We start from the raw sequence: 72089 nt of genomic DNA on the forward strand, positions 1-72089 counted from the left end.
ATGATGGATTATGGGGGGAGCAATCCACAAGACTTCGTCAAGCAAGCGCAATCAAGAAAGGCGTTCCATCTTGTTGCGGTCAAGATCGTCATCATTGAGCTTAAGTGGAATGCGCAAGTATAAGGTTTGCTCTTGATAGGGTTTCTTTCTCACCGGTCTCATAGTGTAGTTGGAGACCGGTTTATAGTTTAGTTGCCGTACTATCAAGAGGGCTCTCGAGTGAGTAACTCGATCGTATCGTTCGGAGAGAGCTCAAACCTTTGCATCCTTGCATCATATTTCTTGGTTGTTATTTGTGAAAGATCGAGATGTCGCCTAGAGGGGGTGAATAGGCAATTACAAACTCTTGCGGATTTGTCTTGTAAGAATGCGGAATTAAACTAATGTTTAGTTTACAAGCACAAACCCTAGATATGCTAAGCTCAACTAAGTGTAACAATAACAACTATAATTAAGCAAGATAGACACAAGATATATGTAGCACAAGTGATAGCAAGATATATGTACTTCAAGCACGATGGCTATCACAAGGAAAGAGAGCTCGGGTATAGAAATAACCGAGGCACGCGGAGACGAGGATGTATTCCCGTGTTCCCTTCCTTTGCAAGAAGGTACGTCACGTTTGGAGGAGTGGAGGTCCCACGAAGGATTCCCCGCGCCACGAAGGCTCACCCTATTCTCCGAACCACACCCACGAAGGATAATGGCCCTTTCCTTATGGTTAGCTTTTCCTCCGCTCCGGAGATGGCAAGCTCCACAACCACTTCACAAGCTCCACGAAGGAGAAGCCCGGGCCTCTTCACAATATCACCGGAGCACCAACCGCCAAGCCAACTAGAAGGTTTCCCTCCAAGAGTAACAAGCTCATGGTCTCTCACTCGAACTAATCGTGATGGAGAGCTCAACACTATGAAATGATGCAAAGCAAGAACACTAGAGGTGTTCAAGTCCTTCACTCTCAAATCCCACCCAAACAACAAATGCTAGGATGAGATTGGAGAGGAAGAACAATGGGGAAAGTCAACAAAAGACTCCAAGATCTAGATCCCAAGAGTTCCCCTCACTTAGAGGAGAAATGGATTGGTGGAAGTGTAGATCTAGATCTCCTCTCTTAGATCCCTCAAGAATGAGCAAGAATCATGGGGGGAATCAAGAGAGAGAGCAAGTTCTTCAAAGGCAACAATGGAGGAGAGAGAATGGAAGAACTGACCCAACCCAAGGTGGAAGAAGGGCTATTTATAGCCCAAGAGCAAATATAACCGTTGGGGAAACGTTGGGCTGAGTCAACCGTCGAGGAGCCCGGTCAACCGGACCACAGACCGGTCCGCCCGGTGCAGGAGCCGGTCGGACCGGACCAGGGACCGGAGTCACTTTGCGTCGTCCAGGAGCTCCTCCGGTTGGCGCCCGGTTGGCGACCGGTCGACCGGACAGCACACCGGGCCCGCCGGTCAGTAGGCCGGCTAACCGGGCGGCAGACCGGATCAGTTAGGCGCACGTTTGGCGCCCGGTTGGCGACCGGTTGACCGGACTGCGCGCCGGACTAGCCGGTTGGGAGGCCGGTCAAACCGGGCGAGAAACCGGGCCAGCAGGAAAAACATGTTTTACTAAAACTGTGATAACTTTTGTGTCCGGACCCCGATTGACATGAAACCAATTTTGTTGGAAAGATAACGACGAATATAACTGGAAATATGGAGACTCCTCACAGGATATTTTTAAATGTTTTTAGGGAGGGAGTCTCCCACTGTCAAGAAACGGTGAAGACGTCCAAACTCGAAAACGCAATAGAAGATGCATGCGGATTCCGTTTTCGATGAACTTGGGCTTGTTGTAAAGCTAGCAACAAGCTCAAGAACCTCACACAGAGAAACACCAAGAAGCAATAAGGATATGCAAATTATGCAAAGGATTGAGCTTCCTAAGACGATGTGATCAAGTTACTCAACCGAAAGCCCCTCTTAATAGTGTGGCTATTTATCCTATAATCCGGTCTCCCAACAACCACCTTGAGACCGGTAAAAGGAAAACCTATCAAGGTCATACCTTTTCCTTGCGCATCCCGCTTGATCTTGATGATAACACTTCAAGCTCTACGGAAAAATTGATGATAACCCCCCCAGTTGGCGCGACTTCTATCATAACCCCCCCCTTTGTGTCGCTGACATGTGGGGTCCGGACCCACATGTCAGTGACACAAGGGGGGGTTATGATAAAAGTGCGCACCAACTTGGGGGGGTTTTCCTGGATTGCCCCCAAGCTCTACACAAGCCGGAATGCCTCACTTGATCAATGTTGCTTCGTGAAGACTCACAAATGCTCCCCCATACACTATGATGGGAAAGCTCCATTGATGCACATCTTCACATGTCCACTATCACCAAATGGATGGCAAGCTTCAAGCATGTGATCCACTCAAGATGCTCATCTTGAACTTGCCCAACTCAACCTTGTATCTTCTCATACTCACTTAAGATAGAGCATGGCTAGTATTGAGTTCCACATAAGAACTCCATCTTCATTTCTTCTTCTTGATCATATCACATATATATCTTCATACCGATGATCTTTATGCCAATACACAAGGTATACCTTTATCTTCATGGCATCCATACTTGAATCCAACACATGGAGTACAAGTAGTACCTATGGAATATTCCTTCATATAAACTCAATGAAAACATTTGTCCATAGGGGTTGTTATTAATTACCAAAACCACACATAGGGGCAATATACCCTTACAATCTCCCCCATTTTGGTAATTGATGACAACCACAATAAGAGGGTTTATATAATGAATATTAGAAATAAGTACGCAACTTATCCGAGAATAAGTTGTATAAAAGAGGTTGTATTTGATGTGGTCAAGTAACACAAAGCTACTATCCCATATCAAAACCAACTCTACTCACACAACTACAACATATGCAAGGGATGTGAGTAGAACCAATATATATAGAGGAAACTCCCCCACAATGTATGCACGTGTGATGAACATGAATTCATTGCATACATTGTCAAGATTAACCTTTGGGACAATTTCCACTATATATATATACAACCATGCAAGACATATAAATATGGAATGCATGAGAGGCAAAACACTTAAGCACAAACCAAACTTAAGTATAAAACCATTACCTTAAACCCTCTAAACTTCTCCCCCATTGGCATCGATTGTCAAAATGGGTGAAAAATTTAGAAAGCCAATATAATGTGAGTTCCTCCCCAAGGTGTGCACTTCTCATAATTTGAGTGGAATCAAATGCACATATCCAATGATGAATATTTGAAGGAAGTCAAACTATATTGAGGATCAAAGATTGCACAAGGATAACATGGTGAAGGAAGTTTTAACAAATAAAGCAAGCAATCAAAGATCCAATTGGACAAACAAAGATATCATGATAAGAGAGATATAGTGCTCTAAATAAAAATAAGGAAGCTCCCCAAGGTTATTGCATAATTTATAATGTTTGCATTTGAATACAATATGCATAAACATGGAATCCTCACTCCCTCTATATCATTTATAACTCAACCAAGATAAAGATAATATGCTTATCAAGAATAACTTGAGTCCAACAATTACGAGATATGAGTGCATGAAGAAAAACAAGTAGACCAAGCACTCATAAATCTTCTTTACCAACACCACTAAAAACAAAAGGGTAAAAGATGGTTGGCAAAGAACAAGGATATCAAGATGATGGATTAACGCTCTCATGTATATAAGTTTCTAAAGTGGACATAGTGATCCATAAAGAAACATGCACACACAATAGGTTAACAAAATAAATAAAACAAGATATCCAAGATGAAGTCATAAAATATACCAAGAATGTTTGCTTAAAACAAAAGCATATATAGCCTATGGCTTCCAATTTTTCACTTATGGTATATAAATGAGCTTCAACCAAGAGAATCGCAAAAACATCACAACTAACAATAAGGGAAGTAAAGCTAGTTGGAATATTTTGAGAGAGGCAACAAGTATCACAAATATGGATTTACTTCGCAATTTCATCAAAATTGCACATAAGAGTTCTTTGAGGAATTGATATGCAATAAATTGCTAGAGGGCATATTTGGGTGGGTGAATCATGAACATGATTTATATATATATCCCCATCATATGCATCTTCTCAAATTACTCAAAATGTACAATAAGAAGTTTTCTTTAAAAGGAATTTTTCAAGAATCGCAATATTTTCGAAATAAATAATTTCATGCCAAGATGCAACCTACATGAGGTTGGATGCTATAGGATAATGCATGAATAAGATACTTGTTACCGAGATAGCAATGGCATGATGTAGTAGATAAGAGTTCATTCATGATCCTAGCTTGACTCCAATTATCATATGGTGACAACACCTTCCTTATTGATGAAACAAACCTCCATTGCATCTCCAATGTACCTAAAACAACATTCAAGTACATCTTGGTCCCCAAACTTATTGGGTCCAAAATGGTTAGACTAACCACAATACATAGGACACACTCCATATAAATATGTGCATATTTATAGATGAAATTTGAATTTCATGCACATCTTAGCCGTTTAGGATTTGATGGAGTATACCCTATATAATGGATCGAAGAAAGAAAGCATGCTATAAATATAAATAAATTACATATAAGCACGCACAAAGACTTTTAAAGATCCAAGAAAGATATACTTTGGACAAAACACCAAATGAATTGAATAAGGCATAAAGGTGTGACCAAACAAATTTGTTGTCCAAATTACATCAAAGACGCAAATCACAAAAGATTTGTTCAACAAAGTTCAACAAATGAACTAAGAAGAAACCATTGAGCATAAAGGATGAAATAAAGCAAACATGCTCAAAGATTTATCTCATTCAACAAATAAAGCATAGAAGAAGGAATGAGATAGCAAAACTCCCAAAAGAGCAAGGTTCGAATAAATAAACCAAACTCTCTACACTTTTCACAATGGCACAATGTACCGTAAGGAAAAGGTTTGTCTTCCAAAAAAACAAATACTTGAGATGAATCAAGAGAATATATCAAAAGGTTTTTCAAAGGGACAAGGAAGACACATGGGAGCAACAAAGATTTGTTGGAAATAAAATAAGGCAATAAGAAGCAATCCAAGATGAAGATGATCCATGAATTTAACCACATACAAGGTTATCAATTGTCAAAGACAATGAGTATATTGGAAATAATTTCCGGTGGTGAATTGACAATGATAGTAAGGATCAACTTCACAATTAAAGGCATAGGATAAATATATAGAATTAAGCACTATGCATGGATGAAGATTCTTGGTAGCTTCAACTAGTCAAACAATCATGCACGGCAATGATTAGAATAACTTGAAGCAAACGGTGTCCCAAATAAGATATAGAGATATGTATTTGAGGAAAAACCGTACCAAGAATTTCTTACTCAAACAAGAGCCATAAGATGAGCGATAAAAGCTTTCTAATACGAGTGGAGCTTGTTTGAGCAAACATGCCACCTAGGATCAAGATAATTACGTGTATCAACTCCAAGTGGCATAACCTCATATGTTCACATTTTCTTAGGCTTGTGATATGTACAAAACATATTATTCCCCCATAATGTGATAAAATATTTCTTCTAAACAAGAGGCAACTAAAATTCAACTAGAGATGATTAATGAACATTTAGAATTTGAATTTATCATGAGTATGGCATACCACATAGTGACTAGATAATCTTGCAATATCAATACTAAGTGGTGATACCCATGTACACACATTTTAGAGAAAGAGAGATGCACAATGCATATCTCTCCCCCAAAATGGGATGTTCCATTAATCACTCAAAGAGAGCCAAATAATATATTATCAAGTTGCATTAGGCTCAAAACAATACACAAGTATATGATGAGTCAAACAAACATACTTGAATACACAAGATAGGCAAGTAAGACTCAACACATACAAACACATATTTGATACAAAACCAAACATGCAAAGGGGCAAGTAACTTACAATGAATATGAAGAGTTGAAGTATAAGTTACCGCAAGGAGGAACATTGGTATAAGATATAGATGATGATCCATACGACTTGGCTTGGTCAAAATATAATATATGAAGATCCCTTAATTCTTCATGAAATAGCCAAGTCTCCAATGACCTCCACATGCACCTATTGATCACGTTTGAGCTTGTTGGTCCCCAACCAAGTTGGGTCCTAAGAGGTTAGTCACAATAGGCTTGGCAACCCAAATGGTTCTTTTCTTGAAGCCATTTTGAGTTCCAACAAATTTGGCAAACACATTGCCATCCTTATCCTTACCAAGAGAATAATCACTATCAACAATGATAGGGTTGGATAAGGTACCACTTAAACATGAAGAAGCAAAGTGCCCCTTCACACGGCATAAGTAGCAAGTGTTCCCCTTTCTCTTCTTTATTGATTTCTTTTCTTGGGAAACAATATCTTGATTCTTCTTGGGAAGTGGCCTATCTTCAACTTGAGGTCGAGCATGAGCTTGACCTTGACCTTGTGGCCGTTTCCCTTGTTGTTTCTCACTCAAGTGCTTCTTCTTCTTCAATGGGCATGATCTAACGTGATGCCCTTCAACCTTGCACTTGAAGCAAACCAACTTGGCCGGATTCTTGACTTTGTCTTGGCCCTTCTTTTTGTTGCTCTTGCTCTTGGACTTGTTCTTGTTATTGGAGTTGAATCCAAGTCCACTCTTGTCATTGGGGGATTGTTGCACACTTAGCATCTTGTCAAGTGCGAATTTCCCTTCATGACGCTTTTCCAAGTCTTTCTTTAAAGAAAGGACTTGGGCCTCGAGCTCTTTGATTTCCTCTACATGGTTAGTAGAAATACAAATACTAGAGGAAGTAGAAGCTTCATTGTTAGAGCAACAAGGCAAAGCAAGTAATCCAACACAAGGTGTATTACTAGTTTGACTAGATGGATTACAAGGACTAACACATGGCAATATAGCATTTGTAGTAGAGATTGTGCTAATGTCCACATGAGGATCACAAGATGTTACCTTAGTGATACTAGCCTCATGAGCTAACTTTAGACCATCATAGGAAATTAGAAGGTCATCATGAGAGCCCGAGAGCTTTTTATGACTTTCTTCCAATTCCCTATAATTTCTAGTTAGCAACTCAAGTTGAGCCCTTAACTAAACATTCTCCTTTAAGATAGATGCTTCACAAGAAGTAGAGTTAGTAGCACAAGCATCAACAACATTTTTCTCATTTTCATGCATATAGGATTCAATTTTTTGTGTAAGCATAAAATTAGTATGCTTCTCATCTTTTAGCTCATGCTTGAGGAGAGTGAATCTCATTTCCCCATTTTCAACATGGGACTCCAACTCCACTATGGTTTCCCTATATTTACTCAAGGTATCCATAGAGTGTTCGAGATTAGCACGAGCTTCTTTATTACCATGAAGATAAGCATATACCATTGCCATATTATGCACCAAGATATTATATTCTTCATCATTCTCATCATCATCACTCTCATCATTAGAGGAAGTGTTAGGAGTCAAAGTAGGAGATACCTTTGATCCATTTGCCATAAGGCACATGTGCATACCGGAGGATGAAGATGAAGAAATTCTTGAATCCTCATTTGAAAACATGTATTGATCCATAGAGTGTTCAGTTTCCTCTATATTGTTAGTCAACAAACAACTAGAGGAAATAGAAGCATTTTGATTATGGGAGCAAGACAAGTCAAGCATATCATCATGGGATTTATGTAAGCAATTTACACATGATATGCAAGGACTATCAACACAAGCATGTAGATTATTTTCAATGCTAGATGTGTTTAAGTCCAAAGAGGAAACATTGCAATGAGATAGAGATGAAGAGTCATCAATATTGAACACAATACCAACATTGCAATTTTCCTCACCACTCACCATATCATTACCTTGTGTCTTGCAACACGTTGGTGAAGTGGAAGAAGATGATATATCATCACGGCCGGAGGTGGAAGCAACTTGGAGCTCTTCATGATGTGAAGGGAAAGAGAGCTCCTCGGAGACACCACCGACCAAATGAGAAATGGATCCACCAAACATTTCTTTAAGCTTGATCCACATCTCATGAGACGACTTTCGCTTTATATATATCAAGAACCTACGAAAATCGGGTCTCAAGGAGAATAAAAGCTCATTAGATACTAGAGCTTCAAGATGTAAGTTTTTCTCATCCTCTAAAGATAGATTTTGAGGATCCATCGGAGGAGAAAAACCTACATCTAGAAATTGCTCAATGTTTGGACACAAGGTCCGAAGTTTGCAAAGCAAGCAATTTCGCCACAAAAGATAATTTGTGCCAACAAAGATAATTGTGTCATTGTGCACTAAGATACTAGCCGACATCTTTACTCTCAAGGCGGTGAAGCCTTAAACAAGGAGAGACCTTGCTCTGATACCAATTGAAAACTCGAGATGTCGCCTAGAGGGGGGGTGAATAGGCAATTACAAACTCTTGCGGATTTGTCTTGTAAGAATGCGGAATTAAACTAATGTTTAGTTTACAAGCACAAACCCTAGATATGCTAAGCTCAACTAAGTGTAACAATAACAACTAGAATTAAGCAAGATAGGCACAAGATATATGTAGCACAAGTGATAGCAAGATATATGTACTTCAAGCACGATGGCTATCACAAGGAAAGAGAGCTCGGGTATAGAAATAACCGAGGCACGCGGAGACGAGGATGTATTCCCGTGTTCCCTTCCTTTGCAAGAAGGTACGTCACGTTTGGAGGAGTGGAGGTCCCACGAAGGATTCCCCGCGCCACGAAGGCTCACCCTATTCTCCGAACCACACCCACGAAGGATAATGGCCCTTTCCTTATGGTTAGCTTTTCCTCCGCTCCGGAGATGGCAAGCTCCACAACCACTTCACAAGCTCCACGAAGGAGAAGCCCGGGCCTCTTCACAATCTTCTTGAAGAGATCCCCGGAGCACCAACCGCCAAGCCAACTAGAAGGTTTCCCTCCAAGAGTAACAAGCTCACGGTCTCTCACTCGAACTAATCGTGGTGGAGAGCTCAACACTATGCAATGATGCAAAGAAAGAACACTAGAGGTGTTCAAGTCCTTCACTCTCAAATCCCACCCAAACAACAAATGCTAGGATGAGATTGGAGAGGAAGAACAATGGGGAAAGTCAACACAAGACTCCAAGATCTAGATCCCAAGAGTTCCCCTCACTTAGAGGAGAAATGGATTGGTGGAAGTGTAGATCTAGATTTCCTCTCTTAGATCCCTCAAGAATGAGCAAGAATCATGGGGGAAATCAAGAGAGAGAGCAAGTTCTTCAAAGGCAACAATGGAGGAGAGAGAATGGAAGAACTGACCCAGCCCAAGGTGGAAGAAGGGATATTTATAGCCCAAAAGAAAATATAACCGTTGGGGAAACGTTGGGCTGAGTCAACCGTCGAGGAGCCCGGTCAACCGGACCACAGACCGGTCCGCCCGGTGCAGGATCCGGTCGGACCGGACCAAGGACCGGAGTCACTTTGCGTCGTCCAGGAGCTCCTCCGGTTGGCGCCCGGTTGGCGCCCGGTCGACCAGACAGCACGCCAGGCCCGCCGGTCTGTAGGCCGGCTGACCGGGCGGCAGACCGGATCAGTTAGGCGCACGTTTGGCGCCCGGTTGGCGACCGGTTGACCGGACTGCGCGCCGGACTGGCCGGTTGGGAGGCCGGTCAAACCGGGCGAGAAACCGGGCCAGCAGGAAAAACATGTTTTACTAAAACTGTGATAACTTTTGTGTCCGGACCCCGATTGACATGAAACCAATTTTGTTGGAAAGATAACGACGAATATAACTGGAAATATGGAGACTCCGCACAGGATATTTTTAAATGTTTTTAGGGAGGGAGTCTCCCACCGTCAAGAAATGGTGAAGACGTCCAAACTCGAAAACGCAATAGAAGATGCATGCGGATTCCGTTTTCGATGAACTTGGGCTTGTTGTAAAGCTAGCAACAAGCTCAAGAACCTCACACAGAGAAACACCAAGAAGCAATAAGGATATGAAAAGTATGCAAAGGATTGAGCTCCCTAAGATGATGTGATCAAGTTACTCAACCGAAAGCCCCTCTTAATAGTGCGGCTATTTATCCTATAATCCGGTCTCCCAACAACCACCTTGAGACCGGTAAAAGGAAAACCTATCAAGGTCATACCTTTGCCTTGCGCATCCCGCTTGATCTTGATGATAACACTTCAAGCTCTACACAAGCCAGAATGCCTCACTTGATCAATGTTGCTTCGTGAAGACTCACAAATGCTCCCCCATACACTATGATGGGAAAGCTCCATTGATGCACATCTTCACATGTCCATTATCACCAAATGGACGGAAAGCTTCAAGCATGTGATCCACTCAAGATGCTCATCTTGAACTTGCCCAACTCAACCTTGTATCTTCTCATACTCACTTAAGATAGAGCATGGCTAGTATTGAGTTCCACATAAGAACTCCATCTTCATTTCTTCTTCTTGATCATATCACATATATATCTTCATACCGATGATCTTGATGCCAATACACAAGGTATACCTTTATCTTCATGGCATCCATACTTGAATCCAACACATGGAGTACAAGTAGTACATATGGAATATTCCTTCATATAAACTCAATGAAAACATTAGTCCATAGGGGTTGTTATTAATTACCAAAACCACACATAGGGGCAATATACCCTTACAATTTGGATCTTATCCATGTGATGTTTTAGAGCTTGTGCTTATTCTCATGACAAGCTCTAGTTCATCAAAAACGGATTTTGCATAGTTCACTTGTTGCGTTTTCGAGTTTGGTGATTTTCTCGGTTTCTCATTTTGAGGTGTTGCACCTCTAAATATAATATAAAATCACCCCCACTAGTTTCCATATTTTGGGTATGCTCTTGTCGTCCTCTTTCCAACAAAATTGGTTTCACTCTATTCGGGGCTACCAATCTTAAGTTTTGGATTTTACAAGGCAGCAGGTCTATATCATCAGGCCGGATTTTCCGGGCCAGATATTTGCAAAATATCCGGCCCCTGAAAATCGGCTAAGGACTTTCGGTGAAGTGGCTTAGTGATACCCTGGATAGGGGCCGGATTTTTGGCCGGACTTTTGCCCGGATTTTCCCAGGGCCGGATATTTCAGGGGACCCGGATTATCCGGCCCTCACTTTCACCGGATAATCCGGCCCTCGATTTGGCCCAACGGCTCGATTTTCTTGGACCCCCTTCTTCCTCCTTGGGCTGGTGCTTCTTCCACTCTCTCTCTCCTCCATTGTTCATCTTGAGAAGCTTGCCCTATCTCTCTATCCCTCCATGATTCTTGCCCCCTTTTGAGGGAAAAGAGAGAGGAGATCTAGATCCACACTTTGACCAAACCATATCATCTCTTTGTGAGTGAATCTTTGGGATCTAGATCTTGGAGGATTTTGTGTTCTCCTCTTTGTTCTTCCTCTCTTATTCTCCCTATAGCTTTTGTAGCTTTGTTGGAATTTGAGAGAGAAGGACTTGAGCATCTTTGTGGTGTTCTTGCCATTGCATTTGGTGCATCGGTTTGAGTTCTCCACGGTGATTCGTGGTGGTGAAAGTAAGAAGGTTGTTACTCTTGGGTTCTTGGAACCCTAGACGGATTCTAGACCTTTGTGGTGATTTGTTGGGAGCTTCCAATTAAGTTGTGGATGTTGCCCCAACCTTTGTGTAAGGCCCGGTTTCCGCCTCGAAGAAAATCCCTTAGTGGAACCGTGACCTAGGCCTTTGTGGCGAGGGTCACCGAAGATTTAGGTGAGGCGCCTTCGTGGCGCTCGGTGTGTGGTGTGTCTACGCATCTTGGGGAGAAGCCTTTGTGGCGTTGGTGTGCATCGAGCAACCCATCTCAAGGTGAAGCCAGTTGTGGCGTTCGGGAGCACTAAGCCACCGCACCTCTCCACCGGAGATATCACTCGCAAGAGTGTGAACTTCGGGATAAATCATCGTCTCCCGCGTGCCTCGGTTATCTCTATACCCGAGCTCTTTACTTATGCACTTTACTTTGTGATAGCCACCGTGCTTGAAGTTATATATCTTGCTATCACATAGTTGCTTGTATTGCTTAGCATAAGTTGTTGGTGCACATAGGTGAAACATAGTATATAGGCTTTGGACTTGACAAAGTAAACTCTAGTTTTATTCCGTATTTGTTAAGCCCATCTCGTAAAAGTTTTAAACCGCTGATACGTCTCCAACGTATCGATAATTTCTTATGTTCCATGCTACTTTATTGATGATACCTACATGTTTTATGCACATTATATGTCATATTTATGCATTTTCTGGAACTAACCTATTAACAAGATGCCGAAGAGCCGCTTGTCGTTTTCTCGTTGTTTTTGGTTTCGAAATCCTAGTAAGGAAATATTCTCGGAATTGGACGAAATCTTCGCCCGTGGTCCTATTTTTGCACGAAGCTTCCAGAAGACCGAAGAGCTAAGGAAGTGGGGCCACGAGGCGCCAGCACCATAGGCCGGCGCGGCCCAAGCCCTGGCCGCGCCGACCTAGGGTGTGGGGCCCTCGTGTGGCCCCCCACGTTGCCCTTCCGCCTACTTAAAGCCTCCGTCGCGAAACCCCCAGTACCGAGAGCCACGATACGGAAAACCTTCCAGAGACGCCGCCGCCGCGAATCCCATCTCGGGGGATTCAGGAGATCGCCTCCGCACCCCGCCGGAGAGGGGATTCATCTCCCGGAGGACTCTTCATCGCCATGATCGCCTCCGGAGTGATGAGTGAGTAGTTCACCCCTGGACCATGGGTCCATAGCAGTAGCTAGATGGTCGTCTTCTCCTTGTTGTGCTTCATTGTTGGATCTTGTGAGCTGCCTAACATGATCAAGATCATCTATCTCGTAATTCTATATGTTGTGTTTGTCGGGATCCGATGGATAGAGAATACTATGTTATGGTGATTATCAATCTATTGTTTATGTGTTGTTTATGATCTTGCATGCTCTCCGTTATTAGTAGAGGCTCGGCCAAGTTTTTGCTCTTAACTCCAAGAGGGGGTATTTATGCTCGATAGTGGGTTCATGCCTCGCATTGACACCGGGACAGATGACGTAAAGTTCTAAGGTTGTGTTGTGTCGTTGCCACTAGGGATAAAACATTGATGCTATGTCTAAGGATGTAGTTGTCGATTACATTACGCACCATACTTAATGCAATTGTCTCGTTGCTTAGCAACTTAATACCGAATGGGGTTCGGATGATAACCTCGAAGGTGGACTTTTTAGGCATAGATGCAGCTTGGATGGCGGTCTATGTACTTTGTCGTAATGCCCAATTAAATCTCACTATATTTATCATATCATGTACATGCATTGTTATGCCCTTCTCTATTTGTCAATTGCCCGACCGTAATTTGTTCACCCAACATGCTTTTATCTTATGGGAGAGACACCTCTAGTGAACTCGTGGACCCCGGTCCTATTCTTTACATAGCATACAATCTATCGCAATTGTGTTTTACTATTTTCTTGCAAACAATCATTTTCCACTCGATACGTTTAATCCTTTGTTACAGCAAGCCGGTGAGATTGACAACCTCACTCGTTTCGTTGGGGCAAAGTACTTTGGTTTTGTTGTGCAGATTCCACGTTGGCGCCGGAATCCCTGGTGTTGCGCCGCATCACATTTCGCCACCATCAACCTTCAACGTGCTTCTTGGCTCCTCCTGGTTCGATAAACCTTGGTTTCTTTCTGAGGGAAAACTTGCCAATGTGCGCATCATACCTTCCTCTTGGGGTTCCCAACGAACGTGTGAGTTACACGCCATCAAGCTCTTTTTCTGGCGCCGTTGCCGGGGGATCAAGACACGCCGCAAGGGGAGTCTCCACTTCTCAATCTCTTTACTTTGTTTTTGTCTTGCTTTATTTTATTTACTACTTTGTTTGCTGCACTAAATCAAAACACAAAAAAAATTAGTTGCTAGTTTTACTTTATTTACTGTCTTGCTCTCTATATCAAAAACACAAAAAAATTAGTTACTTGTCTTTACTTTATTTGCCTAGTTTACTTTTTGCTTATTGCATCATGTTTCCTTTTAATTTTACCACAAAAGACATACCGGTAGGACGTGGGTCTATAATTGGGAGAAATAATATAGAAGAATTTTTCAATCATTTTAGTACTACTGAAGATTTTGAAGATAGACACTTGGTAGAACTTGCACCTACCTATGAAATTGCTGCTGCTGCTTTAGTTCGCATGTTGGAAACTAAATTTGTTAATCTCAATCCTATAATCCAACACATGTTTCTTACACTCGGTGATATGGAAGAAGGGGAAAAGAAAGATTTTGTTTTAGAAACTCTTCTTAGAGAATTTGGTGGTCTAGCAAGAGAGGCTAGAAAGGTTTTTGCTAAATTTAATATGCTAGGTTCTCATACTAATTTTGTTGGTCTCCTTGAAAAAATGGACATAGATAGAATAAGATACACTAATAATATTAATGATGGTGGGGAGATCAAAGCACCAATACCATGTAAATTCCTAGCTATGAATGATGCACTAGAAAATAACTATGCTTGGCTTGTTCCGGAAAATTTGTTCGATGAGAGTAGCAAGCCCAAGACTAATGAAAAGGGAGATGCTAAAACTTATGTATCCAATATATTATGCTTGGTTGAGAAAACTCCCAATACCCCTGGTTATAATGTTGATGCCTCATCTCTTGATAATACTTGATTTGCACTTTCTGCGCCTAGCTGAAAGGCGTTAAAGAAAAGCGCTTATGGGAGACAACCCATGTTTTTACTACAGCAATTTTTTTTGTTTTGTTGAGTCTTGGAAGTTGTTTACTACTGTAGCAACCTCTCCTTATCATGTTTTTGTGCCAAGTAAAGTTTCTATGTCAAAGTTGATGTTATATTTGGGATCGCTGCGCAGAAACAGCATTGCTGTCTGTCACGAATCTGGGCACAGTTCTCTGTAAAAAATTCGAAAAAATCTTCCAATTTACGAGCGTGATCCTCAGATATGTACGCAACTTTCTTTAGTTTTGAGTTTTTCCATTTGAGCAAGTCTGGTGCCAGCTTTAAATTCGTCTTTACGGACTATTCTGTTTTTGACAGATTCTGCCTTTTATTTCGCATTGCCTCTTTTGCTATGTTGGATTTATTTCTTTGATCCATTAATGTCCAGTAGCATTATGCAATGTCCAGAAGTGAAAATAATGATTGTGTCACCTCTGAATGTGTGAATTATTAATTGTGCACTAACCCTCTAATGAGTTTGCTTGAAGTTTGGTGTGAAGGAAGTTTTCAAGGGTCAAGAGAGGAGAATGATATACTATGATCAAGAGGAGTGAAAGCTCTAAGCTTGGGGATGCCCCCGTGGTTCACCCCTGCATATTTTAAGAAGACTCAAGCGTCTAAGCTTGGGGATGCCCAAGGCATCCCCTTCTTCATCGACAACATCATCAGGTTCCTCCCTGAAACTATATTTTTATTCGATCACATCTTGTGTTCTTTACTTGGAGCGTCTGTTTGTTTTTGTTTTTGTTTTTGTTTGAATAAAATGGATCCTAGCATTCACTTTGTGGGAGAGAGACACGCTCCGCTGTTGCATATGGACACATGTGTCCTTAGGCTTTACTCATAATGTTCAAGGCGAAGTTTCTTCTTCGTTAAATTGTTATATGGTTGGAATTGGAAAATGCTACATGTAGTAATTCTAAAATGTCTTGGATAATGTGATACTTGGCAATTGTTGTGCTCATGTTTAAGCTCTTGCATCATATGCTTTGCACCCATTAATGAAGAAATACATAGAGCTTGCTAAAATTTGATTTGCATATTTGGTCTCTCTAAGGTCTAGATAATATCTAGTATTGAGTTTTGAACAACAAGGAAGACGGTGTAGAGTCTTATAATGTTTACAATATGTCTTTTATGTGAGTTTTGCTGCACCTGTTCATCCTTGAGTTTGCTTCAAATAACCTTGCTAGCCTAAACCTTGTATCGAGAGGGAATACTTCTCATGCATCCAAAATCCTTGAGCCAACTACTATGCCATTTGTGTCCACCATACCTACCTACTACATGGTATTTCTCCGCCATTCCAAAGTAAATTGCTTGAGTGCTACCTTTAAAATTCCATCGTTCACCTTTGCAATATATAGCTCATGGGACAAAATAGCTTTAAAAACTATCGTAGTATTGAATATGTACTTATGCACTTTATATTTTATTAAGTTGCTTGTTGTGCGATAACCATGCTTCTGGGGAACGCCATCAACTATTGTTGAATATCATGTGAGTTGCTATGCATGTCCGTCTTGTCCGAAGGATCTATCATTTTAGTGGTTGGAGCATGCAAAATTGTTAGAGAAGAACATTGGGCCGCTAACTAAAGCCATGAATCATGGTGGAAGTTTCAGTTTTGGACATATATCCTCAATCTCATATGAGAATAATAATCATTGCTACATGCTTATGCATTTAAGAGGAGTCCATTATCTCGTTGTCCATGTTGTCCCGGTATGGATGTCTAAGTTGAGAATAATCAAAAGCGAGAAATCCAAAATGCGAGCTTTCTCCTTAGACCTTTGTACAGGCGGCATGGAGGTACCCCTTTGTGACACTTGGTTGAAACATGGCATGCAAAGATCCGGTAGTCCAAGCTAAGTAGGACGAGGTGCGGGCACTATTAGTATACAATGCATGAGGCTTGCAACTTGTAAGATATAATTTACATAACTCATATGCTTTATTACTACCATTGACAAAATTGTTTCATGTTTTCAAAATAAAAGCTCTAGCACAAATACAACAATCGATGCTTTCCTCTTTGAAGGACCATTCTTTTACTTTTATTGTTGAGTCAGTTTACCTATCTCCCTCCACCTTAAGAAGCAAACACTTGTGTGAACTGTGCATTGATTCCTACATACTTGCATATTGCACTTGTTATATTACTTTATGTTGACAATATCCATGAGATATACATGTTATAAGTTGAAAGCAACCGCTGAAACTTAATCTTCCTTTGTGTTGCTTCAACACCTTTACTTTGATTTATTGCTTTATGAGTTAACTCTTATGCAAGACTTATTGATGCTTGTCTTGAAGTACTATTCATGAAAAGTCTTTGTCATATGATTCACTTGTTTACTCATGTCATTACCTTTGTTTTGATCGCTGCATTCATTACATATGTTTACAAATAGTATGATCAAGATTATGATGGCATGTCACTTCGTAAATTATCTTTGTTATCGTTTTACCCGCTCGGGACGAGCAGAACTAAGCTTGGGGATGCCGATACGTCTCCAACGTATCGATAATTTCTTATGTTCCATGCTACTTTATTGATGATACCTACATGTTTTATGCACATTATATGTCATATTTATGCATTTTCCGGAACTAACCTATTAACAAGATGCCGAAGAGCCGCTTGTCGTTTTCTCGCTGTTTTTGGTTTCGTAAATCCTAGTAAGGAAATATTCTCGGAATTGGACGAAATCTTCGCCCGTGGTCCTATTTTTGCACGAAGCTTCCAGAAGACCGAAGAGCTAAGGAAGTGGGGCCACGAGGCGCCAGCACCATAGGCCGGCGCGGCCCAAGCCCTGGCCGCGCCGACCTAGGGTGTGGGGCCCTCGTGTGGCCCCCCACGTTGCCCTTCCGCCTACTTAAAGCCTCCGTCGCGAAACCCCCAGTACCGAGAGCCACGATACGGAAAACCTTCCAGAGACGCCGCCGCCACAAATCCCATCTCGGGGGATTCAGGAGATCGCCTCCGGCACCCTGCCGGAGAGGGGATTCATCTCCCGGAGGACTCTTCATCGCCATGATCGCCTCCGGAGTGATGAGTGAGTAGTTCACCCCTGGACCATGGGTCCATAGCAGTAGCTAGATGGTCGTCTTCTCCTTGTTGTGCTTCATTGTTGGATCTTGTGAGCTGCCTAACATGATCGAGATCATCTATCTGTAATTCTATATGTTGTGTTTGTCGGGATCCGATGGATAGAGAATACTATGTTATGGTGATTATCAATCTATTGTTTATGTGTTGTTTATGATCTTGCATGCTCTCCGTTATTAGTAGAGGCTCTGGCCAAGTTTTTGCTCTTAACTCCAAGAGGGGGTATTTATGCTCGATAGTGGGTTCATGCCTCGCATTGACACCTGGGACAAGTGACGTAAAGTTCTAAGGTTGTGTTGTGCTGTTGCCACTAGGGATAAAACATTGATGCTATGTCTAAGGATGTAGTTGTCGATTACATTACGCACCATACTTAATGCAATTGTCTCGTTGCTTAGCAACTTAATACCGAATGGGGTTCGGATGATAACCCGAAGGTGGACTTTTTAGGCATAGATGCAGCTTGGATGGCGGTCTATGTACTTTGTCGTAATGCCCAATTAAATCTCACTATATTTATCATATCATGTACATGCATTGTTATGCCCTTCTCTATTTGTCAATTGCCCGACCGTAATTTGTTCACCCAACATGCTTTTATCTTATGGGAGAGACACCTCTAGTGAACTGTGGACCCCGGTCCTATTCTTTACATAGCATACAATCTACTGCAATTGTGTTTTACTATTTTCTTGCAAACAATCATTTTCCACTCGATACGTTTAATCCTTTGTTACAGCAAGCCGGTGAGATTGACAACCTCACTGTTTAGTTGGGGCAAAGTACTTTGGTTTTGTTGTGCAGATTCCACGTTGGCGCCGGAATCCCTGGTGTTGCGCCGCATCACATTTCGCCACCATCAACTTTCAACGTGCTTCTTGGCTCCTCCTGGTTCGATAAACCTTGGTTTCTTTCTGAGGGAAAACTTGCCACTGTGCGCATCATACCTTCCTCTTGGGGTTCCCAACGAACGTGTGAGTTACACGCCATCAACCGCCTATCCACCTCCCCTCTAGGCGACATCCGTGTCCTTTCACGGCTACCGTGTTGCGTCGACACGGTAGTTCCTGGACGCCGAGGAGGATGGCGCCGTCCTCCTCCTCGTCAGGATCGAGGTCCGGCGGATCGGCGCCTCCGCCGGCGATGCCACGCTACCCCGTCAAGCAGGAGGAGGCGTCTCCACTGCCGACACGAGGGCGCAGCAGCTGCGCCCTCGTCATCCGCGACCAGCCGTCTTCTCCATCGCGCGGGCGGAAGAGGAAGTCCCCGAAGAAGGAGGTTGCCGCCACCGCCGCCACCGCCGCCACCAACCAGCTCACCGAGGAGGAGGCCAAGCGCGCGAAGGACGCCGCGGTGGTGGAGGCGATCGCCAGGTCGCTGAAGGACTGGTGCCCGCCGACAACACCCTCCCCATCGACGCCGCGCTGGAGTAGTCCATGCGGGACTGGGAGCGCCAGGAGGCGGAGCAGCTGCGTCAGCTGCTGGACCTGGCCGCCGCGCGTCAACTCGCCGTCCAAGCCGCCGCACCGGCCTCGGCAAGGAACACCGCGCCCAGGACCGTGCCGCTGATTAAACTGGAGGAGAGCAGCGACGACGACCTGTACCGGTCGACGCCGCCACGCGCCGACGACCCTGGCCAGGGTTCAAGCCGATGGTACGAGGTGCCGCCGCCCGAGGACGCCGGGAACTCCAGCGACGACGACGGCGGCGGTGACTACACGGCCTTCTACCGCCATTTCGAAATGTAGAAGGCCGCTTTTATTAAGTTTAAGTTTTCCTGTCGCCGAATTCAAATATATGTATGAATTCGGCCTATATATGTACGAACTCGCCTATATATGTTAAATGTCATTAAAATTCGCTTATGTTTGAACGAGTTTCGCCTAGTTTTGTCTGAATTCGCCCTATTTTGTCAAAAAATTTCATCCATCCCGAGCTCACTGCTGGAAAAATAGGCTTTCCCAGACAAAAAAAAATACATCCATCCGACACTAAATAACAATAGATTTCGGCCTGGGGAGTCCCAACCCGCTGGAGATGCTCTCACAGTGTGGTTACTTGAAGCTAGCTGCTCCCCGCATGATGCATGTGCGTGCCATACGGAGCATCGGGGAGTCCACGTTGTTGTCGATATACTGTATATAGCCAATGGAGAACATGCACTGTTGTAGTCGGAAAGTGTTTTTTTGGCTCCCGAGATCCCGTGCTCTCATCATTTACAAAAATAAAAGATATTTTTACAAGTTACTAAAATATCTGAAAATAATTTTAGGGATTGTCAATGATAGATCTCACAATCATGCAAAATCTCACCCTGAAATTCGTTTTATTTTGTGCTAGATCAAAATGACAAAATCTGATATGTTTGAGAGATTTAAAAATGACTGCTCAGATCTACACTTTTTCATTTTTATGTACATCAAAATGTAAAGTATTTGAAGCTGATATTTTGCACATTTCTGGAATACAACATTGACTATATACAGATTTATTTTCAGAATTTTTTAAAACTCAAAAATATTTTTTTTTAGTTTTTAAAAAAAACAAGATCACTCATGCCCATGTGCACCAAATCTCTGTCTTCTTAGTATGCTTCATTGCCTTATGATTAGACATAGATTTATTAACTATGATGAAATTTGATAGCATGAATCATAAAGCGACAGATTATGGATGGCCACCTCCTTCGACGACCACATCTTCTTTCCAACGTCATTGGTGGCGTCGGAAGATCACAATTTTCTATGTTTGTGCCTACAGATCATACTTTGGTGATTCGATTTTGGATCTTCTTTCATGGTTGCCACGAGAAGGATTGTCCTTGAAATATTTGTCTCGGCTGCTACGTCTTTGACAGTTGTAACTAGTACTATCAAATCTCTTCGTCGACGACCAGGTTGTTTGGTTGGTTTTTACCGATATACCGGAGGTTTGTTATCCATCTTTAGTTGCCTTCGAAAAAATACAAGATTGTGTCACGGAAGAGGAAAGAGTTTGAAGACTTAATTTTTTTCCCTTTTTAAACTTTATTTTATAATTTTTGAAAGCAGCTCATCTATCTTTACTTGTTAAAATAAATATAGTACTATATGGTATTGATTGTTTAAAAGAAAGCTTACTTATTGTTTGAGGACGAGATGCCAAGGTGACAACACGTGCGTATTTGCAAAGGTGGTATAGCAACGAGCATCGATCAGCTACGAGCTTAACGTGTCGCATCGCGTGTAGCTGTACTGTACATTTAAACAGTTGTGCATACGATGAACCAGAAGAGGAAACGAGCTGACACGAGCCTCGTGCTCAACTGCACATTATTGAAACAGATAATAGTGCACTGATGCAGCGTGATGTCCTGTCTCGCGGCGCCGATAATTGCACAGGACGAGAGAGATGACCGTGTGTGTGCTAGTCATCGGTTCGTCGCTCACACTCGTGATCGATCGACTCGGGCGCCCTCGGCTATATATAACGCGCACCCATGACACGGACGAAAAATGTACTACGAGTATCAAACATCTCAAACACTCGGATTCATCTTCCCATATATCGCCACAACATGGGCTGCCAAGTGGAAGCCGCCATGCCGCCGCCGGCGCAGCCCCACGTCCTCCTCGTCTCCTGCCCGCTGCAGGGCCACGTCAACCCGCTCCTCCGCCTCGGCCGGCGCCTCGCCGCCAACGGCCTCCTCGTCACCTTCACCACTTTCCGCCACGCAGGTCTCCGCGGCATCCACCCCGACGGTGCGTGCGCCCGCGGCGTCCGGTTCCACAGCCTGCTGCGCGAGCGCGACGACGCCGACCAGATGACCCCTGAAGACATGCTACGGTACGTCCTCGAGGCCGGCCCGGCGGCGCTGGCTGACCTCGTCCGTCGCCAGGCCGACGCCGGACGGCCGGTCACCTGCGTCGTGAACACCACCTTCGTGCCCTGGGCACTCGACGTGGCCCGGGATATGGGCGTCCCGTGCATCGCGACGCTCTGGACCCAGTCATGCGCCGTGCTCTCCCTTTACCACCACTTCTACAACAGCAGCACCAGCAATGACAACACCATAACCTTCCCCGAGGCGCCGGAGGACGCGCCGGTGGCGCTGCCCGGCCTGCCGGCGATGTCCATGGACGAGCTGCCTCTCATGGTGCGTCCCGAGTTCGCGCACAATCTCTGGGGGCAGATGCTCAGGGCGCAGCTCGTGGGCGTCCAGGAGGCGAACGCGCCATCGCCGTGGGTGCTCGTCAACACGTTCTACCAGCTCGAGCGTGCCGCCATCGACGCGCTCCCAGTCGCCGTCGTGCCACTCGGCCCGCTCTTAGACGATGACGATGGCGAGACGGGCAACGACGACGACGGCGGCGTGATGGCGTGGCTCGACGCGCAGCCGCCGCGCTCCGTGGTGTACGTGGCGTTCGGCAGCCTGGTGGACATCGGCCCGGACGAGACGGCGGCGGTGGCCGAGGGGCTCGCGGGCGCCGGCAGGCCGTTCCTGTGGGTTGTTCGCGACGACTACCTCCTCCACCCCCCGGAGTCCGTCCTCGCCGCAAGTGACGACGGTCACAATGGAAAGATCGTGGCATGGTGCCCGCAGAGGCGCGTGCTGAGCCACGGCGCCGTGGGGTGTTTCGTGACGCACTGCGGGTGGAACTCTGTGGCCGAGGCGCTGGCGGCCGGGTTGCCGGTGGTCGGGTATCCATGGTGGTCCGACCAGTTCACCAACGCCAAGTTCCTGGTGGAGGAATATGGGGTCGGCGTCCGGCTGCCGGCGCCGGTAAAGCCGAACGCGCTCCGTGCGTGCGTCGACATGGTGATGGACGGGCCTGAGGCGGCAGCAATACGAGCGAGGGCAGCCACGTGGAAGGAGGAGGCTGCAACGGCTATAGCCCACGAAGGGTCCTCTCACCGGAGTCTAGATGATTTTGTTGACATCTTGCGGATACACGTATGAGCTCGAGTAGAGGGTGGTAGCTGTACTTAGAGCATCTCCACTAGTCTCCCCGAGAAGCCCCACGACCACTTTTTTTCATCCGGACGGCGAAAAACGGCCTAGTCAGTCCCCCGGTTCCTCGTTTTGGTCCGGATTTGAGCCTATTTTCGTCCGGACTCCCCATGCCATCCTCGGTTTCCCGGGGGTCTCCCGGGGACTCCGGATGAAGCTAAACCAACCGCCCACGCCCACGTGTCTCCTCTTTTGTCCGGATTCCCCGAGTCATCATCTTTTTCCCCGAGAAACGCCGCTTGGGGAGCACACGACTGGGAAACTACTCCTCCCCACGCCAAATCTTCCTCCAATCTGGACGAAAATTTCGCCGGATTTAGGCGTGAGGAGTGCCAACGAGTGGGGATGCTCTTACGGACTGGGTGTGTTACGGATGATCTACGCGCTGATGTGTATTGATTAGGTTGGTTAAATTCTGAATGCTCCCTGGAAATCCGGGCCAGTAACTGATTTCTCCAACTGCCTGCTGTGCTAAATCTGAGTCCGTAGGAAAATTTTGTAAAAAATGTCCGTAGGTGTAGCATTCAGGGTGGTAGAGGAGAGTGGAGATTGTCCTGTGCACCGTGTACGGCACCTCCCGTGCATTGGTCATATCATTATGTTTCAATCTGCGTGGAACAATTTTGCGAAACTTGATAAAAGAGTGTGGCACGAATCTTAAAGCAGAAAACCAATGGAAGAAAGGTGCACGGAACAACTCGGATGGTAGAGCTAAATTTTGCACCACAAGAAATATGTTGGCTCGCGACTCATCATTTGTGTCACTAGATCGTCACGATTTTTCATCTATGACGATTCTATGACAAAAAAATATATCGTCGAAAATGGAGCGGCATGAATCAACTACAACGACGTTTAGATTGAAATCGTCATAATCGTCTATGATAATATTGGATCGTCGTAACCTCTATGAGGATCCATTATCGTTGTTAGCGATATAGCCAGGCCACATCAGATCCTACGTGGCACGAAAATCAAATCGTAGTAGATCAAAATCAGCACAGTTCAATTTGCTGCTCTCAATGGGCCAAGCCCAATAATTTTGTCCGGTTATGATTTTTTCTGTCAACTGTGGTCATCTGCATGGGCCAATTACAACATTTCAGCATTCTATTTTATGGGCCTTGGCCATTTACACTCTTCGTTTTTTTTTATTTTAGGCCTTCTATTTTAGAAGCTGGTCCAATCAGTCAGATAGTTTCTACTTATTGGTCCCACATGTCAGTATCGTTAAAAATGCCTGATCCTTTTAAGAAGTAGGTCCCAGGAGTTAGAATTCACGGTTTCAAATAACAGATAATCAATATTTCAAACAGAATTTGAACGCATGAAATTCTTCAAATAACATTGAAATTTGAAAATTACAATATGTATGCCTATTATTACAACATATATAAGACGCTACTTTTTGTTGGCTTCTTCAAATGTCATATGCCTGGAGCTTCTGTAAAAGAGGCCTGAGCAAACTAAGTCCCTAACGAGGAACCTGCAAATCAGCTCAAAGTGTAAAACATCACATATATCATACAAATTTTGAAGCAACACTTAATAGAATTGATGCTGCAGCAAACGTTCAGATCTCTAAAGATGGTTACAGAAATCGGTTTCTAGAAAAGAGGTATTGGCGAAGATAGAGGTAACCATGTCATCCACCCTGGCAATTTTTAAATAAAGATAGCAGTTTCGGAATCTACCGTGCCCTGAGAGCCAACTTTTAGGCCGCTTTGAGAACCTTGCAATGCACGTACGTGGGACAACGTGGCGAACCAACCAGCCTCAAAACTTGGCCAGCGCATGCTGGAAATGATATTGGGAGGAACCAAACTTGCCCTAAATCAAAAGGCGTAGAGGACCTTATTTAGTATTCTTCAAATTTATGAACTATGATGAAATTTGACGACACGATACGGGAACAAATGGATGGCCCGGACATGTGCCACCTAGCCTAGACGCTAGAATCACCATGTTCATCGAGAATAGCACCATTTTAGGATCCGCTTTGAACTTTGAAGAGGGAATTAACTTTGTTGTTGTTTGAATTGTACCCATCTATCGTTTTTAGCGATATGTACGTAGCTGCCTTCACCTCCACCTCCTTCGTAGATTGGTTTCCCCTACTCCATCCAGCCTGCTAGAGTTGGGATGGTGGGAACTCGATCTATGTGTAACGTTTGAAATAAAATTTGTGCTTTTAATAGATTAAATTAAGATTTTGGTAGTCGTCTTGTTTTTGGCCCCCACCTCAATGGAGATGTCTATAGTAAGTGATCTTGAACACATTATTCGATGACCACATCTTATATCCGACATCAATGGTGACATTGGAAGGTTACAATTTTCTAGGTTTGTGCATACAGATCTTGCTTTGGTGGGTCGATTTTGGTTTTTTTCTCATGGTTGCCATGAGAAGGATTATCCTTAAAATATTTTTATCCGCATAACCACTGTTCAAAAAATTGGCCGAGATACCAATTTATCGGCTGATTTATCGTAAATTGGGCGGTAACCGATAAGATTTTGACATATCGGCTAATTTATCGCGCCAATGATATTTCGGCCGATTTTCTGCCTAAGAGTCGATATTTCACCCGATTTTCACACTCATGGCCGATCTTTCGGCTGATTGTCAAATAAATTTCGATGAAATTTCGTATGGGAGTTGTTATTTTTGTCCTATGGATTTTTAGAACTGTGCATTAGCTTAAATTTTTCATTTTTATTGATTCAAGTGCAAGGAATCAAGGTAATAATTCTATTCAATGCTTCAATATTGTTTTCTAATAGCATATTTTAGAAAATATAGTGTCAAAAATTAGGATTTACAAAAAAATAAACCGACGAATGGCTGACCGATAAAATCGATTAATCGACCGATAAGCGATTAATCTCTATTTTGAGAACGATCGATAAGTTAAGATTAACGATTTTCTTGAACATTTGGCATAATGATGTTGGTACAAATGTTGATTGGGTGTGCTCATGAACATAGCCTTGATATTACGGCATAAATTAAAATTATAGGAGAACCTTCATTAGTATTTATAGGTCTATGATTTGATATCTATCTTCAGCTATCTTCAAAAAAAAATACAAGGTCGTATCATGGAACAAGAAAAGAGTTCGAAGATTTTGAAGATTTGATTTTTTAAAAAACTTTATTTAACTTTTTTTGAAGAATAAACGGGGGACGATCGCTCACCTAAACTCAGTTTTCATTAATTAACGGGGGGTTAAAGGGTGCAACACCAGGGGGGGCGTAAGCCAGCAATCCTGGGTCTGGGAGGCGCATACCGCGCACATCAAGAAGGGGAGCCAGCTAGAGGAGGGCTTTGTTTAATTTATAAGGTTTGAAAGAAGCTCATCTATACCTATTTATAAATAAAAGCTTAGTTATTGTTTGAGGCCAAGATGTCAAGATGACAACACGTGCATATTTACAAAGGTTGGAGCAACGAGCACCAGCTACGAGATGTACATGCCGTATCACGTATAACTACAGTTAAACAGTTGTGCACAAGATGAACCGGGGAAAAAACGAGCTGCCACGAGCCTCGTGCTCATTATTAAAATGTAGTGAGGCAGCGTGATGTCCTGTCTCGCGGCGCCGATAACTGCACAGGACGAGATGACCGTGTGCTAGTCATCGGTTCCTCACTCACACAGTCACACTCGTGATCGATCGACTCCGGCGCCCTCGGCTATATATAACGCGCACCCTTGACACAGATGGAAATATCAAGCATCTCAAACACTCAGATTCCTCTTCCCATCGCCACAACATGGGCTGCCAAGTGGAAGCCGCCATGCCGCCGCCGGCGCAGCCCCACGTCCTCCTCGTCTCCTGCCCGCTGCAAGGCCACGTCAACCCGCACCTCCGCCTCGGTCGCCGCCTCGCCGCCAAGGGCCTCCTCGTCACCTTCACCACCTTCCTTCACGCAGGCCTCCGCGGCATCCACCCGGACGGGGCGTGCGCCGGCGGCGTTCGGTTCCAGTACCTGCTGCGCGAGCGCGACGACGCCGGCCAGATGACCCCTGAACACATGCTACGACTCGTCCTCGAGGCAGGCCCGGCGGCGCTGGCTGACCTCGTCCGTCGTCAGGCCGACGCCGGACGGCCGGTCACCTGCGTCGTGAACACGACCTTCGTGCCCTGGGCGCTCGACGTGGCCCGGGATATGGGCGTCCCGTGCATCGCGACGCTCTGGACCCAGTCATGCGCCGTGCTCTCCCTTTACCACCACTTCTACAACAACATCAGCAGCAATGACAACACCATAACCTTCCCCGAGGCGCCGGAGAACGCGCCGGTGGCGCTGCCCGGACTGCCGGCGATGTCCATGGACGAGCTGCCTCTCATGGTCCGTCTCCGTCCCGAGTTCGCTGGCAACCTCTGGAGCCAAATGCTCAGGGCGCAGCTCGTGGATGTCAAGGAGGAGAACGCGCCATCGCCGTGGATGCTCGTCAACACGTTCTACCAGCTCGAGCGCGCCGCCATCGACGCGCTCCCAGTCGCTGTCGTGCCACTCGGCCCGCTCTTAGACGACGACGATGGCGAGACGGGCGACGACGACAAAGACGGCGTGATGGCGTGGCTTGACGCGCAGCCGCCGCGCTCCGTGGTGTACGTGGCGTTCGGCAGCCTGGTGGACATCGGCCGGGACGAGACGGCGGCGGTGGCCGAGGGGTTCGCGGGCGCCGGCAGGCCGTTCCTGTGGGTTGTTCGCGACGACTACCTACTCCACCCCCCGGAGCCTGTCCTCGCCGCGATTGAGAGTCACAATGGCAAGATCGTGGCGTGGTGCCCGCAGAGGCGCGTGCTGAGCCACGGCGCCGTGGGGTGTTTCGTGACGCACTGCGGCTGGAACTCTGTGGCCGAGGCGCTGGCGGCCGGGGTGCCGGTGGTCGGGTATCCATGGTGGTCCGACCAGTTCACCAACGCCAAGTTCCTGGTGGAGGAATATGGGGTCGGCGTCCGGCTGCCGGCGCCGGTAAAGCCAGACGCTCTACGTGCGTGCGTTGACAAGGTGATGGACGGGCCTGAGGCGGCAGCAATCCGAGCGAGGGCAGCCACGTGGAAGGAGGAGGCTGCAACGGCTATAGCCCACGGAGGGTCCTCTCACCGGAGTCTACATGATTTTGTTGGCATCTTGCAAAAACATGTATGATGTCCAAGAGTTGGCACGGTTAGCTCGAGTAGAGGATGGTAGAGCGGTTTTGGCTGATTTGACTAAGGAGGCTGCGGAAAGTCATTTCTAACGGAGACCTTTCCTACTAGGTATCCATCCACCGATCATTTCCTCGTGATTTGTGCTAGACCTCTTCTCTATATTTAGTGGGCATCATTTTCATGTGACATATCTTTGGAATCTAAATAAATTTTTAAGTAACATCTCGTATCTTTTTTATATGAGCCGGAATTCACCTCAATTGAAATGAAAAACAACTAAATAATTCAAATATGTCAGGAATATATGTATAATGAGGTTAAAATAACAAGATTTAACTAGAATTTCAATTTATCTAATAAATATCATAGATATACCATATCAAATAGGCAATAAATTGGAGAGAAATCCGCATGAATCGTGAGACCACCACCGTCATATTGAGACCGGTAGGAACTAGTTGTGTTAGAAAATCCGTTCTTGAGTATGCTGGGCATTCGCGGTTACATAGTTACCGGAAACCTACATAACCTATGATTATCCCGCAATTTAGGCAAAGTCGTAAAATATTTTGCCTGCTGCCCTCAAATCATTTTTTTACCGCACCATATCCCCAGTTTTCGTGACTCCATATTCACTTCCACTTATCGATTGGAAAATGTGGCAGGTCACGCGCCCCTAGCACTGCCCCCGCCGTCAGTTTGAGCTGCCCCTGGCGACTCCTCTCCAACGAGAAGGTCCCTCGTCATCCGCCACGAGATGACCGGAGCGTCTGCCATGATCTGGCTTGGAGCAACATGGAAGACCCTGCAACGCTCGAATGACCGCAACTGCCTGTTCTTGAGCTGCTCCGTCGAGTAGAAGCCACTGCAGGAACTCACAACTGATCGAGGTGGTCATCTCTGGTGGCAGGCCCAACCCATAAATTAAGTGAGGGACTTAAGTGAGTGTGGGCACTGTTGTTGGGCTGTTAGGGGGGCTTTGCAACGAATTATTGGGCTTCAAATCTTAAAAATCAAAAATTGAGTGTCTCTATGTAGGTTCACCCCTTGTCGTCGGTGATTCCTATTCATCGCTCAATGCGGGCTCTATCCGGTGCGCCGCACAGGGGTGGATTTGTTGGGCCGGCCCATTACTAGCGATGGGTTGCTATTTTGGGTTTTCGTGTATGTTTCCTACTTTCCTCGTTCTCATCCGGTTTTCTTTTCTGTTCCGTTTTTTTTTCGATCTTTCGTATTTTTTTCTGTACTATCGTTTTTCTGATACTAGTAAGCGTGCACGTGCAACGCACGTTCCATACTTATAAAGCCATTTAAATGCGTCTCGAAATACATGATCCATACACATAGTTACATAAAATGCATAATTAAATAAATGTACTATAATAGTTACATAAATACTTAGAAAACATGAACCAAGCAAAAAACGTCTATTATGCTTCTTTCATAAAAGTCCATCTAAGTATGCGATCTATAATGCTTCGTTCCATGGCTGGGATATTGTTTAGAGCCTCATTCCCCTCGTACTTCAAAATATGAACCACAAATTGCCTCCTCATTTCAATATCATCCTACATATGGATTATACAAACTTATTATAAAAAAAATCAAAAGTATCACTTATAAAAATTCGCATGTTGTAAATACTTACCATGCGTATTGGAAAATGGAACACTCCATCATACCAAGAGTGCATAAAATTGAAAACCAAATAACTTCGACGAGCACTGCATGTTTGAAATGTTAAATTGTGCGTTGAATCATTAAAGATTGTAATGCATTGACAAGATCCATACCCGTTTGAGTTTGTCGGAACAACGGGAACTTTGCATCCCCATTTGAATAGGTCCTCGTTGAATGCAGGGTTTGCATGTCGAAGTGAATGGTTTAGATTTTTTACCATAGTTTTAAATATATTTTTGCCCATACCAGGTATTGGAAGAGGGTCCAAAATAGTGACAACTTTTTTGTTTTGATCCAAGACGAATAATTGAAATAGCCCAAAAGTATCGCAAGGTAATAAAATCTGCAAGGATGCATATAATTTGAAATGTATTAATAATTAGGACCAAACAAACCACTGTTAGTAACGTTTAATTAAAAACTTACCATATTGCATTCTGAGATATGGTACTCATTGCTATCAGGCCAACAGTTAAACAAATGTGACAACTTAGTAATATCCAACTTTTCATTGCGCCTTGGATCTCGTGCATATTGGGACATCCACTAAAAATAATAAGACATTAGTAGAATGAAAAAAATGTAATATGTGATAATAATAACTTACACAAAAGTTCAGATCCATGTAATGAACGGGAATATCTCTAACAAGCTGGATGTCATGGCATGCTAGTATCCGCACAGCCATGTTAAAGCAATTTGCGTCCATATATTCATCCACCTTCAATACGTTCCTTATCTGTCTTAGAGTTAATCTAATTGGATAAGGATTAGAGCTTATCACCCATTCGGTACTGCGAAAGAGAAATTTTGTGAAGTACAATTACAAACATGTATCACAAAATAAACTTAGAGAAAAAGGATGCTTACTCCAATAACTGGACATCATCAACCATGCTAATGCGTAAGCAAAGTTCATCTATTAAGTCAGAGTTTGTTGGTTTGAAAGACGGTGAAAGGCCCAATGATAGTGATAGAGGCTCCACTTCTGATGATTCCATTAAGTTGGCCTTTGTTGGATCGAGGGGCGGTAAAAGCACCAATGACGGTGACACGAGCTTAACTTTTGATGATGAGTTTGATAATTTTGTTTTCTTAGGTGGATCATCCAGAATCATACAATCGGTGGGATCCGTGTTATCGTCCTCATCAAGGGACAAATCTCGATTTCTTATGTCATCATTGTTCAATTCCGAATCGACCAATATTACCGCCAATTTTGTCCTAAAATTTATCATGTGTTCCTAGCAAGTAGTAATCAGAATTAGCTTCTAAAATAAGAATAATAATAATACAATATTTAATGCATGATACCAAGTGAAATATACCTGGTAAAAAATGTCGGACAAAATATTTCCTGTCCGAGTATTCCATGAAATTTAACATCCACAATCCACACGATGACCTGCAAGATTAGATGATACATATATTTTTAGCATACTCAATATAAACATTACCATGGGCTTAATACAAAAATTAGTTGGTAGAAAAGGACACTTATCAGAAAAAAAAAGTTAATACTAAAGGAGCAGCAAAAATCAACAAATCATGGATATAATAAAATGTCCGTGAAATAAATAAAATAAAAAAACATCCGGCCAGGCGGCCACACTCCCAATTCCCCATCCCTTTCCCTCAAAAAAACAAAACAAAAAAAAATCCCCCATCCCTAACCTCTTCCCATCACTCACATCCCCCGCGCGCCTCCTTCCTCCCCTGTCTCCATTTTCTCCACCTCCCCGGCTCGACCCCCGCGCGCCTCCTTCCTCCCCGGCAAGGCCCCCCACCGCTCGCCCCGCCCGCCCAATTCGCGCGCAGCCGGAGCCCGGGCCGACGGAGACGGCCGACCCGCACGCGTCCTTCCTCCCCGGCAAGTTCCCCCACCGCTCGCCCCGCCCGCCCAATTCGCGCGCCGCCGGAGCCCGGGCCGACGGAGACGGCCGACCCGCGCGCCTCCTTCCTCCCCGGCAAGGCCCCCCACCGCTCGCCCCGCCCGCCCAATTCGCGCGCCGCCGGAGCCCGGGCCGACGGAGACGGCCGACCCGCGCGCCTCCTTCTTCCCCGGCAAGGCCCCCCACCGCTCTCCACCAGACCACGCTGAATCATATGCCGGGATGATGCACCGCCACCCTCTCCTCACGCGGACGCGTTGGCCTGGATGCCGCTGCTGCCCCAGTTCGCCCGCCCCTGCAACCTTTGTCTCCTGAAGCTAAGCGTGCCTGCAGGAGCAAGGTTAGGCCGCCTCAGTTTAGTTTTTTTTTTGTATTTATTATTCGTTTCTAGCTGTGGATTGATGGTACTGGAACACGAATTTAGAAGTATGCCTATTCAGATGTATTGTGTGCTACATCGATCTACTTTCCTCAATATATGCCGCTGGACAAATAGTATCCCGTGCAGTCTTCACTATTGGCTTAAGTATCATGGAAGGAGTGTTCTATTTTTTCCACACAGTTTATTGCACATTCAGATTTAACCTTTCAACATGTCTCAAGCTGAACTCGAGATAGCGCATGAACGTTTTATGGCCAATTCAGGATTGTTGACAAATAGGAGCTAACAATTTTTCGTGTAAATGGAAAACGAACCAATTTGCTCACTTTTGATTTTGTTGATTCACAAGGAAACCTCTGTATTCACTTTGCTTCATACAAATAAAAATGGTTAGTTATATTTGGTTGTTGAAAATAGTTGAAGCAAATTTGTGATGTGTTCTGTTGTGTTATCAGATTACTATTATATGACATATTGGTACAGCAATAAAAGTCTATGGACCTGAATTTGAATTTTCAAGTTTAGGGGCTGAAGCGACATATCTAGGAATTAAAAAATATACGGTCTACTTCTGTCCTAATAGGTAGTACTACATATTATTATGAAAGGTTTTCATAAAAAATTGGTATGTGAAAACACTCTTCTATTTCCCATCTGATGCAAAAAGTGAGCTAGGAGGTGTACCCATCTGTCTGTAGGCTGCTCTTAATACACTCTTCTATTTTCCATTTTTTGATGTTTACGTCCTTCCATTTATCAGATCTTAGTTCCATGCACGTCGATGCATATGTGAAAACATTTTCCAGTCCTTGTAGCTGTTGCAAGGATACATGACAAAGTATTAGCATCAGAAGTGAAGACTAACATAAATAGTGTTATGAAAAGATGGCGCAGTGGGACTAATTGCTAACCATAGCAGCGAGATCTTTGCGGTGCATTCCACTGCCTAGCGAGTCGAGCACCTGGATACATCTTAATCTGGCATTTATAACTGCTACGTACCAATGAATGTCATCAATGTTTATTGGAATGAATATCTGAATAAAATTGTTCCGTTAGTTTAGGTCCCATATAGAGAAATATTCATCCTCGATTGAATTCATAGTAATATGTAGGAAACTGCTACTAACCATATCATGCTTCAAATAAGTTTTGACTCTTTTTAATACCCATGGTGGTGGGTCATCCCCTAGACAGCTACCAGTCTTTATCAACTTAGAGATGCATGCATTCTCTAAGAACACACTTCCACCTGACCTTACCTGTAGATGCTCTTTTCCACTTATGCAATGTATGTACGCGTTTATGATCTACAATATGAAGTGCATACATTGGTTATAGGAGATAATAGATACTCATATACAAAATGCATCTGCTTGTCATAAAGCTATATATATATGTACTTCATCGCCAACGAATTCTCCGGGAGTTAAAAGAGATAGTAATTGGGGCTTTTTTAGATATGCGTCTTCAGTTAGATGAAAACGGAAGAACGATTTAGTTTACGATTTTAGCCGGAACTGAGAAATTTAAAATCAGTTATTCTTACTTTGAGCGCAGTTTGATGGTGTAGATTGATTGTCGAGAACACGCGGAATTTTTAGACCATCTGCGCGGATGAATTGAATATATATAAGATCTAGTAGTAAGCATATGAATAGGAAAGTTTTTTTCGTTTATACCTTGTATTGAATCAGAACGTCTGTTGAGTACATTTGTTATGTCGCTTAAAGTAGGCCGAGGCATTTGTCCTGTCATAATAAGCTCATGAACAATGTTACATGATATACAGTAAGCATATGGATAGTAAAGCTGTTTAAAAATGTTGTTGTTGTCTATACCTGTTGTTGTTTCCGAACGGTGACTGTGTACGGTTGTTGTATCGCCTAAAGCAGGCCGAACCAGTACTCCTGTCAAAATAAGTTCATGATCAATGTTACATTATTTCCAGTACAAGTATATACCCAAAATTTATTGATTTCATTATTTAGGATATGTAAATAGTATTGTTTAGTTGTGCATTTTCAGGGTTGGGAGATTTGACGAAAAATGATATAGTACATGGCTAGACTGTCTAGGACTCCAACTATACATACATGTAACTTCTACCTGGTACAAACTCGGCCCTACGCCAAGTATATAATTGGCTACCGTATATTTAACCCTTGACATAGGACATATAAATGATGTTGACCAGAGGTGGTGTATTTCTTATCTGCTAATGGGGAAAGCTTCTATCCCCACATCATGATTAATAGCTTTTTTGTAAGGTGCATATTCATATGCAAAAAAATAAGGACAATTTTGCATTTCTATCCTGTTTCGTTTGCAGCAGTATTGATATTTACAGAGATGATTGTCTTGCGCTGACACAACTGATGTTGCTTGTTGTGCTCTTCAGATGTTGATGCCGGAGATGGACCTTGGTTATGAGGTCACTCATATAACACTCAATACTGATGGTCCATCACTACTCCTAGCTGGATCACATAACATAAATGTTTTGTATGTACATGAGAGGGTATCTGAAGATGGTGATACAATCATATGCAGGTATTATATCTTCATTACAACTTCATCTTATATTGGAAGCCACAGATCAACAAAAAGAGTCGATTATGAAATACCTTCAGTTAAAGTGTTGAAATGTGATTGTCTATTTGCAGCACGCCGAGGATTGGTATCTCCAGGATCTATTAACCAGTTTGGATATGTAATACAAATGAGGAAAATGAGGTTGTATTAGGCGTATGAACTGTATTCTTTGGTACGAAACCTGAATTTTCGTTTTGCATCTTGTGCGTGCGGTCGTGGTCTGGACCTGGCGATGCAGTGTTGTCGCGGCAGAGAGGCGTGGAGGATTGGAGGCTCGCGTGGTGGCCGACGGCTGTGTCTGCGGACGATGTCCAGGATGCCGAGGATTGGAGGGTGTCGGGGTGGACGATCTCCTGCAGGATGGCTGCTTGCGTCGACGATGTCCAGCAGGATGCAGAGGATTGGAGGGTGTCGGGGCTGGCGTGGTAGACGATTTCCGGCAGGACGGCAGGGTGTGGCGTATGAGAATCTGGGGCAGGGCGTGGGAGGATGGCCTGCTGTAGGCTGTTTGAGGCTGTTTGAGGTAGGAGATATGCGGAAGTTATTTTTCCCCTTAATTTGTGGCTGAATTTTAGAGATACGGGTGGGAGATTTGATCTCACGGGGTGGGGAGATGGAACAAATCTGGATTGTTAGATTAATATGCACGGATGGCTGAGATGTATTTTTCCAACGGCACTTCGTGCCTTTATAAGTAGTAGAGATTGGTATCTCCAGGATCTATTAACCAGTTTGGATATGTAATACAAATGAGGAAAATGAGGTTGTATTAGGCGTATGAACTGTATTCTTTGGTACGAAACCTGAATTTTCGTTTTGCATCTTGTGCGTGCGGTCGTGGTCCGGACCCGGCGATGCGGTGTTGTCGCGGCGAGAGGCGTGGAGGATTGGAGGCTCGCGTGGTGGCCGACGGCTGTGTCCGCGGACGATGTCCGGGATGCCGAGGATTGGAGGGTGTCGGGGTGGACGATCTCCTGCAGGATGGCTGCTTGCGTCGACGATGTCCGAGCAGGATGCAGAGGATTGGAGGGTGTCGGGGCTGGCGTGGTAGACGATTTCCGGCAGGACGGCAGGGTGTGGCGTATGAGAATCTGGGGCAGGGCGTGGGAGGATGGCCTGCTGTAGGCTGTTTGAGGCTGTTTGAGGTAGGAGATATGCGGAAGTTATTTTTCCCCTTAATTTGTGGCTGAATTTTAGAGATACGGGTGGGAGATTTGATCTCACGGGGTGGGGAGATGGAACAAATCTGGATTGTTAGATTAATATGCACGGATGGCTGAGATGTATTTTTCCAACGGCACTTCGTGCCTTTATAAGTAGTAGAGATAAGCAACTTGAAAATCTGAAGAATTTTTAAAATTCGAATAAATTTCAAATTTGAACATTTTTAAAATTTGAATGTTTTTAGTAACTGAACAACTTTCAAATTTTGAACACTTTCTAAAAAAAAAATTAATTTAAATCTTTTCTAAATGAGAACATCTTTCTAGTTTGAACATTTTTTAATTTAAACATTTTAAAATTGAAAATTTTCTCGTTATTTTTCTGTTCTATTTTATTTTCTGTTTTCCTATTTTCATGTATTATTTTCTTCTCTTCTCTCTGCTCTCTTCCCCTTTTTTCCTTTTCATTTCTATATTTTGTTATTAATTAAAAAATCATTATTTGGATATATTTATATTATGAAAAAAAAGTCAAAGTCTAAATAAGTTTGTTCGCTGAATAAAAAAAAAGTTCATGAGTTCAAACTATACCGACCAGTTTAAAGAAAATGTTCACTGGGTTCGAATAGTATTCGCCGTTTTGAAAAATGTTCATGGGTTAAAAAGTATAGAACTTTTTTCCGTTTTCTTATTTATTTTCATAAAAATCTGTCATTTTTATTTTTGAACATTTTTTGAATTTAAACATTTTGAAAATATGAACATTTTTTTGAACATTTTTAAATATGAACGTTTTTATTTTTTAACATTTTATAAATATGAGAAATTTTCTAATTTGAACATTTTTTATTCAAACAATTTTAAAATTTGAACATTTTTTCAATCAAAAAGTTTGAACAATTTTAAGGTTTGAACATTTTTCGAATTTTAAAATATTTGTGCAAACATCATTTGAAATGAGGTAGAATGTTTCGCTGATTCGAAAAATATCCATGTGTTTGTTCAAAAAAGTATTTGAGTGTTTGGTTTTTCAAAGTAATGAATTAAGAGTTCTTTAAATAAATGTAAACTTAGTAACTTGTTCAGATCTATTAAAAATAAAAATATAGAAAAAAGAAAAAAGAAAGTAAAAATATGTACGGGTTCTAATATTGTGGTACAAAAATGAAATTAATGTTGTAGTGTATATCAACGTGCACATACCCTACGAGCGGAATGGAACGTAAGGAAGGCTAGGCATGGTTGTTGGACTTTCCTTCAACTAACGTCGTTTCCTAAAACTAACATGCTTGTACCGTACATACTAGGTATTATACCAGCTAATCGATCCATCTGTTTTGGAGCGTTGTTGGTTCCGACTAAGAATAAAGGAAACCCGAGTGTTTTTTGGGCCGGCCCAGTAAAACGGACCCTTTAGGCGGGGATACCAGCTCGCGCCGCTTAAGGGCATGTACATTGGTTTAGACGGATGTTGTCTGTAATACTACTCCATGTCATCTATAGACAATGATACAGACAGTGTATACAATAGTAAGTTATCTATTTTTAGTCATAGCTATATGTGAGTATAAATTACAGACACCCTTCATACAACAGCAAAAATGATGTCTGCAAGCTGTCTGTAAGAAGGCTACAGACTGTCTGTAACTTTACAGACAGCCTCCTTCTCTCTCCTCATTCTCTTTTCTCCACATCACCAAAATCACCTATAACTACCTCTTACAGACAGCTGAGTCATCACCATTGTACATGCCCTAATGCGTGGAATAGGAGCTCCCCTTGTCGTCTCTCTCTCCGATTCAGCCACTCCGTCGAGGTAGCAACCGTTGCTGCCACTAATTTGGGTTGGCATGCATGATTCTCTCGTCGTCGATGATTCAGGCATATACAAATTGATTCACGAAGATGTTGTAGAGAATCTAATTTTGATTCTCCCCATAAACATACTTGAGGATAGAAAATTAGAAATTAAAGAAAGCGGAGAGGACTTAGTCCTCTTTCAATTCCTCATAAAAAAAACTCTTGGTATGAAGTATTATTTCACCGATATTAGCACCTAAGCAGCTCATATCTTTTGCAGACGTTATCGAATGCGGAGAGATCTATTTTTGCATATCGTAGGAGCTTGCTAGGACAATTCAGTTTTTTTCTCTCACCAGAGGAATGATGACGGACTCATTGGATTTAGTCTATATCAAAGTACATCGACAGCTATGCAGGAGACCATATATAGTATTTCCGCAAATTACACCGAGGAGTACCTTAACATTTGACAAGATAATACGCTTGAGTGTGTGAGGAGGTTTGTGAAGATAGTGAACAATTTTTCGAGCTGGAATACTTCACAGTTTCCAATGAGGAGGAAACAAAGTGGTAATGGCAATGAATGAAGCAAGACGGTGACCGGGCATGCTTTGAAGCATCAATTGCATACATCGGAAGCGGAAGAACTTTCGTGTGGCATGGCACGATAGTACAATGGCCATCATCATGATCCTAGTATGTGCTGGAAGTAGTGGCATCTGAAGACTTGTAGATTTGGCATTGATTCGTTGGTTTGTTAGGTTCTCCCAATGACATCAATGTGTTGCAGTGATCTCATATTTTTTTTCTAGGCCTACAAGTGGAGATGGTTAGGTTTGCAACTACACATTCAATGGCCTTGAATATACGATGGGGTACTATGTAGCCGAGGACATATATTCTTCATGGTGAATATTTGTGAATCATAAAAAATCCTCGAGGTAAACAAAACACTCAGTTTTTCCAAATGTCAAGAAGCATGTTGAAAAAACATTGAGAGAGATTTTGGTATGTTGCAACCTTGGTTTGGTATTGTTTGAGGTCCTGGTTATTTCTGAGATAAGAATTCCCTCACAAATATCATGATGGCATGTGTGATTCTACACAACACTGTCATCAGGATGAGAGAGTTTGGATTTAGAATTTTTCTTTAAGAATCTTGGTAGCTGTGTCAAGCCTAGCAGGAACCCAGACCATACCCAAGCTTTTCTTGAGAGATACCAGCGGGTTGAAGACAAGGCTACGCATACCGAGCTGCATGAGGATGGCACTGAGCATCAGTTACAATTATATGGAAGATAGTCTCCCAATTTATACACTTGTATTCATGTGTAATTTGAACCATACTTTACATTCCGGACCATTCATTATTTATTTGAGTATTGATATTTGAACTATCGACGTGGGCTTAGCCCAGTGGTTGGGGTCGCACTGGCGCACCCTAACGACCGGAGTTCGATTCCTATCAGGGATGAATTTTGGAATTGTCACGCCGTGTCCCGCTTCTACTATATCAAAAAGTGTCTAGTTCCTCCAAGACACAGTTTCATTTTTTTTTTTTTTTGATATTTGAACTATCATTGTAAATTGGATTATTATTGCATTATGTGATGCTTAAATATTAATATTTCTGATTCAATTATATTGTTGTGAAATCTACGTTGCTCTATCCACAATCATAAATATTGGCTAAAACCCTTAAGTTGTCCGAGGGTATTGTGCGGGTAGTTTTGCAGAAACAATTTTTATGGCGACAAGAATTACGAGATCGCTAGAGATACTATAAGATGCCCAAATCAAATTACTCAGATGAAGTGTAGGCATTTTAGAGCCAAAAGCATCTCCAAGCAGTCTAGACTCTAGAGGTGGAGGATTATGAACAATATATATTCGTGGTACAAAAATGCTGTGGTCATATGAATATTTTTTTTTCAAATTTTCACCGGGGGGAGAGGATCCCCACCTGAATTTATATTGAAAAAAAGGGCAGGCCCCAGATGTTTACAGCAAGGAGACAGAGAGCAGGGCGGGGGGATAAATTACAAACGATCACGTAGCAGTTGCATGGAGACATGCAAGCCATGCATCAACATTCCCCTGGAGCCTGGGAGGGAGTCTCGCACGCCAGAGAACGGCGTCGTCTCGGCAGGCTTTCAGAAGCCGAGGGAGGGAAGCGTCCTCGCCGCGAAACACTTTCGCAGTACGCTGCTTCCAAAGATGCCAGCAGCCAAGAAGAAGGAAGGTGGAGGTGGCGTCGCTCGCAACCCTGCTTGGGGCCTGGAGGAGAGGTAGGTAGGCGATGTAGGCAGCAGCAGGAATGGCCTAGCCAATGGACCGCCAGAAACCAGCCGCCGGAGGGCAGTGGAGCAGTAGGTGGCTCGCCGTCTCCAGAGTGGCATCGCACAGGGGGCAGGCGGCGCCAGCGACATCGACGATGGTTTTGCGCAGGAGGTTGTCCCTTGTCTGAATCCTCGATTGAAGAAGTAATCAGGCAAAGAGTTGGACCCGAGAGGGAGCCCAGCCCCCCCCCCCCTCCCCAGACGAAGCTTGCATGGGCGGAGAGCACACCGCCAAAGCAGTGCAGCCGGTAGAGCTCGACGGTGCGAACAGAGTTGCGTGGCCCAGCGCAGCGTAGCAGGGTGCGCTCGTCCGGCACGTCCCGTAGCAGAACAGCGGCGCAGCGCCAGCTCGCGCGCCCCAGCAGTGGACAGGCGAGGGGCAAGGTGGGAATCGATGCCGGCCATCAGAACTTGCGCCACCGTCGCGTCTGGCTTGGTGCAATGAGTGAAGAGGGCATGGTGGGACACAGCGAGAGCGCCGCCGGGGGGCCAGAAGTCGTGCCAGAAGGAGACGCGGCGCCCCTGACTTGGGAAGTTTTGCCCCTGACCAGCACAAAGTTTAGGGCATGGCCAACGCCTAGCTCCAACATGCTGCCTCGTCAGAATAGCTAGGCTCGAATGTCAGGCCCGGAGGTTCGGTAGCTGCTTCGCAGTTGTCAGTGTCGCTTGCAGAGGAGGCTGCCTCTCCGGTAGAAAAGGAGAGGAGAGAGATGGAAAAGGAAGGAGAGGTAGGGAAAAAGTGTAGAGAGAGTGCATCACATGCAAAAGACTGGGCAAAGTAGATAAGAAAGTGAAGAGAGAGGGAAAACTGGTCAGATTGAGGCTATGCATGCACCGATGTGAAATTAGGTTCGGACTGACATTTCAGAGTAGATGAAGTCATGGAGCAACCACAAGTATATGCCCCCATTGCTCATGCCCTTAGGGGCACAATTTTTCGGAGAAAACGAAGGCGCTGACTCGGTTGACCTGCAAAAAGCGTAATGCATTACCAGCGGGCGCACCCACGTCCAACCCAGAACCCACTACCAGCGGGTGCACTCATCGGTGGAGGCTACAAGTCTGTCTGTGTAGTCCAATCCGGCGGCCAGAGCTTCGCCTTCAGCCTTCTCCGCAGGTGGTGTCCGCAAAGGATCACCGAATCCCGCCCCAGTACTGCAAAGATTGGAAGTTCTTCTGTACCACATTGGCACTAGAACCTCCCTCAAAACTACGAGCGCATGTGTCCTTTGCTCTCGCCTTCTCTTCCACATGAAGCGATCCAATGAGATCCGAAACGGAAAACTCTTGTCTCTTATGTTTCAGAGAAGTAGCAAAGTTCCTCCACGAGGGAGGAAGCTTGGCAATAATGCCGCCGGCCACAAATCTGTCCGGTAAAGTACACTTAAACTGCTCGAGTTCTTTGGCAAGGGACTGAATCTCATGAGCCTGCTCAACCACGGAGCGCTCATCAGTCATCCTGTAGTCATAGTATTGCTCCATGACATACAATTCAGTGCCAGCGTCCGAGACCCCAAATTTGGCCTCGAGCGCATCCCACGCATCTTTACCATGGTCGAAAGCCATGTATGGGTCAACAATGTTGTCCCCAAGAATGCTGAACAAGGCCGCCTTAAACATGGCGTCGACCTTCTCAAACTTTTCATGCTCCTCTGCAGAGAGAGGCCCCTCAGGTCTAGCATCTGTAGTGCTAAAACAGCCTAGGTTTGTAAACCATAGAACTGCCTTTGTGCGCCACCTCTTGTAATGCATACCATCAAAGAGGGGAGGTCGAGTAGCGGCAGCAACGCTGCTTGAATTGATTTGCCTAAAATCATGTTTTTGGATTGTTGAATATATAAGCAAATATCCATATGAAATAATCCTTACAGGTAATTGATAAATCATGACTACGAAAATAACAAGTAAACTAATCATGCAGACTAGTAAAGTAGATGAACAGATCACATCTAAACAAGACAAACCAACCGCATCTACAATAGAAACTAGAAGAAGAAACTCTAACAGAAACTGAAAGAGAAACGACAAGATCACATACTTCACAGCAGCGTCGTTGTCGCCCATGTTGAGGTTGTTGAAGAAGTCGCTGAGGTCCGGGAAGAAGTTATCGGTGTGGAGGAACTCGTCGTCCGAGGACGACGTCGTGATGCCAGTAGTCGCGCCGGAGCGCTCCCCAAAAACCTGATTGCCCCTCACTGATGTGTGTAGTTGACACGTTCGTTGGGAACCCCAGGAGGAAGGTGTGATGCGCACAGTGGCAAGTTTCCCTCAGTAAGAAACCAAGGTTTAATCGAACCAGTAGGAGTCAAGAAGCACGTTGAAGGTTGATGGCGGCGGGATGTAGTGCGGCGCAACACCAGAGATTCCGGCGCCAACGTGGAACCTGCACAACACAACCAAAGTACTTTGCCCCAACGAAACAGTGAGGTTGTCAATCTCACCGGCTTGCTCGTAACAAAGGATTAACCGAATTGTGTGGAAGATGATTGTTTGCAGAGAAAACGAGTAAAACAAGTATTGCGAGCAGATTTGTATTTCGAGTATTAAAAGAATGGACCGGGGTCCACAGTTCACTAGAGGTGTCTCTCCCATAAGATAAAAGCATGTTGGGTGAACAAATTACAGTCGGGCAATTGACAAATATAGAGGGCATAACAATGCACATACATGGCATGATAAGTATAGTGAGATTTAATTGGGCATTACGACAAAGTACATAGACCGCCATCCAACTGCATCTATGCCTAAAAAGTCCACCTTCAGGTTATCGTCCGAACCCCTTCCGGTATTAAGTTGCAAAGCAACAGACAATTGCATTAAGTATGGTGAGTAATGTAATCAACAACTACATCCTCGGACATAGCGCCAATGTTTTATCCCTAGTGGCAACAGCACAGCACAACCTTAGAACTTTCTGTCAATGTCCAAGGTGTCAATGCAGGCATGAACCCACTATCGAGCATAAATACTCCCTCTTGGAGTTAAAAGCAAAAACTTGGCCAGAGCCTCTACTAGTAACGGAGAGCATGCAAGATCATAAACAACACATATGTAATAACTTGATAATTAACATAACATGGTATTCTCTATCCATCGGATCCCGACAAACACAACATAGAGTATTACGGATAGATGATCTTGATCATGTTAGGCAGCTCACAAGATCCAACAATGAAGCACAATGAGGAGAAGACAACCATCTAGCTACTGCTATGGACCCATAGTCCAGGGGTGAACTACTCACTCATCACTCCGGAGGCGACCATGGCGGTGTAGAGTCCTCCGGGAGATGAATCCCCTCTCCGGCAGGGTGCCGGAGGAGATCTCCGAATCCCCCGAGATAGGATCGGCGGCGGCGGCGTCTCGGTAAGGTTTTCCGTATCGTGGTTTTTTGCATCGGGGGTTTCGCGACGGAGGCTTTAAGTAGGCGGAAGGGCGAGTCGGGGGCCGACGAGGGGCCCACACCACAGGGCGGCGCGGGCCCCCCCCTTGGCCGCGCCGCCTTGTGGTTTGCCACCTCGTGGCCCCACTTCGTATGCTCTTCGGTCTTCTGGAAGGTTCGTGGCGAAATAGGCCCATGGGTCTTCGTTTCGTCCAATTCCGAGAATATTTCGTTACTAGGATTTCTGAAACCAAAAACAGCAGAAAACGAGAACTGGCACTTCGGCATCTTGTTAATAGGTTAGTTCCGAGAAAATGCACGAATATGACATAAAGTGTGCATAAAACATGTAGGTATCATCAATAATATGGCATAGAACATAAGAAATTATCGATACGTCGGAGACGTATCAAGCATCCCCAAGCTTAGTTCTGCTCGTCCCGAGCGAGGTAAAACGATAACAAAGATAATTTCGAAGTGATATGCCATCATAACCTTGATCATACTATTTGTAAACATATGTAGTGGATGCAGCGATCAAAACAATGGTAATGACATGAGTAAACAAGTGAATCATAAAGCAAAGACTTTTCATGAATAGTACTTCAAGACAAGTATTAATAAGTCTTGCATAAGAGTTAACTCATAAAGCAATAAATCAAAGTAAAGGTATTGAAGCAACACAAAGGAAGATTAAGTTTCAGCGGTTGCTTTCAACTTGTAACATGTATATCTCATGGATAATTGTCAACATAGAGTAATATAACAAGTACAATATGCAAGTATGTAGGAATCAATGCATAGTTCACACAAGTGTTTGCTTCTTGAGGTGGAGAGAGATAGGTGAACTGACTCAACATAAAAGTAAAAAGAATGGTCCTTCAAAGAGGAAAGCATCGATTGCTATATTTGTGCTAGAGCTTTTATTTTGAAAACATGAAACAATTTTGTCAACGGTAGTAATAAAGCATATGAGTTATGAAAATTATATCTTACAAGTTGCAAGCCTCATGCATAGTATACTAATAGTGCCCGCACCTTGTCCTAATTAGCTTGGACTACCGGATCTTTGCAATGCACATGTTTTAACCAAGTGTCACAATGGGGTACCTCCATGCCGCCTGTACAAAGGTCTAAGGAGAAAGCTCGCATTTTGGATTTCTCGCTTTTGATTATTCTCAACTTAGACATCCATACCGGGACAACATGGACAACAGATAATGGACTCCTCTTTAATGCATAAGCATGTGGCAACAATTATTATTCTCATATGAGATTGAGGATATATGTCCAAAACTGAAACTTCCACCATGAATCATGGCTTTAGTTAGCGGCCCAATGTTCTTCTCTAACAATATGCATGCTCCAACCATTAAGGTGGTAGATCTCTCTTACTTCGGACAAGACGGACATGCATAGCAACTCACATGATATTCAACAAAGAATAGTTGATGGCGTCCCCAGAAACATGGTTATCGCACAACAAGCAACTTAATAAGAGATAAAGTGCATAAGTACATATTCAATACCACAATAGTTTTTAAGCTATTTGTCCCGTGAGCTATATATTGCAAAGGTGAATGATGGAATTTTAAAGGTAGCACTCAAGAAATTTACTTTGGAATGGCGGATAAATACCATGTAGTAGGTAGGTATGGTGGACACAAATGGCATAGTGGTTGGCTCAAGTATTTTGGATGCATGAGAAGTATTCCCTCTCGGTACAAGGTTTAGGCTAGCAAGGTTATTTGAAACAAACACAAGGATGAATGGTACAGCAAAACTCACATAAAAGACATATTGTAAACATTATAAGATTCTACACCGTCTTCCTTGTTGTTCAAAACTCAATACTAGATGTTATCTAGACTCTAGAGAAACCAAATATGCAAACCAAATTAGCAAGCTCTAAGTATTTCTTCATTAATGGGTGCAAATTATATGATGCAAGAGCTTAAACATGAGCACAACAATTGCCAAGTATCAAATTATCCAAGACATTTTAGAATTACTACATGTAGTATTTTCCAATTCCAACCATATAACAATTTAACGAAGAAGAAACTTCGTCATGAATACTATGAGTAGAGCCTAAGGACATATTTGTCCATATGCTACAGCGGAGTGTGTCTCTCTCCCATAAAGTGAATGCTAGGATCCATTTTATTCAAACAAAACAAAAAACAAAAACAAACCGACGCTCCAAGCAAAGTACATAAGATGTGACGGAATAAAAATATAGTTTCGGGGGAGGAACTCGATAATGTTGTCGATGAAGAAGGGGATGCCTTGGGCATCCCCAAGCTTAGACGCTTGAGTCTTCTTAAAATATGCAGGGGTGAACCACCGGGGCATCCCCAAGCTTAGAGCTTTCACTCTCCTTAATCATATTGCATCATACTCCTCTCTTGATCCTTGAAAACTTCCTCCACACCAAACTCGAAACAACTCATTAGAGGGTTAGTGCATAATAAAAATTCACATGTTCAGAGGTGACACAATAATTCTTAACACTTCTGGACATTGCATAAAGCTACTGGACATTAATGGATCAAAGAAATTCATCCAACATAGCAAAAGAGGCAATGCAAAATAAAAGACAGAATCTGTCAAAACAGAACAGTCTGTAAAGATGGATTTTATTAGGCCACCAGACTTGCTCAAATGAAAATGCTCAAATTGAATGAAAGTTGCGTACATATCTGAGGATCATGCACGTAAATTGGCTTAATTTTATGAGCTACCTACAGGGAGGTAGACCCAGATTCGTGACAGCAAAGAAATCTGGAACTGCGCAGTAATCCAAATCTAGTATCAACCTTTCTATCAACGACTTTACTTGGCACAACAAAACACAAAACTAAGATAAGGAGAGGTTGCTACAGTAGTAAACAACTTCCAAGACACAAATATAAAACAAAGTACTGTAGCAAAATAACACATGGGTTATCTCCCAAGAAGTTCTTTCTTTATAGCCATTAAGATGGGCTCAGCAGTTTTAATGATGCACTCGCAAGAAATAGTATTTGGAGCAAAAGAGAGCATCAAGAGGCAAATTCAAAACACATTTAAGTCTAAAATGCTTCCTATGCATAGGAATCTTGTAAATAAACAAGTTCATGAAGAGCAAAGTAACAAGCATAGGAAGATAAAACAAGTGTAGCTTCAAAAATTTCAGCACATAGAGAGGTTTTTAATAACATGAAAATTTCTACAACCATATTTTCCTCTCTCATAATAATTTTCAGTAGCATCATGAGCAAACTCAACAATGTAACTATCACATAAAGTATTCTTATCATGAGTCTCATGCATAAAATTATTACTCTCCACGTAAGCATAATCAATTTTATTAGTTGTAGTGGGAGCAAATTCAACAAAGTGGCTATCATCATATATAGGAGGCATATTGTAATCATAAGAGAAAATTTTCTCCTCAATGCTTGGGGTACTAAAAAGATCCTGCTCATCAGAGCCAGCTTCCCCAAGCTTAGAATTTTCCATAGCATTAGCAACAATGGTGTTCAAAGCATCCATAGTAATAACATTCCCATTAGCATGCATATAAAGTTCCATGGGTTTTTTAATTCTCTCTTCAAACACATCATGTCCTAATTCAAGATAAAGTTCATAAAGATCTCTCATATTTTTGTTGTTTTCCATTATGCTTAACTAGTGAAATAAAAACATGCATGATATTAAGTAAAGTAAAACAAGTAACTAATTTTTTTGTGTTTTTGATATAGAGTGCAAGACAAGTAAATAAAGTAAAACTAGCAACTAATTTTTTTGTGTTTTGATATAATGCAGCAAACAAAGTAGTAAATAAAATAAAGCAAGACAAAAACAAAGTAAAGAGATTGAGAAGTGGAGACTCCCCTTGCAGCGTGTCTTGATCTCCCCGACAACGGCGCCGGAAATTTAGGCGGCGTGTAGTTGACGTGGGAGTTAGAAATCTTTGTGGTGTAGCTTTTCTTCGGGTCCCCGGCAACGGCGCCGGAAATTTGCTTGATGCGTGTAGTTGACACGTCCGTTGGGAACCCCAAGAGGAAGGTGTGATGCGCACAGCGGCAAGTTTCCCTCGATAAGAAACCAAGGTTTAATCGAACCAGTAGGAGTCAAGAAGCACGTTGAAGGTTGATGGCGGCGGGATGTAGTGCGGCGCAACACCAGAGATTCCGGCGCCAACGTGGAACCTGCACAACACAACCAAAGTACTTTGGCCCAACGAAACAGTGAGGTTGTCAATCTCACCGGCTTGCTGTAACAAAGGATTAACCGAATTGTGTGGAAGATGATTGTTTGCAGAGAAAACAGTAAAACAAGTATTGCAGCAGATTTGTATTTCAGTATTAAAAGAATGGACCGGGGTCCACGAGTTCACTAGAGGTGTCTCTCCCATAAGATAAAAGCATGTTGGGTGAACAAATTACGGTCGGGCAATTGACAAATAGAGAGGGCATAACAATGCACATACATGGCATGATAAGTATAGTGAGATTTAATTGGGCATTACGACAAAGTACATAGACCGCCATCCAACTGCATCTATGCCTAAAAAGTCCACCTTCGGGTTATCGTCCGAACCCCTTCCGGTATTAAGTTGCAAAGCAACAGACAATTGCATTAAGTATGGTGCGTAATGTAATCAACAACTACATCCTCGGACATAGCGCCAATGTTTTATCCCTAGTGGCAACAGACACAGCACAACCTTAGAACTTTCTCATTCTTGTCCCGGTGTCAATGCGGGCATGAACCCACTATCGAGCATAAATACTCCCTCTTGGAGTTAAAAGCAAAAACTTGGCCGAGCCTCTACTAGTAACGGAGAGCATGCAAGATCATAAACAACACATATGTAATAACTTGATAATTAACATAACATGGTATTCTCTATCCATCGGATCCCGACAAACACAACATAGAGTATTACGGATAGATGATCTTGATCATGTTAGGCAGCTCACAAGATCCAACAATGAAGCACAATGAGGAGAAGACAACCATCTAGCTACTGCTATGGACCCATAGTCCAGGGGTGAACTACTCACTCATCACTCCGGAGGCGACCATGGCGGTGTAGAGTCCTCCGGGAGATGAATCCCCTCTCCGGCAGGGTGCCGGAGGAGATCTCCGGAATCCCCCGAGATGGGATCGGCGGCGGCGGCGTCTCAGTAAGGTTTTCCGTATCGTGGTTTTTCGCATCAGGGGTTTCGCGACGGAGGCTTTAAGTAGGCGGAAGGGCAGAGTCGGGGGGCTGACGAGGGGCCCACACCACAGGGCGGCGCGGGCCCCCCTGGCCGCGCCGCCTTGTGGTTTGGCCACCTCGTGGCCCCACTTCGTATGCTCTTCGGTCTTCTCGGAAGGTTCGTGGCGAAATAGGCCCCCGAGTCTTCGTTTCGTCCAATTCCGAGAATATTTCGTTACTAGGATTTCTGAAACCAAAAACAGCGAGAAACGAGAACTGGCACTTCGGCATCTTGTTAATAGGTTAGTTCCAGAAAATGCACGAATATGACATAAAGTGTGCATAAAACATGTAAGTATCATCAATAATATGGCATAGAACATAAGAAATTATCGATACGTCGGAGACGTATCACTCACCCGTACTGGTTCACGAGAGGCGGGGTTCCGGAGGCCTACTGTCCCGGCAGTCGGTGCACGCCGACGGACGGGATGAGGAAGACGAAGGCGGCGGCGCAATGAACTGGAAACAGGTAGTCGCATGTGTGTCTGGTTCAGACTAGGGTTGGAGTCCGCGCTTATATAGTGCGGTTCGGGAAGGTCGTGGGGCGCAGCCCACGTCCGAGTCGGCACAGCCACGATCCAAAAAAACCAGAAGGCAAAACGGGTGAGTAACGCGTCCGTTAATGACTCGAAATTGATTACACAATTAATTTCCCAAACAACAAAAAGATAAGCTCGGCTCGGCGAGATTCCCGCAACTCGCGGCGCGTCGTGACATGCCGTGACGAGGCGAGGCGAGGCGAGGCGAGGCGTGGCGAGGCGGGCGGCGGAGGAGGAGGAGTGCGCGAGGGCTCTCTCTCTTCTCACTCACTTACTAGGACTAGAACAGCCCACCTTATATAACACTCCAACTCTCTCCCAACTAGAAATGTGGGACTAAACTTTAGATCCCACTAGTGCTACCACTGATTATTGGAGTGGGCCATGTGAGTTTCAGAATTTGATAATGGGCCATGGGCCAAAGGCCAAATGCCCCAAATTCCAGCAATCCCCCACAAACTCTCATTCGCACATCTCATCAATAAGTTTCCAGAACATTGTTTTATGTACCGGTATGTCGTGGAGACTGTTAAGTTGAACTTCCACTTAAAGCTTCATATTACACTAGATTGCAACTTGGATAGTGGACTATGCCTTGAACTACAAGTTTTACGCGCACTAGCTTCATACAAAGCCTAGACCGATACTAGGCTGCCGCGAGACTTCCTCGCGGTTTGGAGCTTATACGTCATACTCCAGGGTCTTTCATGAGTTTACTAGAGAGCACCCAACTCTCATAGATTGCGACGTTTAACAATTAGACTTATATAGGTGTGTTCTTCAAAAGATGTTCTGCAGGACAACATCTTTGCTAAAATAAGCCACTTAGAACAAATTAAGATAATTATCAACCTGCCATGCAGATTAGGAGAGTATTGCATCTTACGGAGTGGTAAAATTGCTATAGGGATATATACTCTCCTCCCAGCTAACTAACAACTTGTCTCCCGGCTCTAATTCACGGGATCTCCGATCACATAGAGTGGGTTACCACCGTGGGCAGCTCATACTGTGGGTCTCATACCCATCTCCCTCGATGCATTTTCAATCACATTTCGTGATAGTCCCTTTGCGAAGGGGTCTGCCAGGTTTCTAGACGTATGGATATAATCCAACGTTATAACTCCGGAGTTTCTCATTTTTCTGACAGTTTTCAGTCTCCTCTTCACATGCCTTGATGACTTCATATGATCCTTAGAACTGTTTACTTTGACGATCACAGTTTGATTATCACAGTTCATAGGAATAGCGGGTATTGGTTTCTCAACCACAGGTAAGTCCATCAAGAGCTCACGACGCCACTCTACTTCAACAGTGGTTGTGTCTAATACTGTGAGTTCTGCTTCCATAGTTGACCTCGTAATGATGGTTTGCTTGCAAGACTTCCAGGAAATAGCGCCACCTCCAAGTGTAAACAAATAACCACTTGTGGCCTTAGTCTCATCAGCATCAGATATCCAATTTGCATCACTATAACCCTCAAGTACGCTTGGATACCCAGTATAGTGAATGCCATAACTCGCAGTGCCTTTCAAATAGCGCAAAACTCTCTCAAGAGCATGCCAATGAACATCTCCAGGTCTAGACATAAAGCGGCTGAGTTTACTTACAGCAAAGGAGATGTCAGGACTCGTGGCGCTGGCTAAATACATAAGCGAGCCAATGATTTGCGAATATCGCAATTAATCTCTAGCAATTCTTTTATTCTTACGAATTATCATACTAGGATCATAAGGCGTTGGAGAAGATTTGCAGTCGCTATACCCGAAGCGACTTAGGATCTTTTCCACATAGTGGGACTGAAGCAATGTAATCCCACCATTGTCATCCTTCAGCAGCTTAATGTTTAAGATCACATCAGCTACTCCCAAGTCCTTCATCTCAAAACAACGAGATAGGAACTCCTTGACCTCCTTAATCACAGTAAGGTTGGTCCCAAATATCAATATGTCCTCGACATAGAGACAAAGAATAACTCCCTCGCCCGCACCATGGCGATAGTATACACACTTGTCAGCTTCGTTTACAACAAAGCCTTCAGCGGTTAAAGTTCTTTCAAACTTCTCATGCCACTGCTTAGGCGCTTGCTTAAGCCCATATAAAGATTCAGTAATTTACACACATTTCCTTCTTGACCATCTACTACAAATCCATCAGGCTGCTCCATATAAATTTCCTCTTCAAGCTCTCCATTTAGGAAAGTAGTCTTAACATCCATTTGATGAACGAGAAGACCATGTGAGGAAGCCAAGGATAGTAGCACTCGAATGGTGGTCAATCTGGCAACAAGTGAGTATGTATCAAAGAAATCTTCACCTTCTTTCTGGGTATAACCCTTGGCCACAAGATGTGCCTTGTACTTTTCAATAGTACCATCGGGCCTAAGCTTTTTCTTGAACACCCACTTGCATCCTACAGGTTTGCACCCATAAGGACGATCAGTAACCTCCCAAGTTCCATTAGCTAAGATGGAATCCATCTCGCTACGGACAGCTTCCTTCCAGTAGTCAGCATCCTGAGATGCATATGCTTCTGAAATAGAAGTGGGAGTATCATCCACGAGGTACACAATGAAATCATGACCAAAGGACTTTGGAGTCCTCTGTCTCTTGCTCCTTTTGGGAGCTTCATTGTCATCCTCTACAGGATTTTCAAAGTGTTCTATAGCCATGGTAGGTTCAGGAAATAATTCCCGAGTAGATGAACTAGGCATCTCCTGAATTGATGAGCTAGACGTTTCTTTCATAGGAAAGATGTCCTCAAAGAAAGTCGCATCATTCGACTCCATAATTGTACCAACATGCATGTCGGATACCTCAGATTTTACTATCAAAAATCTATAGCCAATGCTATGAAATGCATATCCCAGAAGAACACAATCCACGGTTTTTGGTCCAAGCTTGCACTTCTTGGGTATCGGCACATTTACTTTCGCCATACAACCCCAAGTTCGTAGGTAAGAGAGTTTCAACCTTTTCTTTTCCCATTCCTCAAAAGGGGTAATGGTTTTGTTCTTTGTGGGGACACGGTTTAGGACATGACACTCAGTCAATATCGCCTCCCCCACCATGCCTTGGATAGACGTATCTAACATGGCGTTAACCAAATCAGTTAGAGTACGGTTCTTTCTTTCGGCCACCCCATTTGACTGAGGTGAGTAGGGAGGCGTCCTCTCATGGATAATACCATGTTCCGTTGATGCGTGTAGTTGACACGTCCGTTGGGAACCCCAAGAGGAAGGTGTGATGCGCACAGCGGCAAGTTTCCCTCAGTAAGAAACCAAGGTTAACCAGTAGGAGTCAAGAAGCACGTTGAAGGTTGATGGCGGCGGGATATAGTGCGGCGCAACACCAGAGATTCCGGCGCCAACGTGGAACCTGCACAACACAACCAAAGTACTTTGCCCCAACGAAACAGTGAGGTTGTCAATCTCACCGGCTTGCTGTAACAAAGGATTAACCGAATTGTGTGGAAGATGATTGTTTGCGAGAGAAAACGATAAAACAAGTATTGCAGACAGATTTGTATTTCAGTATTAAAAGAATGGACCGGGGTCCACAGTTCACTAGAGGTGTCTCTCCCATAAGATAAAAGCATGTTGGGTGAACAAATTACAGTCGGGCAATTGACAAATAGAGAGGGCATAACAATGCACATACATGGCATGATAAGTATAGTGAGATTTAATTGGGCATTACGACAAAGTACATAGACCGCCATCCAACTGCATCTATGCCTAAAAAGTCCACCTTCGAGGTTATCGTCCGAACCCCTTCCGAGTATTAAGTTGCAAAGCAACGGACAATTGCATTAAGTATGGTGCGTAATGTAATCAACAACTACATCCTCGGACATAGCGCCAATGTTTTATCCCTAGTGGCAACAAGCACAACACAACCTTAGAACTTTCACGTCATCGTCCCGGTGTCAATGCGGGCATGAACCCACTATCGAGCATAAATACTCCCTCTTGGAGTTAAAAGCAAAAACTTGGCCGAGCCTCTACTAGTAACGGAGAGCATGCAAGATCATAAACAACACATATGTAATAACTTGATAATTAACATAACATGGTATTCTCTATCCATCGGATCCCGACAAACACAACATAGAGTATTACGGATAGATGATCTTGATCATGTTAGGCAGCTCACAAGATCCAACAATGAAGCACAATGAGGAGAAGACAACCATCTAGCTACCGTTATGGACCCATAGTCCGAGGGTGAACTACTCACTCATCACTTCGGAGGCGACCATGGCGGTGTAGAGTCCTCCGGGAGATGAATCCCCTCTCCGGCGGGGTGCCGGAGGAGATCTCCGAATCCCCCGAGATGGGATCGGCGGCGGCGGCGTCTCGGTAAGGTTTTCCGTATCGTGGTTTTTCGCCTCAGGGGTTTCGCGACGGAGGCTTTAAGTAGGCGGAAGGGCAGAGTCGGGGGGCTGACGAGGGGCCCACACCACAGGGCGGCGCGGGCCCCCCTTGGCCGCGCCGCCTTGTTGTTTGGCCACCTCGTGGCCCCACTTCGTATGCTCTTCGGTCTTCTGGAAGGTTCATGGCGAAATAGGCCCCTGGGTCTTCGTTTCGTCCAATTCCGAGAATATTTTGTTACTAGGATTTCTGAAACCAAAAACAGCAGAAAACAGCAATCGGCACTTCGGCATCTTGTTAATAGGTTAGTTCTAGAAAATGCACGAATATGACATAAAGTGTGCATAAAACATGTAGGTATCATCAATAATATGGCATAGAACATAAGAAATTATCGATACGTCGGAGACGTATCAAGCATCCCCAAGCTTAGTTACTGCTCGTCCCGAGCAGGTAAAACGATAACAAAGATAATTTCGAAGTGACATGCCATCATAACCTTGATCATACTATTTGTAAACATATGTAATGAATGCAGCGATCAAAACAATGGTAATGACATGAGTAAACAAGTGAATCATAAAGCAAAGACTTTTCATGAATAGTACTTCAAGACAAGCATCAATAAGTCTTGCATAAGAGTTAACTCATAAAGCAATAAATCAAAGTAAAGGTATTGAAGCAACACAAAGGAAGATTAAGTTTCAGCGGTTGCTTTCAACTTGTAACATGTATATCTCATGGATAATTGTCAACATAGAGTAATATAACAAGTACAATATGCAAGTATGTAGGAATCAATGCACAGTTCACACAAGTGTTTGCTTCTTGAGGTGGAGAGAGATAGGTGAACTGACTCAACATAAAAATAAAAGAATGGTCCTTCAAAGAGGAAAGCATCGATTGCTATATTTGTGCTAGAGCTTTTATTTTGAAAACATGAAACAATTTTGTCAACGGTAGTAATAAAGCATATGAGTTATGAAAGTTATATCTTACAAGTTGCAAGCCTCATGCATAGTATACTAATAGTGCCCGCACCTTGTCCTAATTAGCTTGGACTACCGGATCTTTGTAATGCACATGTTTTAACCAAGTGTCACAATGGGGTACCTCCATGCCGCCTGTACAAAGGTCTAAGGAGAAAGCTCGCATTTTGGATTTCTCGCTTTTGATTATTCTCAACTTAGACATCCATACCGGGACAACATGGACAACGAGATAATGGACTCCTCTTTAATGCATAAGCATGTGGAAACAATTATTATTCTCATATGAGATTGAGGATATATGTCCAAACCGAAACTTCCACCATGAATCATGGCTTTAGTTAGCGGCCCAATGTTCTTCTCTAACAATATGCATGCTCCAACCATTAAGGTGGTAGATCTCTCTTACTTCAGACAAGACGGACATGCATAGCAACTCACATGATATTCAACAAAAAATAGTTGATGGCGTCCCCAGAAGCATGGTTATCGCACAACGAGCAACTTAATAAGAGATAAAGTGCATAAGTACATATTCAATACCACAATAGTTTTTAAGCTATTTGTCCCATGAGCTATATATTGCAAAGGTGAATGATGGAATTTTAAAGGTAGCACTCAAGCAATTTACTTTGGAATGGCGGATAAATACCATGTAGTAGGTAGGTATGGTGGACACAAATGGCATAGTGGTTGGCTCAAGTATTTTGGATGCATGAGAAGTATTCCCTCTCGATACAAGGTTTAGGCTAGCAAGGTTATTTGAAACAAACACAAGGATGAACGGTACAGCAAAACTCACATAAAAGACATATTGTAAACATTATAAGACTCCATACCGTCTTCCTTGTTGTTCAAAACTCAATACTAGATGTTATCTAGACTCTAGAGAAACCAAATATGCAAACCAAATTAGCAAGCTCTAAGTATTTCTTCATTAATGGGTGCAAAGTATATGATGCAAGAGCTTAAACATGAGCACAACAATTGCCAAGTATCAAATTATCCAAGACATTTTAGAATTACTACATGTAGTATTTTCCAATTCCAACCATATAACAATTTAACGAAGATGAAACTTCGCCATGAATACTATGAGTAGAGCCTAAGGACATATTTGTCCATATGCTACAGCGGAGCGTGTCTCTCTCCCATAAAGTGAATGCTAGGATCCATTTTATTCAAACAAAACAAAAAACAAAAACAAACAGACGCTCCAAGCAAAGTACATAAGATGTGACGGAATAAAAATATAGTTTCAGGGGAGGAACCTGATAATGTTGTCGATGAAGAAGGGGATGCCTTGGGCATCCCCAAGCTTAGACGCTTGAGTCTTCTTAAAATATGCAGGGGTGAACCACCGGGGCATCACCAAGCTTAGAGCTTTCACTCTCCTTGATCATATTGCATCATACTCCTCTCTTGATCCTTGAAAACTTTCTCCACACCAAACTCGAAACAACTCATTAGAGGGTTAGTGCATAATAAAAATTCACATGTTCAGAGGTGACACAATCATTCTTAACACTTCTGGACATTGCATAAAGCTACTCGGACATTAATGAATCAAAGAAATTCATCCAACATAGCAAAAGAGGCAATGCAAAATAAAAGGCAGAATCTGTCAAAACATAACAGTCCGTAAAGATGGATTTTATTAGGCCACCAGACTTGCTCAAATGAAAATGCTCAAATTGAATGAAAGTTGCGTACATATCTGAGGATCATGCACGTAAATTGGCTTAATTTTCTGAGCAGGGAGGTAGACCCAGATTCGTGACAGCAAAGAAATCTGGAACTGCGCAGTAATCCAAATCTAGTACTTACTTTACTATCAAAGACTTTACTTGGCACAACAAAACTCAAAACTAAGATAAGGAGAGGTTGCTACAGTAGTAAAATACTTCCAAGACACAAATATAAAACAAAAATACTGGAGTAAAAACATGGGTTGTCTCCCATAAGCGCTTTTCTTTAACGCCTTTCAGCTAGGCGCAGAAAGTGTATCTCAAGTGACATCGAGAGATGAAGCATCAACATCATAATTGTTCTAATAATAGAATCATAAGGTGCCTTCATTCTCTTTCTAGGGAAGTGTTCCATACCTTTCTTGAGAGGAAATTGATATTTAATATTACCTTCCTTCATATCAATAGTAGCACCAACGGTTCGAAGAAAAGGTCTTCCCAATATAATGGGGCAAGATGCATTGCATTCAATATCCAAGACAACAAAATCAACGGCTACAAGGTTATTGTTAACCATAATATGAACATTATCAACCTTCCCCAAAGGTTTCTTTTTAGCATTATCAGCGAGATTAACATCCAAATAACAATTCTTCAATGGTGGCAAGTCAAGCGTATCATAGACTTTTTTAGGCATAACAGAAATACTTGCACCAAAATCACATAAAGCATTACAATCAAAATCTTTGACTCTCATTTTAATGATGGGCTCCCAACCATCCTCTAGCTTTCTAGGTATAGAAGTTTCAAGTTTTAGTTTCTCTTCTCTAGCTTTTATGAGAGCATTTGTAATATGTTTTGTGAAAGCCAAGTTTACAGCACTAGCATTAGGAATTTTAGCAAGTTTTTGCAAGAACTTTATAACTTCAGAGATGTGGCAATCATCAAAATCTAAATCATTACAATCTAAAGCAATGGGATTATCATCCCCAAGGTTGGAAAAAATTTCAGCAGTTTTATCACAAGCAATTTCAGCAGTTTTAGCAGTTTCAGGTAATTTTGCGCGCTTTGCACTAGGAGTAGAAGCATTGCCAACACCAATTATTTTACCATTGATAGTAGGAGGTGCATCAACATGTGAATCATTAGCATTGCTAGTGGTGGTAATAGTCCAAACTTTAGCTACATTTTCCTTTTTAGCTAGTTTTTCATTTTCTTCTCTATCCCACCTAGCACGCAGTTCAGCCATTAATCTTATATTCTCATTAATTCTAACTTGGATGGAATTTGCTGTAGTAACAATTTTATTTTCAATATCCCTATTAGGCATAACTTTCGATTTCAAAAGATCAACATCAGAGGCAAGACTATCAACTCTAGAAACAAGAATATCAATTTTATTGAGCTTTTCCTCAACAGATTTGTTAAAGGCAGTTTGTGTACTAATAAATTCTTTAAGCATGGCTTCAAGTCCAGGGGGTGTATTACTATTATTGTTGTAAGAATTCCCATAAGAATTAGCATAACCGTTACCATTATTATAAGGATATGGCCTATAGTTATTATTAGAACTGTTCCGATAAGCATTGTTGTTGAAATTATTACTTTTAATGAAGCTTACATCAACATGTTCTTCTTGGGCAACCAATGAAGCTAGTGGAACATTATTAGGATCAACATTAGTCCTATCATTCGCAAGCATAGACATAATAGCATCAACCTTATCATTCAAGGAAGAGGATTCTTCAACAGAATTTACCTTCTTACCTTGTGGAGCTCTTTCCGTATGCAATTCAGAGTAATTAACCATCATATTATCAAGGAGCTTTGTTGCTTCACCAAGAGTGATGGACATAAAGGTACCTCCAGCAGCTGAATCCAATAAATTCCGCGAAGAAAAATTTAGTCCTGCATAGAAGGTTTGGATGATCATCCAAGTAGTCGATCCATGGGTTGGGCAATTTTTAACCAAAGATTTCATTCTTTCCCAAGCTTGAGCAACATGTTCATTATCCAATTGTTTAAAATTCATTATGCTACTCCTCAAAGATATAATTTTAGCAGGGGGATAATATCTACCAATAAAAGCATCCTTGCATTTAGTCCATGAATCAATACTATTCTTAGGCGAGAGATAGCAACCAATCTTTAGCTCTTCCTCTTAATGAGAAAGGAAACAATTTCAATTTAATAATGTCACCATCTACATCTTTATACTTTTGCATTTCACACAATTCAACAAAATTATTGAGATGGGCAGCAAGCATCATAGAACTAACACCAGAAAATTGCTCTCGCATAACAAGATTTAGTAAAGCAGGTTTAATTTCAAAGAATTCCGCTGTAGTAGCAGGTGGAGCAATAGGTGTGCATAGGAAATCATTATTATTTGTGCTAGTGAAATCACACAACTTAGTATTTTCAGGGTTGGCCATTTTAGCAGTAGTAAATAAAGCAAACTAGATAAAGTAAATGCAAGTAAACTAATTTTTTTGTGTTTTTGATATGGCAAACAAGACAGTAAATAAAGTAAAGCTAGCAACTAATTTTTTTGTGTTTTGATATAATGCAGCAAACAAAGTAGTAAATAAAATAAAGCAAGACAAAAACAAAGTAAAGAGATTGAGAAGTGGAGACTCCCCTTGCAGCGTGTCTTGATCTCCCCGCCAACGGCGCCAGAAATTTGCTTGATGCGTGTAGTTGACACGTCCGTTGGGAACCCCAAGAGGAAGGTGTGATGCGCACAGCGGCAAGTTTCCTCGATAAGAAACCAAGGTTTAATCGAACCGAGTAGGAGTCAAGAAGCACGTTGAAGGTTGATGGCGGCGGGATATAGTGCGGCGCAACACCGGAGATTCCGGCGCCAACGTGGAACCCGCACAACACAACCAAAGTACTTTGCCCCAACGAAACAAGTGAGGTTGTCAATCTCACCGGCTTGCTGTAACAAAGGATTAACCGAATTGTGTGGAAGATGATTGTTTGCAGAGAAAAAAGTAAAACAAGTATTGCAGCAGATTTGTATTTCAGTATTAAAAGAATGGACCGGGGTCCACAGTTCACTAGAGGTGTCTCTCCCATAAGATAAAAGCATGTTGGGTGAACAAATTACAGTCGGGCAATTGACAAATAGAGAGGGCATAACAATGCACATACATGGCATGATAAGTATAGTGAGATTTAATTGGGCATTACGACAAAGTACATAGACCGCCATCCAACTGCATCTATGCCTAAAAAGTCCACCTTCAGAGTTATCGTCCGAACCCCTTCCAGGTATTAAGTTGCAAAGCAACGGACAATTGCATAAAGTATGGTGCGTAATGTAATCAACAACTACATCCTCGGACATAGCGCCAATGTTTTATCCCTAGTGGCAACAAGACACAGCACAACCTTAGAACTTTCTCGTCACTGTCCCGGTGTCAATGCGGGCATGAACCCACTATCGAGCATAAATACTCCCTCTTGGAGTTAAAAGCAAAAACTTGGCCAGAGCCTCTACTAGTAACGGAGAGCATGCAAGATCATAAACAACACATATGTAATAACTTGATAATTAACATAACATGGTATTCTCTATCCATCGGATCCCGACAAACACAACATAGAGTATTACGGATAGATGATCTTGATCATGTTAGGCAGCTCACAAGATCCAACAATGAAGCACAATGAGGAGAAGACAACCATCTAGCTACTGCTATGGACCCATAGTCCAGGGATGAACTACTCACTCATCACTCCGGAGGCGACCATGGCGGTGTAGAGTCCTCCGGGAGATGAATCCCCTCTCCGGCAGGGTGCCGGAGGAGATCTCCGGAATCCCCCGAGATGGGATCGGCGGCGGCGTCTCGGTAAGGTTTTCCGTATCGTGGTTTTTCGCCTCGGGGGTTTCGCGACGGAGGCTTTAAGTAGGCGGAAGGGCAGAGTCGGGGGCCGACGAGGGGCCCACACCACGGGCGGCGCGGGCCCCCTTGGCCGCGCCGCCTTGTGGTTTGGCCACCTCGTGGCCCCACTTCGTATGCTCTTCGGTCTTCCGGAAGGTTCGTGGCGAAATAGGCCCCGGGTCTTCGTTTCGTCCAATTCCGAGAATATTTTGTTACTAGGATTTCGAAACCAAAAACAGCAGAAAACAACAGAATCGGCACTTCGGCATCTCGTTAATAGGTTAGTTCCAGAAAATGCACGAATATGACATAAAGTGTGCATAAAACATGTAGGTATCATCAATAATATGGCATAGAACATAAGAAATTATCGATACGTCGGAGACGTATCATCCGTACAGAAAGAATCAAACTCGTTGGAAAAATACTCTCCACCACGATCAGACCTTAGCCGCTTGATCTTTCGATCAAGTTGGTTTTCTGCTTCAGCTTTAAAGATTTTGAAGTGATTAAGAGCTTCATCTTTAGATTTCAGGAGGTACACATAACAATATCGAGTAGAGTCATCAATTAAAGTCATGAAGTCTCTTTTTCCTCCTTTTGTCAATTCACCATTCATTTCACAAAGATCTGAATGTATAAGCTCCAGCGGTGCCAAGTCTCTTGCCTCCGCAGTCTTATGAGACTTACGTGGTTGCTTAGCTTGCACACATACTTGGCACTTGGATTTCTTGACAATAGCAAATTTCGGAATTATATTCATATTCGCTAGCCACGTCATGCACCCAAAATTAATATGACAAAGTCGTGAATGCCAAATATCGGACTCACTATCATTGCAAACATGATTAATAATTTGAGTACATAAGTCTGACAAAGATAAGCAAAATAGACCTCCGCACACATAACCCTTTCCAACAAATTGTCCACACTTGGAAATTACAACTTTATTGGACTCAAAAACCAACTTAAAACCATCTCGACATAAAAGCGATCCGCTAACGAGATTCTTATTAATGGAGGGAACGTGCTGCACATTCTTTAGCTGGATGGTCTTTCCCGAAGTAAACTTTAGATCCACCGAACCAACACCACGAACAGAAGCACGTGAGCCGTTTCCCATCAGGACGGAGGAAGTCCTCGCGACCTGATAAGAATAAAACATAGACACATCAGAACATACATGTGTATTGGCTCCGGTGTCTATCCACCAATCAGGAGAATTACATACTGAAAGGACAGTAGGGGAAATACCGTACCCAACGTCCTTCATCTCAGTATCAACAGCAATAACAACATTTGCGGACTTGCCGCTGTTCTCACGCCGATCATGGCGTTCTGGGCAATCAGGAGCCCAATGTCCAGGAGCGCCACAAATATGGTAGTTCCCTTTCTTCTTATAAGGAGTCTTCCTCTTGAAGTTGGTTGAGTTGGAGGCTTTGTTCTTCACGTCAAACTTGCCTTTTCCATTGTTCTTATTCTTAGACTTGTGAGATTGGAAGTTCTTCTTCTGTACCACATTGGCACTAGAACCTCCCTCAAAACTACGAGCGCGTGTGTCCTTTGCTCTCGCCTGCTCTTTCACATGAAGCGAGCTAATGAGATCCGAAACGGAAAACTCTTGTCTCTTATGTTTGATACGTCCCCGACGTATCCATAATTTCTGTCGTTCCATGCTTGTTTTATGACAATACTTACATGTTTTGCTTGCACTTTATGATGATTTCATGCATTTTCCGGAACTAACCTATTAACAAGATGCCACAGTGCCGGTTCTCGTTTTCTGCTGTTTTTGGTTCCGGAAAGGCTGTTCGGGCAATATTCTCGGAATTCGACGAAACGAAGACCAAACCTCCTATTTTTCCCGGAAGCGTCCAGAACACCGAAGAAGAGTCGGAGAGGGGCCAGAGGGCCACCACACCATAGGGCGGCGCGGCCTGGCCTGGGCCCGCGCCGGCCTGTGTTGTGGCGCCCGCAGGTGCCCCCCTGCGGCGCCTCTTCGCCTATAAAATCCCTTTCGACCTAAAAACACCAGAACTCTTGACGAAACTCTAGAAAGACTCCAGGGGCGCCGCCACCATCGCGAAACTCCAATTCGGGGGACAGAAGTCTCTGTCCCGGCACCCTGCCGGGACGGGGAAGTGCCCCCGGAAGCCATCTCCATCAACGCCATCGCCTCCATCATGCTCCGTGAGTAGTTCCCCCATGGACTACGGGTTCTAGCCGTAGCTAGTTGGTATTCTCTCCCCCATGTACTTCAATACAATGATCTCATGAGCTGCCTTACATGATTGAGATTCATCTGATGTAATCGGTGTTGTGTTTGTCGGGATCCGATGGATTGTTACATTATGATTGTCTATCTACAAAGTTTATGAAGTTATCGTTGCTGCAATCTTGTTATGCTTAATGCTTGTCACTAGGGCCCGAGTGGCATGATCTTAGATTTGAGCTTCATAATTATTGCTTAGATTGTATCTACAAGTTGTATGCACATGTCACTGTCCGGAACCAAAGGCCCCGAAGTGACAGAAATCGGGACAACCGGAGGGGATGGCGGTGATGTGAGGGACACATGTTTTCACGGAGTGTTAATGCTTTGCTCCGGTGCTCTATTAAAAGGAGTACCTTAATATCCAGTAGTTTCCCTTGAGGCCCGGCTGCCACCGGCTGGTAGGACAAAAGATGTTGTGCAAGTTTCTCATTGCGAGCACGTACGACTATTATTGGAAAACATGCCTACATGATTAATGATCTTGATATTCTGTCTTAATGCTATTTCAATCCTATCAATTGCCCGACTGTAATTTGTTCACCCAACACTTGTTATTGGAGAGTTGCCACTAGTGTAGATAGCTGGGAACCCCGGTCCATCTTTCATCATCATATACTCGTTCTACATGTCAACTGTTTTCTGGTGCCATTGCTCTCATATCACTATTACTGCTGCTGTGTTACTGTTACTATTGCTCTCATACCACTGCTACTTTCACATCACCCCTGTTGCTAGTGCTTTTCCAGGTGCAGCTGAATTGACAACTCAGTTGTTAAGGCTTACTAGTTGAATGCCCGTGCATTGCTACGGTCTTTTAAATTAATTTCATCACCGCACTTGTAAACATAAATCACATGAAAATTGTGGTGGCGCAGTACATACTAAGACACCCTTTGAATCAACATTTTAAACGGCAACACCAACCAACTAAGAAGGACATTATTGTCACTTTGGGTTACTCAAACTTCTAAAACATACTCTTTTTAAAATAAATTGAGTACAGTAGGGAAAGCTCTTACAATGATTTTTAATACTAATAAAAAAATTAAATATGTGCATGGTAAAAACTTGAACATGGGTGATTGAGTTGTAGATCCACTTTTCTAACCAAATGAGGTAGCCACTTTTTCCCAGAGCATGCTATCTTCTTCATCACTGCAATCGGAAAGTTACAAAATTTCCGTTTGTAGCATTTGATGTTAATTGATGGTTCCTAAGTGAAGAAAATATAATAAAAATAATATTTTTGATTGTTGTGAATTTATATTTGTTCATATTTTATTCTCTTTACTTTGTTAGCATTGTTTTGTAGGTGGGAAGATTGGGAACTTTGACATCTATCTTATTTATAGCTTCTGATATTGCTTTCTGATTTAGTTTCATTGGTTCTTGTATCATTCCTATTTTGATGTGCACTCAAAATAACTTCAAGGGACCAAAAGCTACATAAACAATTATATGGAGATAAATTACTCAAATAGTTGATTTCTTTACAAGTATGAATGCCAAGCTTGACACATCTATCATTTCCCACCATGTGGTCACAAACAAATTTCTCAAATCTCAAGCGACATGTGCTCCTAAGAAAACAACAAAGATACATACAGATTTTGATTAAAATGTACCACATCCTGTATCCATGTGTCAACGTGTGTGTGTTGCTAGCTACAAAAGTCTGCGCCTCGGTAAGGTATCTTGACATCAAGCCCCCCTGCACGTGGCAAGAAGATGACCAGATTATATGCTTGGCCATGAAACATCATCCTTCTCTTGAGTTCCAATGAACCCAATTACTCTCCATGCAGTGCATTTTCCTCTCATCTCCGGCTGCTTGTACATATAACACTCGACAAAACTACACTGACATATATAATTGATCTCTATAAATATAACATCCACCCAAAAACGTCGTGGACATACATCCTATTGAGCAAACTAAATGGACCATTAAATGAAAACTGTAAGCATATAGCATGTAACCTGAAAATTTTAGGTTTTAATACGCAAGTTAAACTTCGTTTCCTCACCAAAACAACTATCCTTTGATGAATTAACTAAGGCAAGGTCTAGTTCTATTAAGAGGTATAGTACAAAAAACTATAAAAAACAAGAAAATTGAGCATAACACGAGCATTATTTCGTTCCTTTCAATACATCAATAAGGATCAGGAGAAAATAGACAAGATATATTGCGGTGGTACACATAAAAGATTCCTGATTCTAGAACACGTATTATCCACTGCATAAAATATTGTCGAATTCTAGTTCTGAAAAATGAGGATTGCTGCTACATTTTACCACATGCATACACTTTAGGAAGATGAAATAATCAAGAAAATTAATTACTCGTTTGACAACTCCAAGTAGTGGTTCATACTAAAGCACTAAATCAATCAGGCACATACATAGATTATAAATTTACATATTTTTACATGTTATTATTGATTCTCAAATCTCACTTCCCGGTACATATTCAGGTTCTTATGGCTGTAGTTTAAACCCCAAACAGAAATTTCTACTTTAAGATCTCTTGAGGGCTTATTATGTGACCTCATTCTATGATGATACCACCGAGAACAAATTGACCCTCATTCAGATTTTTAGTATAAATCAATTGCTAATATTCTGGACACAACAACTATAGGGTGCCATAAAAACACACCTGAGAAGCAAGTACAAGTGTGAGCTTTAACTTCATGCAGTATTGCTGATCTAGCAGCTTTAAATGGCACAACCTCGGCTTTCTTAATGCTTGAATCGTCATCAATTTCTAGCAGCTCAAAAGGAAATAAAGTAAACTTGTAAAATTGACCATGCTTTCCAAACTAAGAACTACGTGCATTAAATAATTTTGATTTCATTACCATTCATATTTATACTTATGCAAATGAGGATAGCTCTTTCAAGTTTCAGAAAATAACCTCGATTTTACGAATAAGTACAAACACTTATACCTGTGATGGAGGCGGTGACACCTGTCGGACAATTTCATTGAAACAATTCAAACAATCTGAAAGTTCAGCAGAAGAAACTACTGTTGGAAACCATTAAGTGTGTGTCAATGAAAGATTACAACTAAAAAAAGGTTTGTAATGATAACAGACGTCAGCGGACAAGCTATACACTGAGAATGATCGACAACGATGATAAAAAAAATCACACATAAAAAGATGGAAATGACCAATATTGTATTTATTGCCAACGCACCTTCATGATGCCTCCATATTCGGTGCCTGACATCTTCTCTCGTTTTATATTTATTTCTGCTCAAGGGTCATGATTCTGTAGAATACTGAAACCCGTTGTAGGCTATTCCGAATGAAGTTAAGAAACAAGAATATATTAGCAAATGAAAATTGTGCGGTTAGTGTCAGGTAAAAAAAACGTAACTGAAATTGCAGAGGTAAAGTCCAACAGAACATGGTTTTGTAGAATACTGAAATCTGTTGCAGGCTGTTCTGAATGAAGTCAAGGAAGAAGAAAATGTTAGTAAATGAAGATTGTGTGGTTAGTGTCAGGTAAAGAAACATAACTGAAGACTGCAGAGAATAAGTCCAACAGAACATGGTCGAGCTTTTAAGAGAATAAAGGCAGCCAAGAATGATGCATATTCCTCCCACTTTGACTATTTACATAAATTATTTCCAGTGAAAAATAGAGCATGACCAAAAAAAGTCTGAACTTTCTAAACTAATTTTATAAATTTCTTAGATGGTGTTGCAACAGTTGTTGAAATCCCTTCTTAAGAACGACAGTTCTAGCACTTCCAAGTTCAGAAGCCACAGTTGTGTATCCATACCATGACAATTGCTTACCTATCAATAATGCTAAATCTAGTTCTTACCCTCTTTAATGAATCTATTTTTATTAGTGGTCTTGTGGAGAGGATGTTCACATCTAGTGGTGGGGATATATCCCTGCAGTAATAAGCAGCTGAAGATATACTTAGACTTGAACTTGCACAATGCATGCTATTATGGATTTGAGTAGCTTAAAACTAATCCTTTGACACATATAATAGAATCTAGAAAATATAGTTGTTCAGTCCTACCTGGATATGAGTGAGTCCAAAATCACGAGATCACATGAATGATCCATGGTTATCAATGGTTGAGCCTTTTCTTCCCCAAGATGTATTTTCCAATAAACATCAGGAGTGTTTACTCATGAAGTAATGAGCCAGCAGCACAAATGTTAGACCTATATCTAGATAAAAAATGGGACTTTTGTTAATGGGATCGGACGGGTGTTCACCAATGGGAGCACATGTGTTCCAAGTGTCAACCATATCTTCATGATTTACTTTCATGCTCACCAGCTAAATAGCATCACACATCCATGACCAGCTGCAAGAGTGACACAATAAGGTTACATGTTACAACATATTTGTTTCATGCATAGTTTGGATTAGCAAGTAAAGACTAATGCTTGGATTAGGAAGTAATCAACCACATTGCACACCACCTAGCATAAACCAACGAGTCGGTTGCATAGAAAAAATGACATGTTGGAGCTGTTGTAACCTATGGATGGAATGGAGATGGCAAGGTCGCCGGAAAGGACATGTAGCCTCTGGCCCAGTTGTAAAAGGGGTCGATGATGTACTGCTGGCCACTGCTCTTGGTCAAGCCAGTGAATGAAATGTAGCTGAAATAAGTCCATTGTTCAGTTGACACTTGACCTTACATGTTTGAAACTGGCACGTCAAATTTTAATGCCATGCACGCTTCGTAGGGTTACCTTCATGTTCTTGCCTCTGTTTTTTCCGTCAGGTATGATGTTGTTTTCTCTCCTCTACCTAAAACAACAACAATAAAACTCAGGCTAGCCTTGCCACTGAGTTCGGATCTGACAATAAAAGATCACCCTGGTTCTCAAATAATTTTTGACCAAGCACACACAGATATAATGTATTCCCCAGATTGACACCATGACATAAACAAATACCAAAATAAGATTTATTCATCGATAAGAAATACGAGGCATGCTTACCCAAGCTACCCGTGAGGGAACAAATCGAACAGGAAAAACAAACCAGTCATGGCTAGTTACATACTCGGTTGTTCCAGATCCAGCGCGCGTCTGCAGGCTGCAGACATCCAAAGAACGTCTCCATTGCTGCCCACGAAGTAGATGTGATCTTAGTTATCTTGATGGGAATGGACAGATTAGGAGGGATCACTACGGATCCGTCTATAGAAATGGTGGAGGTCACCTGCGTCACTTCAACATGGTGGCGGCGGTCGGTGACGAAGATTAGGTATTGTGATGCTGACGCCACCTTGGGAGAAACCTAGCGCTGGGGCTGACCAAGGCGGCGTGCAGGCTCGCGTGGCGGCCGACGGTTGCAGGGCGGCGGCCATCGGCGTCCTGAGCGTCCGCCTCGCCACAGCATGGGAGAAAAGAGTGATGCATCTGGCGTCGCTGATTTTGGATATATGGGCGAAGATTGGAGATGGGACCACGGCCATCAGCGAGCAGCACCGTCGACCTGTCTTGGCCGTCCCCGTCGTCCACACCTGGAGCTCCGCCGCCTACCCTACCCTTGTCTTGCTCACCCCTGCGCTCGGCTGCTCCTCGTGGCACGGCAGGCCACAGGAGGTAGGGAGCATGCGGCTGGCGGTAGGCGCGCTCCCGAGCGTCCCTCGTCCATGTGGTTCTCCATGGTCACCGGGAGGAGGGGAAGCATCTAGCAGTCGGTGGCCCGGTCGGCGGTGGAGGGGTGGGATAGCCGGCGGGGTGGGTGGTAGAGGCGGCGGCGGTGCGATTGGACCGAGTTGGGGGTAAGGGATAGGGATGCGCACGACAGCACGAGAGCGGCATGTAGGGTGGAGGGACGGTTCCACCAGCGGGGGAGAGCATCGGACGATGGTTATTTGCTTCCAAAGATTGCACGGACGAGATCATCTGAATCTCCTTCACCAAACGCGTTGTATGACGTACGACCAACTGCAATATAATAGTAAAGATAAGTATTCTTTACCTCCCCTTGTGTCGAATCAATAAATTTGGGTTTTACTTCCCTCGAAGACTGTTGCGATCCCCTATACTTGTGGGTCATCAAGACTATTTTCTGGCGCCGTTGCCGGGGAGGCATAGCTCTACTCATAAGTTCACCTGGGGAGTACACTCTACATCTCTCTCTGTTTTATTTTGTTTTGTTTTGCTTAGTTTACTTTTGTCTAGTTTATTTGTGCTTAGTTTATTTCTGTCTAGTATTAGTTTGCTTAGTTTACTTTTGCTTAGTTTATTTTTGTCTTGTTTTATTTGTCTCATATACCCAAAAATCCATAAAAATTTGAAAAACCGAAAAATTAAAAACTGCTGTTATGGGAGAACCAACAACCTACTTGGAGCTTATAGAATGTTATAATAATTATAGAGAATCAAGAACTGGTAAAATAATGAGTGCTATGATAGAAAAATTGAATACAATTGCTAAAATCTTGCTTGAACGCCATGATATAAACTGTTGCTCTCAACAGGATACTAAACATCTTAAATTTCAATGTGGCTTTAGTGAGGAATTTTTAATTAAGAACTATAATCGGAATTGCTATATTCATTATGGGTTCGAAGAGGTAGAACAATTTGTCTTATTTATGGGAGCCTCCGAGATAGAATCCTTCATGGTTGAGAATTATGAAACTTGTGTTGTTTGTAAGGGCCTTAAAGATTATGTCTCTACTATCCTTAATTCTTGCATAGAATGCTACAGTAGGAATCCTTATATCCTTGATTATAAAGAGAGACACATTAATGCACAAGAATGCACTCACAATTTGCGAGGAACCGATGGAAGAAGAAATTGATGAACCCGAAAGCTCATTGGATGAAAAAGAGGAGGAAATTGATGAACCTGAATGCTCATTGGATGAAAAAGAAGAGGAGAGTGATGAACAAAAGGAGGAAGAATGGATTAGCTACCCATGCCAACCTTCTAATGAGAGTAACTCTTTATCTCTTACACTATTTGATTGTCCTCCATGCTTACCGGAAGAGGTTGAATGTTATGTTCCTGTGGATTCTCTTGAAGTATTGCCTATGAGTAAAACTTGTGAAAATAATTATGCTACTGTTATTTATGATAATCCATGCTACTTTGATAAATCTTATGATAATGCTTTGCTTGTGCCTGATGTCGAAATGCATGGTACTAAAGAATTTTGCTTGGCAAATGTTTATGATAAAGCTCTAGATGATGGTCCTATGTTACTTGATAATATTAATTGTACTACTAATGAAAATGGGATTGGAGAGTTCTTGACTTATTCTATGAGTCCCATATCTATTGAGATTGATCAACTACCTTGTTATATTATTAATAAAAGTAAGTTTGAAAGTTTTAATTCCACTATTCTTGAACTTGATAAAAATTATGTGTTTGGAAATCATGAAAAGTATGCTGCATGTGATAGCTATATTGTTGAGTTTGTTCATGAAGCTACTGAAAATTATTATGAGAGAGGAAAATATGGTTGTAGAAATTTTCGTGGTACTAATACACCTCTCTATATGCTGAAATTTTTGAAGTTATTCTTGTTTTATCTTCTTATGCTTGTCACTTTGTTCTTCATGAATTTATTTGTGTACAAGATTCCTTTGCATAGGAAGCATGTTAGGCTTAAATGTGTTTTTAATTTGCCTCTTGATGCTCTCTTTTGCTTCAAATACTATTTCTTGCGAGTGCATCATTAAAACTGCTGAGCCCATCTTAATGGCTATAAAGAAAGCAACTTCTTGGGAGATAACCCATGTGTTATTTTGCTACAGTACTTTGTTTTATATTTGTGTCTTGGAAGTTGTTTACTACTGTAGCAACCTCTCTTTATCTTAGTTTTGTGTATTGTTGTGCCAAGTGAAGCCTCTAATCGAAGGTTGATACTAGATTTGGATTACTGCGCAGAAACAGATTTCTTTGCTGTCACGAATCTGGGTCTAATTCTCTATAGGTAACTCAGAAAATTATGCCAATTTACGTGAGTGATCCTCAGATATGTACGCAACTTTCATTAGTTTTGAGTTTTCTGATTTGAGCAACGTAAGTATTTTATTAAAATTCGTCTTTACTGGCTGTTCTGTTTTGGCAGATTCTGTCTCTGTTTTTTGCATTGTCTCTTGTGGACTTTAAGCGAGGTTTTCTAGACGTAGAGGGCTGTAGCTAATGTTTTATTGAGTTCTTGCAATGTGCCACTACAGGACCAAGGTGGATTCAAATTTTTTGAGTACTAACCCCTCTAATGAAGTTTGTGAGAAGTTTGGTGTGAAGGAAGTTTTCAAGGGTCAAGAGAGGAGGATTATATATGATCAAGAAGAGTGAAAAGTCTAAGCTTGGGGATGCCCCCGTGGTTCATCCCTGCATATTTCAAGAAGACTCAAGCGTCTAAGCTTGGGGATGCCCAAGGCATCCCCTTCTTCATCAACTTATCAGGTTTCCTCCCCTGAAACTATATTTTTATTCGGTCACATCTTATGTGCCTTACTTGGAGCGTCTGTGTGTTTATTTTCGTTTTGTTTATGTTTGAATAAATTCGGATCCTAGAAATCCTTGATTGGGAGAGAGACACGCTCCGCTTTTTCATATGAACACTTGTTCTTCGTTTTACTTTTAATGTTCAATGATAAAAGTTGGAAGCTATTGCACTTATTTATATTTGGTTGGAAAAGGAAAATGCCTCATATGTCTTGGATAATTTGACACTTGGCAATTGTTTTGAGCTTTCAAATAGATCATTATTAAGTTTTTTCATGTAGTCTAAGCCTATTAGTGGAGAACTACTGTAGAGCTTGTTGAAATTGGTTTGCATAATTGATCTCTCTTAAGGTCTAGATATTTTCTGGTAAAAGTGTTTGAGCAACAAGGAAGACAGTGTAGAGTATTATAATGCTTGCAATATGTTCTTATGTAAGTTTTGCTGTACCGGTTCATACTTGTGTTTGCTTCAAATAGCCTTGCTAGCCTAAGCCTTGTATCGAGAGGGAATACTTCTCATGCATCCAAAACCTTGAGCCAAAACCTATGCCATTTGTGTCCACCATACCTACCTACTATGTGGTATTTCCTGCCATTCCAAAGTAAATTGCTTGAGTGCTACCTTTAAACAATTCAAAATGCTTCTCAATTTGTGTCAATGTTTTATAGCTCATGAGGAAGTATGTGGTGTTTATCTTTCAATCTTGTTGGGCAACTTTCACCAATGGACTAGTGGCTTCATCCGCTTATCCAATAATTTTGCAAAAAGAGCCGGCAATGGGATTCTCGAGTCCCAAATTAATTAACCAAAATAGACACTCCTCCATGGTATGTGATTGTTGGACGGCACCCGAGGATTCGGTTAGCCATGGCTTGTGTAAGCAAAGGTTGGGGGAGTGTCATCATCATAATAAAACTAAACTAAAAAGGCACTCCTTCATGGTATGAGATTGTTGGCATGCACCCGAGGATTCGGTTAGCCATGGTTTGTGAAAGAAAGGTTGGAAGGAGTGCCACCCAAAAATAAAAATAATTCATGGGAGCCGCTCTTGAAGGTTTGTCTGGCAAGGGGGTTAGAGTGCCCATTACCATTCGTTGACAACAACAAACACCTCTCAAAACTTTACTTTTATGCTCTCTTTATGTTTTCAAAACCAAAGCTCTTGCACAAATATAGCAATCGATGCTTTCCTCTTTGAAGGGCCATTCTTTTACTTTATGTTGAGTCAGTTTACCTACTTCCTTCCATCTTAGAAGCAAACACTTGTGTCAACTGTGCATTGATTCTTACATACTTGCATATTT

General features: G+C 42.8%; 3 protein-coding genes and 1 long non-coding RNA gene across 6 annotated transcripts; 3 read left to right on the forward strand and 1 right to left on the reverse strand.

Moving 5' to 3' along the window:
* Window positions 1-21467: 21467 nt before the first annotated feature.
* Window positions 21468-22850, forward strand: LOC124648332 (gallate 1-beta-glucosyltransferase 84A24-like). The gene has a single exon (XM_047188116.1). The coding sequence runs from the start codon at window positions 21468-21470 to the stop codon at window positions 22848-22850; it is 1383 nt and encodes a 460-aa protein (XP_047044072.1).
* Window positions 22851-26680: 3830 nt separating this feature from the next.
* Window positions 26681-28066, forward strand: LOC124648333 (putative UDP-glucose glucosyltransferase). The gene has a single exon (XM_047188117.1). It carries the CDS (start codon window positions 26681-26683, stop codon window positions 28064-28066), a length of 1386 nt encoding a protein of 461 aa, XP_047044073.1.
* A 3755-nt stretch (window positions 28067-31821) lies between these two features.
* LOC124707169 (nuclear pore complex protein NUP88-like) lies at window positions 31822-35438 on the forward strand. Of its 3 annotated transcripts, none has more exons than XR_007004759.1 (4): window positions 31822-31980; window positions 34051-34134; window positions 34424-34575; window positions 34689-35395. XR_007004759.1 is itself a non-coding variant. In XM_047238831.1 (4 exons), exons 1-4 carry the CDS (start codon window positions 34084-34086, stop codon window positions 35342-35344), a joined length of 237 nt encoding a protein of 78 aa, XP_047094787.1. In that variant the 5' UTR covers window positions 33498-34083; the 3' UTR covers window positions 35345-35438. The 3 variants fall into 3 exon arrangements, 1 of the variants encoding a protein (XP_047094787.1); XM_047238831.1 differs by lacking the exon at window positions 31822-31980 and having other exon boundaries at window positions 33498-34134; window positions 34689-34702; window positions 35325-35438; XR_007004758.1 differs by lacking the exon at window positions 34051-34134.
* LOC124707171 lies at window positions 32593-33291 on the reverse strand. The gene is made up of 3 exons (XR_007004760.1): window positions 33153-33291; window positions 32934-33059; window positions 32593-32837 (listed from the first exon to the last, which is right to left on the reverse strand). It is a non-coding gene; the product is annotated as an uncharacterized LOC124707171 (long non-coding RNA).
* Window positions 35439-72089: the final 36651 nt, after the last annotated feature.

This window comes from Lolium rigidum, chromosome 4, assembly GCF_022539505.1.
Source record: "Lolium rigidum isolate FL_2022 chromosome 4, APGP_CSIRO_Lrig_0.1, whole genome shotgun sequence".
Taxonomy (NCBI): Eukaryota; Viridiplantae; Streptophyta; class Magnoliopsida; order Poales; family Poaceae; genus Lolium; species Lolium rigidum.

Bases quoted from the DNA above. Each gene is read 5' to 3' on its own strand.
- LOC124648332 (XM_047188116.1), top strand. From the start codon at position 21,468: ATGGGCTGCCAAGTGGAAGCCGCCATGCCGCCGCCGGCGCAGCCCCAC.
- LOC124648333 (XM_047188117.1), top strand. From the start codon at position 26,681: ATGGGCTGCCAAGTGGAAGCCGCCATGCCGCCGCCGGCGCAGCCCCAC.
- LOC124707169 (XM_047238831.1), top strand. From the start codon at position 34,084: ATGGCTAGACTGTCTAGGACTCCAACTATACATACATGTAACTTCTAC. The intron at 34,135-34,423 runs GTACAAACTCGG...TGTGCTCTTCAG, and splicing joins ATACATGTAACTTCTACCTG to ATGTTGATGCCGGAGATGGA.